Source organism: Gorilla gorilla, chromosome 20, assembly GCF_029281585.2.
Source record: "Gorilla gorilla gorilla isolate KB3781 chromosome 20, NHGRI_mGorGor1-v2.1_pri, whole genome shotgun sequence".
In the NCBI taxonomy this organism is placed as follows: Eukaryota; Metazoa; Chordata; class Mammalia; order Primates; family Hominidae; genus Gorilla; species Gorilla gorilla.
The window spans coordinates 68,677,708-68,733,081 of NC_073244.2; the positions used below are offsets into that span (position 1 = coordinate 68,677,708).

General features: G+C 43.9%; 2 protein-coding genes across 5 annotated transcripts in view; both read left to right on the top strand.

Moving 5' to 3' along the window:
* ZNF470 (zinc finger protein 470) overlaps positions 1-6,669 on the top strand; it is a 12,830-nt gene extending 6,161 nt beyond the window's left edge. For both annotated transcript variants that reach the window (XM_019015570.4, XM_055370707.2), the window contains 3 exons: positions 1,205-1,331; positions 1,449-1,544; positions 3,526-6,669. In XM_019015570.4, the coding sequence (XP_018871115.1) occupies positions 1,205-1,331; positions 1,449-1,544; positions 3,526-5,396 (2,094 nt within the window). In that variant the 3' untranslated portion in view covers positions 5,397-6,669. The remainder of the gene's footprint in view (positions 1-1,204; positions 1,332-1,448; positions 1,545-3,525) is intronic.
* A 14,944-nt stretch (positions 6,670-21,613) lies between these two features.
* ZNF71 (zinc finger protein 71) lies at positions 21,614-50,184 on the top strand. 3 transcript variants are annotated; one of them, XM_004061522.5, is made up of 4 exons: positions 21,614-22,217; positions 27,944-28,028; positions 40,515-40,641; positions 48,018-50,184. In XM_004061522.5, exons 2-4 carry the CDS (start codon positions 27,996-27,998, stop codon positions 49,505-49,507), a joined length of 1,650 nt encoding a protein of 549 aa, XP_004061570.3. In that variant the 5' UTR covers positions 21,614-22,217; positions 27,944-27,995; the 3' UTR covers positions 49,508-50,184. The 3 variants fall into 3 exon arrangements, with proteins under 3 accessions (XP_004061570.3, XP_018871118.3, XP_004061569.3); XM_019015573.4 differs by having other exon boundaries at positions 21,669-22,115; XM_004061521.5 differs by lacking the exon at positions 40,515-40,641 and having other exon boundaries at positions 21,671-22,217.
* The last annotated feature ends 5,190 nt before the right edge of the window (positions 50,185-55,374 follow it).

Below are 55,374 nucleotides of genomic sequence, written 5' to 3' on the forward strand. Positions count from 1 at the left end.
CTCTTCTTCTCTCTCTGTTTTTTTGCTTCTGTCCTTCTTCATCCTTATCATAGGCAACAATTCTTAAGCAATTACATCATGCCAGGCATTTTAGATCTGTTTCTTCATTTAATTTTCACAGTGCTGCCATGAAGCAAGTACTATATTTCCATTTTTCAGATGGGAAAACTGAGGCACAGGGAAGTTAAATTTGGCCAACCTCACCCAGCTAGTCAGTACTACAGACCAAATTCATTGGAGTAATCTGACCTTTTTTCTGATTTATTCAAAAGTGGTATTTATTTAAAAGTCTGATGTTGATATAAGTGAAGTCATAAAAAAAAATGAAAATCTCCCAGTAACAGTCCAGTGGATCACTTTGTGGGTTGGTTAGGAAATGGAGCTCATGTAACAAAACACAGGTTGCTTGATATGTGCTCACATCACATTATTTCTCCTGATAATTTCCCATTAGATTATCAAAAAACAACTTTTGGGCATGTTGGCTCAGGCCTATAATCCCAACTCTTTGGGAGGCTGAGGTGGGAGGATTGTGAGAGGCCAGGACTTTGAGATCAGCCTGGGCAATATAGTAAGACCCTGTCTCTACAAAATAAAGAAGTAAATAAAAAAGGAAAATGAAAAACAACTTTTCAAATGTGTTCTTCTCTCCTAATACAAATATATTTTTATTTCAGAAGAGAAGACTATAGCTAGGTGTTTTTTTCCTTTCATTTTTTAGGCATACCTCTTAACATCTCAAGAACACTAAGATTTCTTAGAAAATATTGTGGAGATTGAAGTCATGTTCATCGGGTCAGCATCCTTCCTTACAAGTTTTTCTCACAGTTCCAGAGCTCTTTAGCTTCTCCATGTAGAGAAGTGATTTAGCTCCTAACATGAATAGCATTGCATTAGCACTTGATTATATCCTGTTTTGAATGTAGTCAGCATTTTTTCATTGGTAATATATTCTTGCCACCTAGAATTGCAAATGTTTGAAGAGCAAGGAGTATCTCATTTTTTTCTTTTTCCTAATATGTACAGCATAACTAGGCAGAAAAGTTGTCCAATAACTTACCTGACCCGGATCATTTAGACCCTTAGTGCAGTTACTTATACATAGTGTTTTTAATCCCAAAGTGAGAACAGCATAACACTTTACCCTAGAGCTACATTGGAATGTGAACACTGAGTGAGCAAGATCATATTTGTGTCATTTTAGGGTTCAGTGACTTTCACAGATGTGGCCATAGACTTTTCCCAAGATGAATGGGAGTGGCTGAATCTTGCTCAGAGAAGTTTGTACAAGAAGGTGATGTTAGAAAACTACAGGAACCTAGTTTCAGTGGGTAAGAGTATCTTCCTCCTTTTGCCTCCCCATGACTCAGTAGTCTTTTATGCCATTATCAGAATTTCCCATAGTTTTCCACAGCATAGGCAATTTTTATATGTCTTTTTACATGCAGGTCTTTGCATTTCTAAACCAGATGTGATCTCCTTACTGGAGCAAGAGAAAGACCCTTGGGTGATAAAAGGAGGGATGAACAGAGGCCTGTGCCCAGGTAAGTGGAGGATACCTAGAGATAAAGGAACTGTTCTCAACATGTTCTTGTCTCTGAAATGTGTTGGAAAACACCTCTCAAACTCCCTCCCAAACTGAAACTTGTTCTTCTAACACCAGTTTTTGAATGGTTATTCTCTTCCCTACTAGTATAACTTGCCTCCTTTACCTTTATTGATTTCTTATGCATACCAGGGTCTATTTCTGAGCTCTTGTTTTACTGATGTTTACCTAATTCTACTCAAGCACCATATTGTTGTCATCATCCCTGACTTCAAACATTTCTGAATCCTTTAGACAAGCTGATGTTTAGTTTTTTGAACTGGTTTAAATATTTTCCTTTCTTTAAAAGGTGAGTTTATTGAGTTAACATGTATTACAGCTATTTTCTTCCCTCTGCCTTTTTCTTTTTTGTATTTCTTGTGTTATTTATTCTTGTTTTGTTGTTTATTAGGTCTGTTTTTTCTCACTCTCTTCTTTATACCACCCCACCCTTTGAATTAGAAAAGTTTTTAGTTCTACAAGTTGTTACCTTTATGTATTTATATATTTTAAGATCTTTTAGAATTTTTCTGCTTGGTATTCCAAACATTGTCTTCTGATACCCTTACAAAAGATGAAGAAATTAGCTCATGAATATTACTTTCTTTCCCTGTGTACATCATTTCCCCACTTATATTGTGCTCACTGGGGTTTTTGACCCAGGGTATTTTATTCAATTTTTTTTTTTTTTGTAATGTTCTTGCCTTGCTTTGTAGCTGTTTTACTGATTTAGAAAGCTAGATAAGAGACGACAGAAATATATTGCAAGAAAATGAACCTCAAATGAGATGGTCCTGGTTTAATCTGTGGCCTGAAGCGTAGACTTTTCCTACTTTCAGTTCTTCATTTTATTTTATTTTATTTTTTTTTACTTTTTAAAATTAGAGACAGGATCTTGCTATGTTACCCAGGCTGGAGTTGAACTTTTGGGCTCAAGCAATACTCCCACCACAGCTTCTTGAGTAGCTAGGACTACAGGAATGCACCACCACACCTGGCCCTACTTTCAGTTCTTACAGTTTCAACAGGAGGATTGTGGGTTACTTGTGGTCCTATGTACATTAATAAATAAGAAATAATGAAAATCAGTAAGCATCTGATTCACAATATTAGAAAAAGAACAAAATGAATTTAAGGAAAGCCCAGATAAGTTATATGTAGTGATTTATACTTCTACAAATAAAAGTAGGAATAAATGAATTAGAAACAGTAGCGCTACTGAAAATAAAGTATTGTACATACTTCATTAGAAAACCAACACAGTATATAAACTAAGGACAAATGAGAGAAAACACAAAAACAAAATAATTATAAATAACCACACATGCATAAGAACTTAAAAGAATCATGTGAATCTATTTTCCTCAACTCTCCATAAAATAATTTGAAAAAATAGATGATATTCTAGGAGAATATAATAATGTAGGTTACCATAACTGATACCAAGAGGAGATACAACATTTAAACAAGTAAGTTACCATCAAAGAAATGTAGAATGTTGTATAGGAACTGCCTCCCCCAAGAAAAGAAGCCACATCCCCGAATAGTTCTTTAAGGAAAAATATCATCAATGTTGTTTAAATTGTTCTGGGGTAGAGAATAAAAAGAGAACTTAAAACATTTTTGTTTATGAATACAGCATATCCTATGATACCAAAATTACCAAAATAGCACCAAAAAGAGAAATTAGAGACAAACCTCAATTGTCAATATTGGTTCAAAATCTTAAAAGGTCATATTGAAATAGTATACCATGGCCAATGAGGATTTATTACAGCAGTTCAAGGATGGTTGTATCACCTAATCTTATATAAGAACCATAAAAACATGTACCTCTGCTTGCGGGTTTCAATAACTACGTGAATCACATTTTCATTTTCGAAATTTCCATTATTCTAGCATTTAATAAAGGAGACATTTGCTTTCTTAATATCTTTCAGACTTGGAGTGTGTGTGGGTGACCAAATCATTATCTTTAAACCAGGATATTTATGAAGAAAAATTACCCCCGGCAATAATAATGGAAAGACTTAAAAGCTATGACCTTGAATGTTCAACATTAGGGAAAAACTGGAAATGTGAAGACTTGTTTGAGAGGGAGCTTGTAAACCAGAAGACACATTTTAGGCAAGAGACCATCACTCATATAGATACTCTTATTGAAAAAAGGGACCACTCTAACAAATCTGGGACAGTTTTTCATCTGAATACATTATCTTATATAAAACAGATTTTTCCCATGGAAGAGAGAATATTTAATTTTCATACAGATAAGAAAAGCTTAAAAACACATTCAGTTGTGAAAAAACACAAGCAAGACCGTGGAGAAAAGAAACTTTTAAAATGTAATGACTGTGAGAAAATATTCAGCAAAATCTCAACCCTTACTCTTCACCAAAGAATTCATACAGGAGAGAAACCCTATGAATGTATTGAATGTGGAAAGGCCTTTAGCCAGAGTGCCCACCTTGCTCAACATCAGAGAATACACACAGGAGAAAAACCTTTTGAATGTACTGAATGTGGGAAAGCCTTCAGCCAGAATGCTCATCTTGTTCAACACCAGAGAGTTCATACTGGAGAGAAACCTTATCAGTGTAAGCAGTGTAATAAAGCATTCAGCCAGCTTGCACACCTTGCTCAACATCAGAGGGTCCACACTGGAGAGAAACCCTATGAATGTATTGAATGTGGGAAGGCTTTTAGTGATTGTTCATCCCTAGCTCATCATCGAAGGATTCACACTGGGAAAAGACCTTATGAATGTATTGACTGTGGGAAAGCTTTCAGGCAGAATGCTTCTCTTATACGTCATCGGCGATATTATCATACTGGAGAGAAACCCTTTGACTGTATTGATTGTGGGAAGGCTTTCACTGATCACATAGGACTTATTCAGCATAAGAGAATTCATACTGGAGAGAGACCTTACAAATGTAATGTGTGTGGGAAGGCTTTTAGCCATGGCTCATCTCTGACAGTGCATCAGAGAATTCATACAGGAGAGAAACCTTATGAATGCAATATCTGTGAGAAAGCCTTCAGCCATCGTGGGTCTCTTACTCTTCATCAGAGAGTTCATACTGGAGAGAAACCCTATGAATGTAAAGAATGTGGGAAAGCTTTCCGGCAGAGCACGCATCTGGCTCATCATCAGAGAATTCATACTGGAGAGAAACCTTATGAATGTAAGGAATGCAGCAAAACCTTCAGCCAGAATGCACACCTCGCGCAACATCAGAAAATACACACTGGGGAGAAACCTTATGAATGTAAGGAATGTGGTAAGGCCTTCAGTCAGATTGCACACCTTGTTCAGCACCAGAGAGTTCATACTGGTGAGAAGCCTTATGAATGTATTGAATGTGGGAAGGCCTTTAGTGATGGCTCATATCTTGTTCAACATCAGAGACTCCACACTGGCAAAAGACCGTATGAATGTCTTGAATGTGGGAAGGCATTCAGGCAGAGGGCATCCCTGATTTGTCATCAGAGATGTCATACTGGTGAGAAACCTTATGAATGTAATGTTTGTGGGAAAGCCTTTAGCCATCGTAAATCCCTTACTCTGCATCAGAGAATTCATACAGGAGAGAAACCTTATGAGTGTAAGGAATGTAGCAAAGCCTTCAGCCAGGTTGCCCATCTTACTCTACATAAGAGAATTCATACTGGAGAAAGGCCCTATGAGTGTAAAGAATGTGGAAAAGCCTTCAGGCAGAGTGTACATCTTGCTCATCATCAGCGAATTCATACCGGAGAGTCATCAGTTATTCTCTCCTCTGCCCTCCCATACCACCAAGTCCTATAGATTCAATCTTGTAAATGCTTCTAGCATCCATCTGCTTTTTTCCAGCACATGTCCCATCATCATAGTCCAAGACGCAACCATCTCATCTGGATTTCTGCAGTAGCATCACTGTTGCCCCTTTTGCTCCTATCAACTACATGTTTAACACTGTAGGCAGCCTAACCTTTTAAAAATAAAAATACATATTTATGTTATTTTCCCATTTAAAACACTTGATTTGAAATATATATTAACTAATCCATTTCAAGGATTTAGCACGCACTGGCATATAGTTATTGCTAAATAAATGCTAGCCATTAAGGTAAAGGTTTCCTTACAAACTATCATATTAAGCAGCAAGTAAACCAAACAGTAAGTCAAGACTAAGATTTTAGAGCAGACAGAAGACTACTCTCCTGGTAGAGAGGAAAGATGAACAAACTCAGAATTGAAAGATTTATGGTACACAAGGTAACATGGTGGCTTATCACTCCCTCTGTGACATTGTTGATGAGCAACTCTCACTTGACCTGACACTGAGAAGAGAGAATCAGCCAATTATAACAAAAGCTTTTAGCTGGGTGCGGTGGCTCATGCTTGTAGTCCCAGCACTTTGGGAGGCTGAGTCAGGCAGATTGCTTGAGCTCAGGAGTTCAAGACCAACCTGAGCAACATGGTGAAACCCTGTCTCTACAAAAAATACAGAAATTAGCCAGGCGTGGTGGTGCACACCTGTAGTCCTAGCTACTCAGGAGGCTGAAGCAGGAGGATTGCTTGAGCCCAGGAGGTGGAGGTTGCAGTGAGTCATGATCACACCAGTGCAATTCCAGCTGGGCAGCAGAGCCAGATACTGTCTCAAGGAAAAACAAAGAACAAAAGCATTTGGTAGAATGTAGGACTAACCAGGGTAGGTAGTAGTAAACTAAAAGTAACAAGCCAAAAAAACTTGAATAGATTAATAGCCATGAAACACCGAAAAGGGTAGTTCAATACTTTGGCCTTTATACAAGTACCACAGACAATTCGTGTGGTATTTAAATTGTTCTAGCATAAAATAAAATGCAATAAGACCTTCCATCTTGTTCCATGAGATTGACAAGACATGCCAAAACATAAAAATATGTACACTGCAGTTAGTTTCTGAATGTAGATGTTACAACTTAAACTTATTTTTAAAATATTTAAAAATAGGAAGGCTAGACATGCCTCTGTGTAGAAAATCTGATAAAAATATTTCTCCCTAAATTGTAAATTCATTGATATTCCAATAAAAATTTCCATATATTTTTTAGTTGAGAAGCTGATTCTGATCATCTAGAATTTTGATTTTAATGAGGAATGTAGTTTACATTGGGAATGTAGTACTAATACTAATTGAACATTTGCTAATGTTTCACACACTTTTAGGTGCTGGGGGATACAATAAGGTACAAGATGGACAAAAATACATGCTCTTACAGATCTAGTAGAACAGAAAAAATTAAATGCATGCCATGTGATAAGTATATGATATGTCCCATAAAGAGAAATGATATAAAAAAGAAGCTAGGGAGTGCTGGATCAGGCACCTTACTATCCCCAGAACATGTTGGTATTAGAGGATGAGGGAAGAACTAGAGGTAACTGCGAGACACAAAAGGCATAATGAAAATAGTTATGATAGTCCCAAGGCAGATATTGTTTATGATGCTTTGAGTGTTGGAGGAAGGGAGGATTGATGGTTTAACAGAGATCATGGCAGTTATGTTCACTCATATAAATGTTGATTTAGAAGCTGGTGGAAGGGTATTTTTTGAGTGACAGCTTTATTGAGACAAAGCAATTCTGGAGAACACCCATATCCTCCTCTCTGTATCCATCAGCAGAAGTGAAGAGGGAGCCCCAAAGTTCCACTTAAAGTGTACAACTTACGGCTTTTAGTTCATTCACGGAGTTGTGCAACCATCACCACCGTCAATTTTAGAACATTTTCATCACCTCAAAGAGGAATCCCCTGTCCTTTTGTAGTTATGGCCATCCCTGGAAGAGTACTTTTTTTTTTTTTCCAACTGAAGCACCCAGAGCTCTTGGGTTCCCTCTTAACTGCTTTCTGTGGAAGTATAGAGGGCCATGTGGGGGAAGCCGTTATCCAGAGTACATGACTGCTAGAAAATGGAGTTTGGGGCTCCCTCTTCACTTCTGCTGATAGAAGCATAATGGCTAGGGGATGGGTAGTCTCACCAGAGAGTGTGGAGCTTTCAGACTCTCCTTATATATGATAAAAAGGATTTTTCATTGTAGTGGGGAAAAGGTGGTTTGATCAAATGGCATTGGGAAACTTAGCTCACTGGAAAAACAGATCTGTACCTTTCACACTAATGAAATGCCTGAGAGATTAAAGGTGTAAATGTAGAATTAAAGTACATGAAAAACAGAATAATATATATGTACCCTTGGTTTGAAATAGACTTTAAGCACTAATGCATAACCCCAAAGCTGACATTAGGCTTTTATATGGTGGAAAACATCGTAGTCAATAGATAAATGAGAGACTGACACAAAGTGTTTGCAACAGATATAATAAAGGATTGTAATTCGTGATATTCAAAGTACTATTACAAACCAATAATAATCTGCAACTTAGAAAAATGGACTAATGTCCCGTTCACAAAAGATGCAATAAAAGCAGTTAATGAAAATTATCCAATATCACTAGAAATCAAGAAATGCAAATCAAAGTGATTATCTACTTTTTCCCCAAAAGACTGACTAATCGAGTGATAACATTCAGTATTGGTGAATGTGTGGAAACAAGGGAATTCCATTGTTGATTACATATCTATTGCTTTATGTATATGCCCTTTGAATTAATATTCCTTGGAAACCAACATATACAAAGGTAGATAAATGTATTAGTGGCAAAAAAATTAATGGTAAACTATTAAAACAACAAATGTCCATCAGGGTAATAAATAAATTAATTATGGTATATATCCATTCAATAACAATTATGCAGCTGTTGAAAAAAAATCAATGTGTGTAGTCATAGAAAGATAGCTGTGCTATACTAAATGAAAAATTACAGACCTGTATTGTAGTATAGGCCCATAATTGTGATATCAAAAATAAAAATCAAAATATATATTATAGTAGGCATTTGTTTTTCTCTGCCCAGTTTCCCTTGCCTCCTCCTTTTGGCTGCACTATCTCATCTTTTCCTTTTGAGTAACTGGCCATACCCTACCATATGTTTCTGATGGACGTGGCCAATAAAATTGTCTCTGAATTTCAAAAGGCATTTGGATCTGTGTCATCCAATGGCAACTCCCTAAAAGCTGATGCAGTTATTCTTTTGATTGGTCCTTGGAACCACCCTGGTTTTTGTACTTTCCAAGTCTGTGATTCCTCAAACTACCCATTGTCTTTCCGGTACTTGATTTTTTGCCTCCTGTTGGTCAGTTGCTTGCAAGTAAAGAAACAATCATACAGAATTTGGTACGAAGATTGGGTAATGGGCATTAGAATCTTTGGAAAAATCAGGTATTGGGAGTTGCTTTTTGGATGAGATGGGGCAAATAAGACTTATATTCTAGACTGGAAAGCATCTCATCGTGTGCGATGAGCAAACACCTGATTATTCATTATAGTCACCTGGGATGAATAGAGGCCCAGGGTTCTGGATAATGACAATTTAAAGAGGATGGAGAATGCTGAATCCAAAAGGTATATGTAATACTGGTATCTAACTGCTTTGAATAACTTAAAGTTTAGCTCTTGAATTTCTAGCATTAAGGCAAAAAAAATTCAACTAAGGGATTTTGTATGATATTGTTGAAAGATGTCTTACATTGTTTAAAGTCATAGGGTTAAGATGGCTCATAACCAAATTTAGAGACTATTTTTATGCATTGTTAAAGTGGAATGCTGGTTAAATTTTATACTTTATTCACAAGAGTCACTGTGAATTGAATTGTGAATTCAGTTCTGAATTGTGTTCCCACGAGCACCACCAAATGCTGGCCTCTACCACCACCAAATTTACTTGGTGAAGTCCTAAACCCCAACGTGACTGTATTTGGACATAAGGCCTTTAAGAAACTAAGGTTAAGTTAGGCCATAAGAGCGAGACCCTAATCCCATAGGACTAGTGTCCTTATAAGAGGAAGAGACACCAGAGGTTTGTCTCTCCACATGTGCACAGAGGAAATGCTGTGTAAGGACACAACAAGAATGCTGCCATCTGCAAGCCAGGAGGAGAGACCTCACCAGGAACCAGCCCTGCCAGCACCTTGATCTTGGACTTTTAATCTCCAGGACTGTGAGAAAATAAATGTTGGTTGTTTAAGCCACCCGGTCTGTGGTATATTGTTACGGCAGCCTGAACTGATTAATGCAATTACCATATAATTTATTGTTCAAACTGGGACATTTTTGAGAGTGAAAGGAGTAGCTAACTGCACAGGGCACTTGACAACAGGTGTTCATATCCTCAGCAAAGCAGGATATATGGTCATACTTCTTGTGTAACAGAATATTGAATAGAAAAAAATATAGCTCTACTATTGGAAAGGTGATATTGGAGATGATCCAAAGGATTGGAATATACTGAACTTCCGGATTTGTGTGATATACCACCTATTAACATCTGTTTGCATAGGTACATATGGCTGCTCTGAAGAGACAGCTAACAGTTCATCTTATTCCCCCATTCCATTGTTGCTCACATGGAATAACAAAGTGAATTTAACATAACCATAACATTAAATGCAAAAATCAGGCTGAGCACAGTGGCTCATGCCTGTAATCCTAGCACTTTGGGAGGCCCAGGCAGGAGGATCATTTGAGACCAGAAGTTTGAGACCAGCCTGGGCAATGTAGCATGACCCTATCCCATATCTTAAAAAAAATTAAATTTTCCAGTCATGGTGGCACCTAGCTACTCAGGAGGCTGAGGTGGGAGGATTGCTTGAGCCCAGGAGTTCGAGGCTGCAGTGAGCCATGATCACACCACTGCAATCCAGCTTGGGTGACAAAGCCAGACCCTGTTTGAAAAATAGATAAATAAAATCATACATACGTACAAAATTAAAATAGGGCAAAGAGTAACTGTATCTTAGAAGAATTTTCGGCAGTTAGTTTACTAGTGTAGATTAAGAAAAATCTAGGGCATTTGTGGAAGTGAAATTTGAGGAGGCTGAATATATTGACAAAGTAGCTTGAGTAGCCTGCCATGGTTCTAAGAATTTGTTGAACTCATCCATGTACCAAATGCTGGCCACTAATAAATTACATTATAAGGCCAGAAATCTCTTAACATAATGTAAAGGATGTTGTTCAGACTTCAAAAGGCAGGAATGCTGGATTGGTTCTTGTGTTGCAACATCAGGTCTCCTGACAAGAGTCCAGAAACCTATACATTCATTCTTCCCATGAGAAAAACACCATTTGTCTAATGGATTTTAAAACCATTACACCGACTCTCTGGCAGATCAAGAATGCTATGTAGAGAGGTTGTAATTGAAGGAGCATCTCTGATCAAAAGACTAATTGAAATGGGAATGACACCAAACTGCCCCACCAGGTGAGCCTCCTCTGGGAATAATGTGACTTCAGAGAGAGCCTTTAACTCAGCATGGCCTGAGAGTCCTTGGGCAGATTGGGGCCTTGGGGAGGCTTTTTGGGGCTCCTGGCGGCAGAAGCAAAGAAAATTTAAAAATAAGGTTTAAAAAATTCTACCTACGATAGCATCAAAAGGAATTAAATACTTAGGAATCAACAAAAGTACAAAAGTTAGATTCTGAAAACTATAAAATATTGTTGAAAGAAAATCCCATATTTATGCATTGGAAGGCTTAATATTATTAAGATGGCAATGCTTCCCTACATTATCTACATGTTCAATGCAATCTAATTTCCTTTTTGTGGAAATTGACAAGCTGATCCTAAAATTCATATGGAAGCACAAGGGACTCAGAATAGCCAAAACAATATTTAAAAAGCAAAACAAAGCTGGAGACTCACACTTTCCAATTTTAAATCAAAACTGTAGTAACCAAGACTATGCAGTACTGGCATAAGGATAGTTATAGAGACCAATGGAATAGAAATTAAGATCCAGAAATAAACCCATACATTTATGCTCAATTGATTTTCAACAAGGATGTCAAAACAATTTAATGTGGGATAAGAAGAGTTGTTTCAGCCAGGCGCGGTGACTCACGCCTGTGATCCTAGAACTTTGGGAGGCTGAGGCAGGTGGATTGCCTGAGCTCAGGAGTTCGAGACCAGCCTGGAGAATATGGTGAAACCCAGTCTCTACTAAAAATACAAAAAATTAGCCGGCTGTGTTGGCGTGCACCTGTAATCCCAGCTACTCGGGAGGCTGAGACAGGAGAATTGCTTGAACTCAGGAGGCAGAGGTTGCAGTGAGCCGAGATCGCGCCATTGCACTCCAGCCTGGGTGACAGAGTGAGACTCTGTCTCAAAAAAAAAAAAAAGAAAAGTCATTTCGACAAATAATGGTGGGATCACTGGATATCTACCTGCAAAAGAATGAATTTGGGGCCGGGGGCAGTGGCTCACGCCTGTAATCCCAGCACTTTGAGAGGCCGTGGTGGGCGGATCATGAGGTCAGATTGAGACCATCCTGGCTAACATGGTGAAATCCCGTCTCTATTAAAAATACAAAAAATTAGCTGGGTGTAGTGGTGCGTGCCTGTAATACCAGCTACTGGGGAGGCTGAGGCAGGAGAATGGCATGAACCTGGGAGGCGGAGCTTGCAGTGAGCCAAGATCATGCCGCTGCATTCCAGCCTGGGTGACAGAGCAAGACTGTCTCAAAAAAAAAAAAAAAAAAAGATTGAATTTGGACCCCTACCTCACACTATATATGAAAATGAATGCAAATAGATCAAATATCTAAATGTAATAACCGAAATTGTAAAACTCTTAGAAGAAACATAGTGGTATATAATCATGACCTTGGATTTGGAAATAGTTTCATAGATATAACTGTCAAAGTACAAGCAACAAAAGCAAAACAAGTTGGACTATATCAAAATTAAAAACATCTATGCTTCAGGGCTGGGCATGGTACCTCATGCCTGTAATCCCAGGACTTTGGGAGGCTAAGGTGAGAGGATCACTTGAGGAAAAGTTTGAGACTAGCCTGGGCAACACAGTGAGATCTGGTCTCTATAAAAAAAAAAAAAATTAATAGATGAGTTGGTGCATGCCTGTAATCCCAGCTACTCGAGAGGCTGAGGTGAGAAAATTGCTTGAGCCTGGGAGGTCAAGGCTTCAGTGAGCTGTGATCGCACCACCACACATCAGCCCGGGTGACAGAGCAAGACACTGTCTTAAAAACAAAAAAACAAAAAAATCTATGCTTCAGAAGACACCATCGAGAAAGTGAAACAATTCACAAAATGAGAAGATATTTGCAAATCATTTATCTGTAAAGGACATGAATCCAGAATTACAACTTAACAATAACAAGACAAATAACCCAATTAAAAATAGGCAAAAGGTTTGAATAGACATTTATCCAAAGAAAATATATGAATGAAAAACAAGTATATGAAAAGATGCTCAACATCACTCGCCATTAGGGAAATGTGTATCAAAACCACAATGATCTGCCCCCTGAAAAGGCCAGACAGGGGAAGGAATGCTGCAGTGGGGTTTTGTCATCCTGAGGATGGATAGGTGACAGAGCCTTCCCAATGTTCTCACTCTCCATTGACAGCTGGAAATGTGGTGTTTTGTTTTGTGAAAATGAAGGCAGATGAGTCATGAGAAGAATGGGCTAAAAATCCTGTAACACGTGCACACATATTTATTCCATCTTTATTTTGTTCTAACAAAACACCTTGCATAAAGGAACCAGCCATGTATTCCTTTGTTCCCACTGAAAGAGTTTTTTCTTTATTAAAAAGAAGTACACACATATTGATCTACTTTAAGCACACACACATCGATCTTTACGTTCAATGTAATTCAAAAAAAATCAAAGTAAGATTTTTAATTGACCATTGTAGACTGATTCTGTTACCACAACTGGACTGGGAGTTCTTTGGCTCTCATGTAAGTAGAAATTAACATCAGGCCAAACAGAAATTTTCTCAGGCAAGGTTTAAGAGGCTTGAAGCTCAAGCTATGCAAAGTCACTTCCACATTTTTGGGTATCTTTTCAGCAGCACCCCACTCTACTGGTACCAATTTACTGTATTAGTCTGTTTTCATGCTGCTGATAAAGGCATACCCAAGACTGGGGAGAAAAAGAGGTTTAATTAGATTTACAGTACCACATGGCTGAGGAGACCTCAGAATCATGGTGGGAGGTGAAAGGCACTTCTTACATGGTGGCGGCAAGAGAAAATGTGAAAGAAGCAAAAGCGGAACCCCCGATAAACCCATCAGTTCTTGTGAGACTTATTTACTATCACGAGAATAGCATGGGAAAGACCATGCCCCATGATTCAGTTACCTCCCTCTGGGTCCTTCCCACAACACGTGGGAATCCTGGGAGGTACAATTCAAGTTGAGCTTTGGGTGGGGACACAGCCAAACCATATCACTATCCTTTGGGAAACATAAAGTTAGGTTGCCAACTTTATAGCACTTCCCAGTTTAAATTGTAGGAGGACAAGTTCCCTTTTTTTTTTTTTTTTTGAGATGGAGTCTCGCTCTGTCACCCAGGCTGGAGTGCAGTGGCGCGATCTTAGCTCACTGCAAGCTCCACCTCCCAGGTTCACGCCATTCTTCTGCCTCAGCCTTCTGAGTAGCTGGGACTACAGGCGCCCACCACCATGCCCGGCTAATTTTTTGTATTTTTAGTCGAGATGGGGTTTCACTGTGTAAGCCAGGATGGTCTCGATCTCCTTGCCTTGTGATCCACCCACCTCGCCCTCCCAAAGTGCTGGGATTACAGGCGTGAGCCACCAGGCCTGGCCGACAAGTTCCCATTTCTTACTAAAGAGAAGTCTTGGCAATAACTGAACAATGTCTCTGGCAGTTTACCCCAGAAGGACAAACTTTGACTTTTACAGGAAGCTGGCCAGGAGTGACATAGGAGCCATCTGATAAGTTGAAGGAATTGACATTTCTAGATCACAGTGGAAAAACTCCCACCACCCACCCAATGTGGCCTTCACACTGACATGTTTGTTGTGTTCCTTGTATCCAAGGAGCCTGGAACTCAGAATGCATGTACCTCATGGAACATTAAGGAACAGTCTTCATAAGGGCATAAGGGCTGCTGTTCTTGTGACTAAACACTATTAATACAGTGCCCAAACAGGGACAGTCTGAGTTACACACAATTTAGAGTCACTCAAATTGATTCCTCAGTTTTTGATTAATAGCATATTGGTGTTTTAAATAAAGTATTTTCAGAAGAGTACAAAGGGCCTTAATTAAATCTGAGTAATTTTAAAGGAAATATATGATCAAAAAAGAGGAAAAATGTGCCTCAAAATAAACATAAATGGCTTAAATGAATGCTAAAACTGAAAATCAAAATAATTTAGAATGCACATACTAATTTGGAAACAGGTAAAACAGACATAAGGGTTTTATTTGTAGGGTGAGGGTCTGTAAAGTTAATTATGTGAACTTTTGAGTTGTAACTATGTATTTTTACAATCTACTCTTTGACTATTTCCTTCTTTGGGGAACAATGATTTAGATATCCTGAAAATGCCACATCAGTAAGTTGAACAAGAAGAACAGGAGCTTTAAGAACAAGATTCAAGATGAAACAACACAAGTGTTGAATATTTTATAAATAGCTAAAGGCAGAAAAAGTTGCCAATTATCTCAGACTTCCAGAAAGTGAAAAAAAAAACAAACAAACTAAAGTATTAATTGAAAAGAAGAAGAAAGACATGAAGAAAGAAATAGAGAATGCATGTTGAGAGTGGGGACAGGTAAGTACCAGCTGGACTCTTACCCTGGGCTGTTGGTCCTGAGGATGCGGTATAGGTTCAGCCTAGGCACTGGCTCCACCCCTTGAAATAGTTTGGATATTTGTCCCTGCCCAAAATCTCATGTTAGATTGTAATCCCCAGTGCTGGAGATGGGGCCTGGTGGGAGGTGTTTGGATCATGGGGCAGGTCCCTCATGGCACGGTGCTGTCTTCTCGATAATGAGTGAGTTCTTGTGAGGTGAGGTCCTTTAAAAATGTGTGGCACATTTCGCCCCTTCTGTCTTGCTCATGTGTTTTTGTCATGTGATGTGCGGCTCCCCTTTCACCTTTTGCCATGATTGTAAGCCTCCTGTGGCCTCCCCAGAAGTCAAGCAAATGCCAATGCCATGTTTGCTGTACAGCCTGCAGAACTGTGAGCCAATTAAACCTCTTTTCCTTATAAATTACCAGGTATTTCTTTACAGTAATGCAAGAATGGCCTAATACACTCCTCAAGGACCTCATCTCTGAGAGATCACACAGTTCTTAAATCAGAGGGGCAGTTCGTTGCTGAATCCAGGAAGACAGGCCCCAGGTCCAGGTTTTGGAATGAGTCCTGGAGGCAGTAAAGGGTCTGCTTGCCTGGTGGGGAATATTCAGAGGGCATCACTGAGGAGGGGGCCCACTCTCTGAGCAGGTGAGGACCAGCGGCCAGAGCTCCCGCCAGCCCACAGGGGCAAGGAGGGAGGCCACCTTGGGCAAAGGAGATGAAGGAAAAGGAGGTGAGGGTGCTGAATGAAGGCTGCGGTCCTGTCCTCTGCCTCACCCCCAAAACCCAGGGGTCAGCCTCCAGCCCCTCACACTCCACAGAGAGGCCTTGGGAGGCTTGATGGAAACCCACTGAGTACTGAGCTCCAGGTCCCAGGAGAGCTTATAGCCACCCCCAAGTCACCACCACCTGCTGCTCTGGTAGGGGCCCTGGCTTCTGCCTCCAGGAACCCCTAACAAGCCTCCTCAAGGCCCCCAACAACCTGCGCAAGGACTCTCGGGAAATGCTGAGTTAAAGGCTCTCTGAGGTCACACTAGTCCCAGAGGAGGCTCACCTGGCAGGGGAGGTTGGTGCCATGGTCTGGAGGCTCTGGGTTGAGGATGAGCATTGGAGTTGTGGGGCCCAGGGAGGCCAGGCAAGCCCCCATTCAGGATGAGGTAGAGACTGAACCCCGCTCACAGACCCAGGAAACAAAGACCACCATCCTTGGGTGTCCAAGTTCCGAGATCTCTGGATCACGGACATTCAGCTGCTGGCTCAGAGGCGGGAGGAGAGAGGGGCAGAGACCAGGACTCAGAGAGGACTTCAGGGGATCCCCCAAGACTGCCCCCTTTTCAAATCTGAGCCTGCTCCTGCCCGCTCACTGGGAGAGGTGAGAGGGTCCCATTCCAGCTCAGCTCGTGGAGTGAGAGGCCCACACTCCATCCCTTGTGCCCTCCGTAGAACCAATTCCGTACCTGGCACATGCACTGACAGCCCGTTAATTCAGTCACATTATCTGACAGTAGGTCCTCTCTCTACCTGAACGTAGCACCTCCCTGTATCCCCCATCTAGGCATCTCTGATGCTCAGGGAGCAGTTATAGGTTTGGGGGTGCCCCAGGAAGGCAAATGGGCTCTGGGTCTCCTCCTACATTTTGTGGGGAGGGTCATTTGTGGCCACTGGATCATTCAAATTAAAAACGTGGACTCGGCACCCCTGAGCTGGAAAAACGTCAGACAGGACATTCTGGGGGAGGTTAGAGGCACAGGGCACCAGGACACACAGGCCCTCCTGCACCTACACTGAATTCCTTCACTCACAGCTGGAATCGTGGATCCTGAGCCAGGCACTCTGGGAGAAACATCTGGGGAGGAATAGCTGTGGTTGGTTCCAAAGGACCAACAACCTGGGGCCCCAACAACCCCTCCCTTCTGAACCTCCCTTGGGATCACTCACACTCCCCGCATCCCCACACACACATAAAGCAGAGGCCACAGCAGCAGCTCAGTGGCATCTCTATGCTGGAGAACCAGGCCCACCCCCATACCATCCAGTTCCTCTTTTGGGGAAGAAAGAGGAAAAGCCCCACTGGAAGCCACTGGGAAAGGTCAGGATGGCGATTGAACCCAGAAGGGAAACTTCAGATACACAGTCCTTGGAAATCAAAGAAGACCTAAATAAATTGAGAGAGATTCCATGTTCATGGGTAGGATGACTTGGTATTGTTCAGATGTCAGTGCTTCCTAACTAATCTATAGACTCAACCAATCCCAATCAAAATCCCAGCAAGTTATTTTGTGGATATTGAGAAAGTGATTATAAAGTTTATATGAAAAGACAAACATGCTCAGAATAGCCAACACAATACTAGAGAAGAACAGAGTTGGAGAGCGGATACTACTCGACTTCAAGACAGAGCTATTGTAATCAAGACAGTATAGTGTTGCCTAAAGAATAGAGAAGGAGCAATGGACCAGAATAGAGATCCCAGAAATAGAACCACATGAATATAGTCAGCTGATCTTTGTCAAAGAAGCAAAGGCAACTTAATGGGGAAAGAACAGTCTTTTCAACAAACGGTGCTGGAACAATGGGATGTCTGCATGGAAAAAACAGACACATTTTTCACAAAATTAACTTAAAATGGATCATAGACTTAAATATAAAAATGCAAAATTATAAAACTCCTAGAAAGTAACAGGAGAAAATCTAGGTGACCTTTGGTTTAGCAATGAGTTTTTAAATACAAGATTGAAAAGCACAATCCAAAATAATTTAAAAAAAGAAAAAAAAGCACAATACATGAAAGAAAAAAATTTATAAGGTGTTCATTAAAATTAAAAACTACTCTGTGGGCCGGGTGCAGTGGCTCACACCTGTAGTCCCAGAACTTTGGGAGGCTGGAGGCGGGCGGATTACTTGAGGCCAGGAGTTCGAGACCAGCCTGGCCAACATGGTGAAACCCTGTCTCTACTAAAAATACAAAAAATTAGCCAGGTGTGGTAGCAGGTGCCTATAATCCCAGCTACTCGGGAGGCTGAGGTGAAAGAATCGCTTGAACCCGGGAGGTGGAGGTTGCAGTGAGTTGAGATCGTGCCACTGCACTTCAGCCTGAGCGACAGAGGGAGACTCTGTCTCAAAACACAACAAAACAAAAAACAAACAAAAAAACTTCTCTGTGAAAAAATACTGTTAGACTTAAAAGACAAACCACCATTGGGAGGACATGTTTTCAAAACACATAGCTGCTAAAGGACTTACATACAAAATATACAAAGATCTCATAAAACTCAACAATAAGAAAACAATGCACTTGAAAAATGGGCAAAAGATCTAACAAAAACTGCAAAGAGGATATACAGATGGTAAATAAGCATGGAAAAAGATGCTTACCATCATATTACCATCATATGTCATTAGGGAATTGCAAATTCAAGCAACAAGAAGATATGACTACACACTTATTAGAATGACTAAAATCCAAAAAGAACTTTCAATATCGAATGGTGGCAAGATTGTGGACAGCAGTTCTCATTCATTGCTGTGGGTATGCACTTTGGAAAACAGTTTGGTGATTTCTTACAAAGCTAAACATACCCTTGCCATATGATCTAGCAATCACACTCCTGGGTATCTGGCTAGGATTTGGAAAAACTGCTCTCATAAATTGATGCCAGGAATGTAAAATGGTACAGCCACTCTGGAAAACAGTTTGACAGTTTGTTAAGAAAAAAACTAAACATACTATGTGACCTAGTAATTACATTACTGAGCATTTATCCCAGAGAAATGAAGAGTTATGTTCACAAAAAATCCTGTAATAAGAAAACAATTAACAGTGGGAAGAGGCAGCTTACTAATTGGGAGGAAATATTTGCAAACCATATATCTGATAAGGGGTTAATATTCAAAATATATAAGGAACTCCTTCAGCTCAATTACACTAAAAAACAAATTACCCGATTTAAAAATGGGCAAATGACTTAAGTAGACATTTTCCCAAAGAAGACATATAGATAGCCAACAAGCATATGAAATGATGCTCAACATCACTGATTATCAGGGAAATGCAAATCAAAACCACAGCAAGATATTACTTCACCCCAGTTACAATGGCTATTCTCAAAAAAAAAACATGTTAGGCTGTGGAGAAATTGGAACCCTTGTTTACTGTTGGTGGGAATGCAAAGTAGTGGTGCTTCTTGGAAAACAGTTTGGAGATTCCTCAAGAAATTAAAAGTAGAACTACCATATATTCCTGCAATCCCCATCTGGGTATATGGCCAAGGAATTGAAACTAGGATCTCAAGGAGATCTCCAGGAGGTTGCAATGAATAATGCACTTCCATGTTCATTACAGCATTATTTACAGTAGCCAAGAGATGAAGACAATGTACATGTCCATTGACAGATGGACAGATAAAAAAAGTGACACACACACAGACACATATACACACAATGGCATATTTTTAAGCCCTAGAAAAAGAAATCCTGTCATATGCAACAACATGGATAAACTTTGAGTACATTATGCTAAGTAAAAGAAGCCAGTCACAGGACAAATACTTTATGATTCCACTTACATGTGGAATCTAAAATAGTCAACCTCATAGAAACAGAAATTAGAATGGTGGTTTCCAGGGGCTGGGGGAGGTGAGAAGATGTTACTCAACGAGTATAAAGTTTCTGTTATGCAAGATAATTAAGTTCTCTCTGTACAGCAACTTGAATATATCTCCAGAGAATTGTGCTGAATGAAAAAAGCCAATCCCACCATTCACATACTGTATGATTCCATTTGTATAACATTCTTGAAATGACACAATTGTATATATGGAGGATAGACTAATGATCGAGTCTGGAGGAAAGTGAGTGTGGCTATAAAAGGGCAAGATGAAGGATCCTTGTGGAAATACGGAAGAGATCCTTGTGATGGAAATGTTCTGTCTCTTGAATGGACCGACGTCAGTATCCTACTTGTGATATTGCAAGATGTTGCCCTTGAGTGAAATTACCTAAGAGACATAGGTCTCTCTGTATGATTTCTATGTTTTACAACCTGACGTGAATAAATCCACATTTATCTCAGAATAAAATATTTCATTTAAATACATCATTAATCACCACCTAAGGCTAGCTGCTGTTGATGGTTTTGTGGCCACTTGAACGTTCCGCAAATGTTTTTAAACTTGGCTTTGTGGTTTACTATAGAAAAGGGTCTCAGCCAGGCACCTGGTTCCTACCTTTCCTCTTGTGTAAGCTCCCCTGTCTGTATTACCCAACTAATCTGGAAAGTAGCTTGGCTGTGAAGATTGTTTATAAATCATAAAGTGTGGAGACCAGGGGTCAGAACAAAGGAAACTCACAACAAGGATTAATGCTTTTTTTCTTATATCTAAAGATATAGGGAATTGACATTTAAAGATCTAGTTGGTTTTTATTTGCAATTCTAGAATCCAGCCACACCTCCTTCTATAAAATAGAACTAGTGTTCTGGTGATCCAAGCAGAGGAATATGGCTTCATACACAGAAACGGGCTGAGGAAAGCAGAAACAGAGAACAAGAGTGGATAGGTCATTTCAAAGTTACTTTCCCTATCAAGGTTAAAGCAAAGGGGATTTCTTTTATCATGCCTGCTAAACTGGCCTGTTTGGGACTTGGCTATTATCTCTCTCTTTCTCTCCTGAGAGGAGGTCAGATAACAACTTAGTTGGAGTTGGTGGCCTGGAACTTCAGCATGAGTAGCTCCATTTCGATTTGATCTGTTGGGCCTAGTGCAGGAACTCAGTCTAAACCGATAGTCTCCTATACATTTTATTCTACACCTATGCTCATTTTCTTCTTTGCACATCTGTATGCTTTAAAAATGTTCTTTAAAGATAAGCATGATTATCAGGTTTAAAGTTGCCTGGGATGGTCCCTCAGGCCAGTCCATTGGCTGGACTGCAGAAATGTCTGCAGCAGATGTGACACGCCTCTTTTATTCCCCTCATTTCTCTGCCTCCACCCATCCCTTGTCCTTTTCTGTTTTCCCTCCTCCCTCTCCTTACCCATTCTTTCCTCTCTTCAGCCTGTCCTGCCCTCCCCAACTCGACTTTTTCTTTCCTCTTTTCCCACCCTTTTCTTCTTCCTTATAGTTCTTTCCACCTTCTCATCCCCCTTTCCACCCTTTCTTCTTTCCTCCTCCTTGCCGTCTCCATTCTCTTCCTTTCCTGCCTCCCTGCCCCTCCCTCCTCCCACCCCGCTCCCTCCTCTTTCTGTTGGTTCCTCTCCTCTCTGACCTGTTTTTTTCCCTTAGTCTCTCCCCAGCCCTTCCTCCTTCCCCTCCATCCTTCTTCCAACCCCTCCTCCTTCTCCCTCTCTTCTTCTTCCTCCCCAGCTCTCCTCCCCAAGTCCCTCTCCATCTTATCTCTTCTCCCCGCTCCTCCCCATCCCTCCTCCCCTTCCATCCTTCTTCCCCCCTCTCCTACTTTTCTCCCTCCTCCCCCCTTCCCTCCTGTCCCTCCTCCTCGCCCCTCCTTTCCCTCCATCTTTCTTTCCACCCTTCCTCCCTCCGTCTCTTCTCTCTCCTTTCCTTTCCGTGCCTCCTCCCCCTCAATCCTCCCTCTCGCCCCCGCCTCCTTGGCCGCGGAGGCCTCTGTGAGATGGAGGAGCTCAGTTGGCTCCGCTCGGCTCCGCTCGGCTGGGCTCGGCTGAAAAAACCCGGGGGGAGGTGGCGCGCGCGGGCTTCTGGGAAGCGTAGTCCGGCGCAATCCGCGCAGGCGCACTGCGGTCGGGCGGGCCTAGCGGGCGCGGTCATTGTCCTGGCAGAGCGGCGAGCCGGTGAGTGTGGCTGCGGGTTCCCGCCCACCCTCTACCTGTGCCGGGGGCCGGAACCTGGCCCCAGGGAGGGCGCGGCCTCGGGGAGACGACGTGCAGGCCCAGGTACGGGGAGTGCAGGGCTGGGTGCAGGTCCAGGGCGTGCGGGCGCAGGAGAGGGCGTGCAGGCCGGGACCGAGGTGCGCCTGGAGAGGCTGAGGGGAAGCTGAGGGGCTAAGGAGAGGCTGACGGGAGGCTGAGGGGCAGAGGAGAGGCCGGGGCCAGGGAGGGAGAGGCGTGAGTGGGTTGGAGGTAGGAAAGTTGCATGAACACCAGGGCCATCCTGGGAGGAAGGTGGCCTGTGTGAGAGACAGGCAGTGCATATCATCCTGAGGATGAGGCTGTGTCTTTGTGGATATTGTGAATGTGTCTGTGTGTGTGTCTGTGTGGGTCTGTATGTGTGTGTGAGACAGATTATGTCGTCCTGAGGGTATGGCTATGTCTCTGGATATTGTGATTGTGTGTGTGTGTTTGTGTGTGTGTGTGTGTGTATGAGACAGAGAGAGAAACTGCGTGTCGTCCAGAGGCTGGGTCTGTGAATGAATGTGAATGTGTCCATGTGTGTCCGTGTGGGTCATGTGTGGTAGCGTGTGTGTGTGTGTGTGTCCCACTTCTTCAGAGTCTTGGTCTCTCTGTGGAGCTGTGTCTCTCCAGGTCTCTGCCTATGCATGTGTGGTGGTATCTCTGAGTGACTGCCTGTGTCCTTGTCTTTGGTGTTGTGGGTGTGTCAGCCTTGATCTCTGTCCATGAGTGTCTCTGTGGGAGGGTGCCCTCTGGGTGTCCACTATGTCTGCTCTTTCCATGCATGTCTCTTGGCATGAGTGTAGGGCTGTGTCTCTCCACGGGCCAGTTCTGTCTGGATCTTTCCTATCTCTGTGTGTCCACCTGTGTCTAGAGTATTTCTTGATGTTTGCGTGTGACTCTGCAGGGGTGGGTGCGTCTGGGTGTGCCTCTTCCAAAGACTATATGCCTGGACAAGGGAGCCTAGCAGAGCCACTACCTTCTCACCCTACACTTCTCCTAGTCTACCCGCCCACAGTTCCCTGGCTTTTTCCTGCCCATAGAAGGCTCTGGAGGCATAGGGCCCTGGGAGTGACAGGGGCCAGGTGGAGGAGGGGAAAAGGAAGGCTGTTTCTTCTGCCTCCCACAGGATCTTCTTAAAGTGGGATCAGACTCCCAAAGGGTCTCTGTGCCCTACTCTGTTCTGACCAAGGAGAGGTTGATTTGTTCAGGGAATGTGTATGCAGCCAGTGCTGGCCATTTATAGGTGTCCCAGTAACTCTGAGGTAGAGACCATCATCATCCTTATCTTACAGATGGGGAAACTGAGTCTCAGACTAAGTGACTCACCCAAGGCTACCTCAGGCATCCAGGTTCCAGAGCCCTCACAATTAACCACCAGACAAATGGGAGATCCCTTTTTTCCCTTTCCGCTCAGCTGACACAAAGTTGCAGGATTTTCCCCAAGGGAATCCCCGCTTGGAAACAATGGAAATGGAAGAAAGGAAGGAAATGCCAGAAAGCTCAGAGGAAGAAGAATCCAAATCTAAGGCCAAACTGGGTTCAACAGCCACTGGCCATACTCTTGGGCAAGTCACTTCCAGGGCCGCTGCATGATTTTTAAGGGTACTTTGCCTTCATGGGCCCCTTGCTCCATTGTTTTTTTAAAGCACTAAAAATTACATTTTGTTATTTCATTAATAGGAAGACAAATGTAATCTAGGCTGGATTAGATATTTTCTTATGATTTTAAAAGAAATTAAGACCTTCCTATGGGCCCCTAAAGGTTTCATGGGCCCCATGCTCTGTGCCTACTGGGTAAGTGGGCTCTGGTCACTGCTGTGATCTGGCAAAATGGGCCAGTGTTCTTGACCTCATAGGACAGGGGTGAAAGTCAGAGACCACTATCTGCAAGGAATATGTTTTTTTAAATTAAATTGTGTTTCAAAAATGTTGATGGTAATATGAAGTTTCTACACCCAGGGAAACAATTCAAAGGAAGAGAAAGAAAAAATAATTAATAACCCCTACCCCCTTCTCATTCCCACTCCATGCCCTCCAGACACCAACCCAGCCTCATTCTACAGCCTTCCCCAGGCTGGAAAATGCTGTACAGATGTGTCCACATCTATATGTTTTGGGTTTTTTTTTCACAAAGGGGCTAAAGGTATGCATAAAACTGGGTAACTTGCTTTTCTCACTTAGTGAAACCACAGACATGTCAACAGATGCAGAACTAACTCTGCTTCGCAGAGGCGACCTGATACTTCATAATATGGAGACCCTACCCTTGATTTGATTCCTTTAGTAATGTTTATTAATTTTGTTTTCAGGGTTTTTTTTGCCTCTAGAAACAATGCTGCCATAAATATCTTTTTTTCCTATATGCAACTTTTACACGGAGCTTTTATTGGTGTGGGCAGATTCCCAGGAACAGGGTTGCTGGGTTATGGGATTTGTGTATTGCCAGCTCACTTTCCAGAAAAATGTTGAGCGACTCATATTCCCTCACCAGTGTGTGAGAGGGCCTGTTCCTTTGAATCCTGGCCAGCACTAGAAGTTAGCTCATCTGTTCATTCAGCTTGATGTCTAAGTGCCTCCTGTGTGTTAGACATTGTCCTAGATGTCGGAAATACAATCTAAAAGTGATCATCCCTGCTCCCTGGGGGCTTCTGTTCTCATGGAGGGAAGACAGATGACAAACTTGAAAACAACTATTTTAAAAAAGACAGTTGTCAATAGTGGTTTGTACTGCAAGAAAATAGAGGGGGAGAGAGTTGCTGCTTGAGGTCAGGTGATTGGGGGTAGAGGACTTCTCCAAGGAGGTGACGTTGGAGCTGACCAGGAAGCAGGGGTAGTCATGGGAAGAGCATTCCCTCCAGAGGGAACAGCAGATGCAAAGGCCAGGGGGCCTGGGGCCAAGCATGGGAGAGGGGAGTAGAGGAGATGGAAGGGGAGAGGCCATCAGGGGCACATCATAAGGGCTGTGTGGGCAGCAGTGAAGACTTTGAGTGATTTCTAATGGTGGGGGAAGCCAACGAAGAGTTTTGAAGAGTTTTAGCCCAGAGGACATTTTCACTGAGTGATTACAGTTGGCCAGGTGTGGTGCCTGTGTACAGGCATTAAGTGGTAGGAACCCCCAGCCCACACCTTTGTGATCCTTTTGTTCTACAACAGGGCTTCTCAACCTCCACACTACTGACCTTTGGGCCTAATCATTCTTTGTTGTGGGGCCTGTCCCGTGCATTGTACAGTGTTTAGCAGCATCCCCAGACTCTACCAACTAAACGCCCATAGTACTCCCCTGCCAAATTATGACAATTTGGCAAATGTCTCTAGACGTTGACAAATGTCTCCGGGGGCAAAATTGTTCCCGATTGAGTTCCAAAGGCTTCTGCTGACTTGGCCTTATATATATGCCCCCCTACAATTAAAATTACTTTTCACTTGTGGAAGTTGGGGCCATTTGGCCTAAGAAAGGCTCTTCTTTGTCTTAGTGGTTCTTACGCTTTAAGACGTGTCAGAATCACCTGGGAAACTTGTTTAGAAATACCGATTCAGGGGCCCTACCCAGGTAGTTTGATTCAGAGGATCTGAGGTGGGGGGCAGGAATATATATTCTGAGTGAGATTTTAATAAGCATCCCCAGTGATTCTGGTACTTTGAGAATTGGTGCACCAGCTAAAAGAGCATTGTGTTGGAGAGGATTGAGGCTTTTCTGGGTGATCCTGAAGGGTTGGAGATGTAGAGAGGCATGTTTCTGTTTATAGCAGAAGAAAAACTCATTTCCAGTCAGAGGTGTTGGTGGCACGGGTAGTGAGCCCCCCATCACGGGAGAAGCCAGGACTGAGCCAGCATGTCTCAGACTCCAAGAATTTGTCCTCATCTGTGTCATGGATCCTATTTTTTTACTTTGCCATTTACTTGATTTGGCTCACTGATTTTTTTTGTTTTTATTTTAAATCAACTTAGTTTAAAAGGGTATTCTGTGTGACTGCTGTAAAAGAAGTTGAGTTTTGCTGTAAGAAGGGAAACAAACTTTAAAACAAATTGAAGTAAAGCCAGGTAGTTCTAATGAGATATTATGGTCACCCTAAGTTTGGGGCCTGAACCCTGCTTTTCTTTTTAATTTTAATTTTTAATTTTTGTGGGTGTGTAGTGGATTTATATATTTATGGAGTACATGAGATATTTTGATACAGGCATACAATGTGTAATAATCACATCAGGATAAATGGGGTAATCTGTCACCTCAAGGATTTATCCTTTGTGTTACAAACAATCTGATTACATTTTTAGTGTTTTGTGTTTTTTTTTTTGAGACGGAGTCTCGCTCTGTCGCCCAGGCTGGAGTGCGGTGTTGCCATCTCAGCTCACTGCAAGCTCCGCCTCCCAGGTTCACGCCATTCTCCTTCCTCAGCCTCCCGAGTAGCTGGGATTATAGGCACCTGCCACCACACCCGGCTAATTTTTTGTATTTTTGGTAGAGACGGGGTTTCATCGTGGTCTTGATCTCCTGACCTCGTGATCTGCCCACCTCGGCCTCCCAAAGTGCTGGGATTACAGGCATGAGCCACTGTGCCCGGCCAGTTATTTTTAAATGTATCATTAAATTATTATTGATCATAGTCACCCTGTTGTGCTGTCAAATAGTAGGTCTTATTCATTCTTTGTGTGTATGTTTTTTTTTGTTTTTTGGGGTTTTTTTTTTTTTTTTGAGATGGAGTCTCGCTCTGTTGCCAGGCTGGAGTGCAGTGGTGCAATCTTGGCTCACTGCAACCCTCTGTATTTTTTTAATACCCATTAGCCATCCCCACATTCCCCCCACCCGTCCACTACCCTTCCCAGCCTCAGGTTTCTTCATCATTCTAGTCTCTATCTCCATGAGTTTGTTTTAATTTTTAGCTCACACAAGTGAGAACTTGCAAAGTTTGTCTTTCTATGCCTGGCTTATTTCACTTAACATAATGACCTCCAGTTTTATCCATGTTGTTGCAAATCACAGGATCTTATTCTCCTGCTTTTCTTTTGTTTCAAGGGGCGAGTGATGGGTTGCAGGGATGTTAAGATATCTCTCCACTTGAGACTTTGTCCTGAGCTTGTCAGGAGAACTGGAGGAGAATTGAATCAAGATGCATTTCTCTAGGCGAATCTGGCTCTGAGAGCCCCTGGGTGGAAGTTCCTTACACTCATATCTGCTAGTTGAACCTCATGGTAACCCCATGAAGTCTGGGGGAAGTGCCCAAAGAGGCCACAGGTGGTTCTGGGGCATCTCAGGGGGCCTCGGTCCAGCACTCACACTCAAGGAGGGATCCCGGCAGGGCCATTGGGAGAAGGCAGGGTGTCCGGTGGCCCTCAGCAGCCTGCGGGAATGTGTGTGAGTGTATGTGTGTTAACCGTATCTATAGGAGTGTACATGGAAGTGCGTCTGTGAGGCATTGTAGCCTGGAGGCTAAGCATGTGGACCCAGACATACTCTGCCTGACTCCAGTCCCAGCTCTGTAATCTTGAGCAAGTGGTTTAATCTCCTCGGGCCTCAGTCTCCTCATCTGTGAAATGGGTAGGTAGAAGTAGTACCTACCTTCCAGGATGGTTGGAAGATCAAGTGATATACATTCAAGTTCCCTACATGCAGTAAGCCCTCTAAATACTCACTGTTGATATATGTGTATGTGTGTCTATCTGTCTGTCTCTGCTTGTCTCTCAGTGGGTGTGTGTCTGTCCTGTCTACATTTGTGAGGCCAGCCTAGGCCTGGTCTCTCAGCATGCCTCCCTCTTTCTTCTCCCTACAGCACTGTTGGCCACCGCAGGCCTGTCTTCCTATTCACCGTGGGCAGCAGAGGGATGGCTGCTCAGCTGCTGACTGATGATGCACTGGTGAGTCATGTTGCCCTGTCACTCTCCTTTCCAAAGGCTGGATCCTGCCTTGGGTGAGCCTCTGCTGCTCGAACCCTCTCCAAGGCCCCCAGTCCCATCTTCTGGGGCTGTGTCTGCCCTGATGAAGAGGGCTGTGCTTACAGATGATGCTGACCCTGGCTGTGGGGTCAGTTGTAGGGGACAGGGAAGCTTTGGAATGGCCAAACTAGCTCTCTGGACTCTTAGGAGACACCGGTGGGCACCTGTGGGAAGTGGTGGTTTAGACATGTGACATTGAGTGAAGACTTGCGCAGGACCATGCTGGATGTGTGGCCTTTAAAATGGGCAAACACACTAAATGCTCCTTGTGAATGCCCACGTGTGGGATGAAAGTACAAAAGCTTATGGGAATGAGGCCCACAAATTCACCCATGATTTCACCCCAAAAGATAATCACTCTGGAATGTTTGAGTCTGGCTAAGCAATTTTAATGTTAAAGATTGCTTTTTCATCAGAGATTTCATCCTGAGCATTTCTCCGCATCATTAAAAACTCCTTTGTAACGTCTATCTTAATGACCCCATAAAAGTGTTGTTCAGTGGCCATACCCTGGTTTACTTAATGGTTCCTCTGTTGTTGGACCTTTATTGGTTTCCAAGTATTCTTTTTTTTGGTTATAAACAGTGTCTTGAGGGACACTGGGCACAAATCTTTCCTTGTGTCTTATATGATTTCTTTAGGAGTGATTCCTTGAAGAGGAAGATTGGGTTGGGTATTTTTGAGGTATTTTGATATTACTTTCCAAATCAGTTATGGCGGTATGTATTCCCACCAGCATGTCTGAGCGGGTCTCCGATGATTTATATGGCTGTTGTCAGGCATTTATTCTGCATGTTGGATATATTTAGATTGGTGCAATATTGCACCATGATAATAAATGATAAATGGATATAAATGACAAATGATATAAACCATGATGAGCCTGATAGGGGACAAGTGGTGCCACGTGATTTATTTCTGAGTAGCATTGTTTGTATTATTAGTGAAGTTCAAGTCTTAGAAAATGTTTACTAGCCATTTCTGTGGGCAGGGAAATGATCTATCTTGTGCTTTAGCAGTCTACAGGAATCTGAGTATGCTTTAAAGACTTTACAGAAGCACATGTGTGTGTGTAAATATTTGTGGCAAATATTCTTCCCAGATTTGCTTTTTGTTTATTTTACTTTACTTTTTCTGTATAAAAGCATTTCATATTTTTAAAATCAAATCTGTTGGTTTCTCCCACTGTGGTGTCTTTCTTCATCTTTAAGCTGTGAAAGGGTTTCTCCATCCACAGGTCACATAGCAGCTATATTTTCTTCCTTTTCACCATTCATTTGAATGTTAACAATGAACTTTTGAATCTACCTGTAATTGATTTTGCTATATAAATGTGTCAGTAGACTTATTTGGGAGCTTTGGTTTACTCTGTCTTCATTTGTTTGGTACCTTTGTTGAGGTACACATCACGTATCACAAAGTGTACAATTCACTGATTTTGGGTACATCCATAGAGTCGCGTTAACCATCACCACAGTCCATTTCAGAATATTTTCATCATCCTGAAAAGGAGCCGAGTACCCATTGGCACTCATTTCCATTTTCCCCCATCAGTCTGCGGCCCCTGGCAACCAGTAATCAGCTGTCTGTCTCCATGAATTTGACTATTCTGGACATTTCAAATAAATGGAATCATACATGGTGTGGTCTTTTGTGACTGGCTTCTTTCACTCAGCATAATATTTGCAAGGTTCAACCATGTGGCAGCACATATAGAGCTTCATTCCTTTTTTTGACTGAATAATATTCCAGTGTGTGTTTCTACATATTTTATTTATCCTTTCATCAGTTGATGGACATTTGGGTTGTTTCCACTTTTTGGCTATTATGAATAATGCTGCTATGAATATTCATGTATAAGTTTTTGAACATATGTTCTCAGTTCTCTTAGGTGTGTACCTGGAAGTGGAATGCTGGGTCATATGGTTAACTCTGTTGAACCAGTAAAGGAACCACCAGACTGTTTTCCTGAGCGATTGCACCATGATGCCTTCATTTTTGTCTCATCTGTGATTCTTGCCTTGAATTCTTCTTTTACCTACATTACTTAGAAAGATTTGTTGATTGTTTTTATTTCAACAGGGTTGGGAGTTTTGGTTTAAGTTTTTTTTTTTTAATTACTACTAGTGTAATTACATTCGATTTTTTAAAAAAATTGAGCCTGTCTGGTTTCAGCTCTTTAGAGTTTTCCCTGTGGTGAAATGGTTTGTGTCATTAGACAGGAAACCGAAAAAGATGGAGTACTAGAAAAAGGGGCCTTGGACACGTACGTGCAGAGAACTCAGAGGCCCTTTGTTAGCACTTCTGTCCCAACACGATGGGCTCCCAGACCTGGAAGGCTGTGTTCTGTGTCTCAGCACAACCCTGGTGCCAGTCTGGGCTTGGTGCCTGGAGACTGCTCAGTGAATAGTTATTGAGTGAATTAGGTGGGTGTACTTAGGGAAGACTTCCAGAAGGAATTGTTGTATTACAATTTTGTAAAATAAATAAATATAGGGGTGAGAGGGAACTTTTGGAGGTAATGGATCCGTTTATGGCCTTGATGGTGGTGATGGTTCCACGGGTGTATATGCATCTGCAAACTCATCAAGTTATGTATATTATTAAATATGTACAGCTTTTTATATATCAGTCACACCTCAATCAAGTAGTTTAAATTTTTAGAAAAGGAGGAATTATTAGCTGGGCTGGCTGAAAGATACATTGGGCCAAAAGGTCAAATAATATCATATAAGGATCTATAGTTGTACATAAGATATATATTAAATATCAACATTAAATAATAGCAAGAGTCGACATTTACTGAGAGCTTCCTCCATCACACGAGGCACCGTGCTTGGACCATATTTGTACACATTTAACCTCACGACCCTGTGGAGGGGGACATTGTTATCAGGAAGCCTGCCTCTCATATGGGGCTTAGAAAGAGAAAGACAGTTGTCCAAGGAAACACAGCTCATGAGGGGCAGAGCCAGGATTCCGTTGCAGAGTGTGGTTCCTGAGCCCACACTCTGAACCACCAGCCCAACTGCTTTCTATCAAAGGTGACCCCTCAGGCAGAGGAGGCTATCTTGAGCCCAAGCCCCAGAAGGGCACCCTAGGACCATAGAGGGACTAGCCAGCGGGGGTGAGGCCTCCCCTTGGGATTCAGTTGGTGGTGGGGAGACTCAGTATGCTGGAGAGAGCCAGTGAGCTCTGAGTGTCAGTAACAATAGCTGGCACTTATTGAGTGCCTGCTGTATGCTATGCATTACCATTCTGAGTGTCTTACATAAATAAGTGGGCAGGTGGGGCCTGTAGCAAATTGGAGCTTTCTTGCCCCATCAAAGGGTCAGCTACCACTCAGCTGCAGCCTAGAGTGGCCAGATATTCTGGTGTTTAAAGAGAAACTAGAAATTCATTTTCTTGGTAAATTGTGGATGTGTTTTTCATGTGAGTAACAATTAAAAACAATTTTGAAACCCCCATAGGAGCAAAACAGAAATGTGTACAGCTGGCTTCAGGCCCAGGTACATCTCATATGCGCTGTGTGCTCAGAGCTCCCGTTCTTTCCTTGTGCCTTGGGGGTTGTACCACTGAATCAGTTCAGAACAGCAGGTCCCTCTGTAGGACACAATAGGTCTCTCATTACTCACATGCCATGCTGTGAGGAAGCCCAAGCAGCCACAAGGAAAAGCAATGTGGAGAAAAAGAGATGCCCACCAAGGCCTCAGCTGTGCCATCCATACCAGCTCAAGAGACAGACTTGTAAACAAAGAAGCTAGCAGACTACTCTAGCCCAGCTGCCATCCAACTGCCACCACACAAGAGATGCCAGGCACGAACTGCCCAGCTGAGCCCATCAACCCCAAAATAGTAATAAATTGTTGTTTTTGAGCCATTAAGTTCTGAGATGGCTGCTACCCAGCAAAATATAACTGGATCAGAAATTTAATCTGTGGCCGTGGCTCAAGATCTTCATGTGGCAGAGTCATGCATGGATGATGTGATCAGCCAGCAATAATGTGAGACGTGCAGGCCTTCATCACAGTAGGGAGAAGGTCGACTGTCAAGCACCATCTCTGGAAGTGGCTTCAGGATCGCTTGTGATCTGTCTGGAAGAGAAGCGCCAGCTGGGACACTCTGTGATATTTATCCAACTGTCTTCTTTATAGGCAAAAGACGTGCCATCCATCTCAGGGTCTGATCCAAACTAAACTGCTCCTTGGCTGTGATGCCAGCTAGATTGGTATTATACGTGGATGAGGCCATCTAATGTTGGGGCTGAGAGTTGAACTGACTAGGTTTAAAATGCTGCCACTCCCATCTGTGTGACCTCTTGTGCCTCAGTCTCCCCCTTTGTAAAAGAGATGAGCTCATAAAAGTGCCTACATAGTAGGGTTCTTTTGAAGATTAAGTGAGATGATGTGTGCAGTGGGCTTAGAACAATACCTGGCATGTAGTATGTGCTTAATGAACATTAGTTATTTTTATCATTATTTACTAATGAATTAGTATGGAAGAAACCTGGTGCCAATACCATGTCTGTCTTATTCACAGTTGTATGCCCAGTGCCTGGTGCATGGCAGGCACTTAATAAATACTGGTCAAATGAATACATGAAAGGGTGAAGTATCACTCTGTGTGTTTCCAGGAACCATCAATGAACATATTTAGAATATGTCAGAATATGTATTAGATACCATTGATCTAGAATTCCTGTTTAGGGGGTAAAAATTCAACCATACTTTTCTGGTAGCCCGGAAAATTATAAATTAATCAGTTAAATTTCCAATCCAGTTATATTTTGCTGGGTAGTAACCATCTCAGAACTTAATGGCTCAAAAACTACAATTTATTACTATTTTGGGGTTGATGGGCTCAGCTGGGCAGTTTGTGCCTGGCATCTCTTGTGTGGTGGCAGTTGGATGGCAGCTGGGCTAGAGTAGTCTGCTGGCTTCTTTGCTCACATGTCTGTCTCTTGCTGTGGTATGGATGGCACAGCTGAGGCATTAGTGGGCATCTTTATTTTTCCACATGGATTTTCCTTGTGGCTGCTTGGGCTTCCTCACAGCATGGCATGTGAGTAATGAGACATAATGAGACATCTGTTGTGATGACTGGCTTCTCCCAGAGCAAGTGTTCCAGGAGGCTGAGGCAGGAGCTGGAAGTCTTCTGTGATCTAGCCTGAGAGTCCCAGAACATTACCTCTGCCAGATTCTATTGGTCAAGCAGGTCCCTAAGGCCAGCCCACATTCAAGGATAGGGGAACTAGACTCCACTAGTGAAGGATTTGAGGCCATTTTCAACAAGTCTACCCACCTATATTGTCTACCAAAGCTGACTTATATTGAAAGAGACAGTGAAAATGGGTAATTTGATCCAGCAAAATATAACTGGATCAGAAATTTAACTGATGTTTTAATTTACAATTTTCTGGGCTACCAGAAAAGCATGGTTGAATTTTTACCCCCTAAAAAGGAATTCTAGATCAATGGTATCTAATACGTATTCTGATATATTCTAAATATGTTCATTGATGGTTCTTGGAAAGGTACCTGCATTTTCCTTGCTTGTGCAGCAGGACTGGGCATTTCTGATTCACAGCCCTGAGAGTATGATAATTGAGAGTATGAGAGTTGTATGCTCATTTTGGGCAAATACTCAAAGCAGGTAGCTTTTTATGTGTCTTCCTATCACATACGATTGCTTTCTTGGGCCTGTTCAAGGCACCATGTAAGAAATTTAAGGATTCAGTCATTTGCTGTACAAACATTTATTGAGTACCTACTAAGTGCCAGGCGCTGTTCTAGGGCCTGAGGATTCTGTGGTGGCCCAGGCAGACACAACTTCACAACCCCCCATGAAGTAGATGCTGTTATCCCCTTTTAACAGAGGAGGAAACTGAAGCCTGCAGAGGTTAGGTAATTGAAGATGTTCACTTTCATACATTCACATAGCTAGAAAATGGCCAAGCCAGGGTTTGATAACAGGTCTTTGTACTTCCCAGACATGCCCTTAAGACACTGCACTGTCTTTCAAAAAACAAACAAACAAACAAAAACACTCACCCCCCTGTATTACTTGTGGCTGTGTAACAAGTTACCCCCAAACTCAGTTGCTTAAAGCAACAATTATTTACTATTTTACACAGTTTCTGAGGGCCAGGAATGGGGCAGTGGCATGGCTGTGGCTCAAGATCTTCAGTCTTCTCAGGGCTTCCCAGGCTGGAGAATCCCTTCTGAGAGGCTCACACAGTGGTTGGTGGTGGGATGCCTTAACTCCTTACTGACATTGGTGGGAGGCTTCAGCTGCTGGTCAGATGGGGCCTCTCCAAAGGACTCTACAGGGCAGCTGGCTTCCTCCAAAGTGAGTAATCCAAGGGAAAAAGAGGGAGTGTGCCCAGGACCAAAGCTGTGATCTTTATAACCTTGTTGTCTTTTTTTCCCCCCCTAAATTTCTTATTGTGCTAAAATACACATAACATAAAAGTTGCCATCTTAACCATTTTTAAGTGTGCAGTTGAGTGGCATTAAATGCATTCCTAATGTGCAGCGCCACCACCATCCATCTCCAGAACTCTTTGATCTTGTAAAACTGAAACTCTGCAGCCATTAAACAAACACTTTCCATCCCCCTCCCCTCCGCCCCTGGCAGCCACCATTCCACAAGTCTCTATAAATTTGACTTGATACTTCATTTAAATCATGGAATCGTGCAGTAGTTTTACTTCTGTGTCTGGCTTATTTCGCTGAGCATAATGTCCCCAAGGTTCGCCCTTGTAGCATGTGTCAGAATTTTTTTGTTTAAAGGCGGAATAATATTCCATTGTATGCATAGACTGCATTTTGCTTATCCACTCGTGCTTACGTACACTTGGGTTGCTTCCACCTTTTGGCGATTGTGAATAGTGAGTGTGCATATAACCTTTCCTTGGAAGTGACACCACACTAACCTCTGCTGTATGTTGTTGATCACACAGAATCACCCTGGCACAGTGAAGGGGCTACATAAGGGTGTGGATACCAGGAATTGGGGATCATTCGGGGCTGTCTTGGAGGCTGCCAACACACACACACACACACATACACATAAAACATGAAAATATTCACAGTGTCACTCCTCTGATACAGCTGCTGTTCACATTTTGACACATTTCCTTCTGTCTTTTTCCTGTGTATTGTTTTCATGTGGTTGAGATAAAATGGTTATTTAGAATTCTGGAAACCCAGAAGCAACTCTACATGGAAAAGCTCTGCATAATCTTGTAATGAAAATAGCTATATAATTGGCCATGGGGGTAGGCTATTATTTAATGAATCCCATGACATGGATGTTATGGTTGTCCAAAGGCTTGCCCATATAAATAAAATGGAGTGGACATCTTTGTGCATGAAGCTTTGCCCAATTTTGGATTACCTTGTTGGGATAGATTTCCAGAAGTAAAATATCTGAACATTTTAAAGACATAAAATGTGTAATATTAACCTTTTAATTGAAGAAACAATAGGTAAAACGCACCTATTTGAAAATTAGTAAACTGGGAAAATGAATTCTCCCACTTCCCCTCCCCATCCTGAAACTACTGGCATCACCTGCTCTTACCAGATTCTATTTTGGTTAAGAGCTTTATTGAGGTATAATTCACGTATCGTAAAATCCACCCATATAAAGTAGACACGTTAATATCCAGTGCTTTTTAGTTTATTTACAGTTATGCAACCATCACCACAATATTTTAGAGAATTTTTACCATTCCAAAAAGAAACCCCATACCCATTGGCAGTCACTCCCCATTTCTCTCCAACCCACCCTCACCCCTAGGCAACCACATATCTACCTTCATTCTATTTTGCCTATTCCGGACATTGTATATAAATGAGGCATATGATATGGATTTTGCCTGTTCTGGACATTGTATATAAATGAGGCATACGATATGGATTTTGCCTATCCCGGACATTGTGTATAAATGAGGCATACGATACAGATTTTGCCTGTTCCGGACATTGTCCATAAATGAGGCATACGATATGGATTTTGCCTGTCCCGGACATTGTACATAAATGAGGCATAAGATATGGATTTTGCCTGTTCCGGACATTGTACATAAATGAGGCATACGATATGGATTTTGCCTGTTCCAGACATTGTATATAAATGAGGCATACGATATGGATTTTGCCTGTCCCGGACATTGTACATAAATGAGGCATACGATATGGATTTTGCCTGTTCCGGACATTGTACATAAATGAGGCATACGATATGGATTTTGCCTGTTCCGGACATTGTACATAAATGAGGCATACGATATGGATTTTGCCTGTTCTGGACATTGTACATAAATGAGGCATACGATATGGATTTTGCCTGTCCCGGACATTGTATATAAATGAGGCATACGATATGGATTTTGCCTGTTCCGGACATTGTATATAAATGAGGCATACGATATGGATTTTGCCTATTCCGGACATTGTGTATAAATGAGGCATACGATATGGTCTTCTGTGTCCGGCATCTTTCACTTGGTGTCATGTTTTCCAGGTTCCTTCATGTTGCAGCGTGTGTCAGAGCTGTCGTGTGGACGAACCACATTATTTATCCATTCGTCAAGAGATGGACATTTGAGTCGTTTCCACTTTGGGACTATTGTGAATAACATTGCTGTGAGCATCAGTGTATAGTTTTTGTGTGGCATTCTGTTTTCATTTTTCTTAGATATCTACCAAGAATGGAAGTGCTAGGTCATAAGGTAACTCTGTGTTTATTCACTTGAGGAAATGGCAGACTGTCTTCCAAAGCAGCTGAACCATTTTACATCCCCACCAGCTGTGCATTCTTACCAGTTTCTTGCATTCACTTCCATAAAGAGGTCTGCGCCTGTATAAGCACATATGTGTAAATTTCCCTTTATTATTTCCTCTTATGGAAATGTTAACAAACTAGACACACTGTTCTGGGCATTGATCTGTTTTTTCATGTAACAGTATATTCAGGAGATCATTCTGCACCTGCAGCTAAGGGGCTGCCCCCTTTTTTTTGTTGTGGTTGTGTGTATTCCACTGTGGTGGATTCACTGACCTGATTTATCCAAACCCCTACTGATGGCCATTTGGGATGTGTTCAGTCTTTTTACTTCTTCATCTGATACTGTAATAAATATCCTTACACATCTATGTTTTTGCATGTGTGTTAATATATCTGAATTAGTCTAAAGTGTTCAAAAGAATTTGAATATTAGTTTTGATAGATTTTGCTAAATGCCACTCCATAGACATTGTCCCAGCCTGTTCTCCTATCAGGAGTGTCAGAGAGGAATGTTTCAGTATTTGAGTTGGAGAGAGTATTTCCTTTAGAGAGGAATGTTGTTGCAGTATTTGTCCTTTTGTGACTGGCATATTTCATGGAGCAGAATGTCCTCAAGGTTCACCCATGTTGTAGCATGTGTCAGAATTTCTTTCCTTATTAAGTCTGAATGAGATTTCATTGTATATAGAGACCACATTTTCTTCTTCTTTTTGTCTGTTAGTGTACACTTGTTGCTTCCACCTTTTGTCTATTGTGAATAGTGCTGTTAGGAACATGGGTGTGCAAATACAGAGTGCACCTGTAAAATTCTAAATTAGATTCTGTCCCTCTCCTGCTCAGAGCTTCCAAAGAATGAATAAGAAGGAGCCAGCTTAGGCCAGACCTGAAGGAAGAGCATTTTGGGCAGAAGAAACAGCTAGTGCAAGTGCCCTGGGGGATATTCGAGGAGAGAAGGCAGGCTGGCAGGGCTGGAGCAGAGCACAAGGGGCGGAGCAGGTGTGGGGACAGAGTGGGGGTCAGAGGTCAGAGTCAGGACTACATGTTTGGGCACCACAAGTTTTCATTACCTGCCGCTCTGGGGGTTCGTGAGAGGCAGCAGCCTGCAAGGATGAGGACTCTGGAGACAGCCCATGAGGTTCAAAGCCTGGCTGTCCCACGCAGTAGCTGTGTGCTTTGGCCCAGGAACCTACCCTGTCTGTGCCTTGGTTTCTTTTATCTCTACCTTCCAGCCTCCCTCCAGTGCCCCCTATTGACAGAGCTTCACAGGGAGTAGCTGCTAAGGCAGAAACATCACGGGATCGCAGAGTCAAAGCCGGCAGATCTCTGTGCAGAGTGTGGAAGGGGGCCTTTTGGGGATGAAAGACAATCACTTAATCACTTTTAAACAGGCATACTATATTATAATGTTAGCACCTGACTTGTAGGTCTGTTTTAAGTTAATAATGACTGAATCAATATGTGCCAGCGCGGTATCTATTTCTCAAGGCTGCTGTAAATAAGTACCACAGACTGTGCAGCTTAAACAAAGGACATTTATTCTGTCACAGTTCTAGAGGCTGGAAGTCCCTGATCAAAGTATCCACAGGACCACGCTCCCTCTGAAGGCTCAAGGGAAGGCTCTGTTCCAGGCCTGTCTCCCACCTGCTGGCAAGTTCCCTGGCTTGTGGCAGCATAACTCCATTCTTCACACAGCCTTGTCCCTGTGTACATGTCTGTCTCTGTCCATGTTTTCCTTTCTGAAATGCAAATTAAAACCACAACACCACCTTACCGCAGCCAGGATGGCCATTATTAAAAAGTCAAAAAACAATAGATTGGCGTGGATGTGGTGAAAAGGGAATGCTTATACACCGCTGCTGGGAATATAAATTAGTACAACTTCTTTGGAAAACAGTATTGAGGTTTCTCAAAGAACTAAAAGTAGATCTCCCATTTGATCCAGCAGTCTCACTACTTGGTGTCAACCCAAAGGAAAATAAGTAATTATATAAAAAAGACACCTGCACATGTATGTTTATTGCAGCACAATTCACAATTGCAAAGATATGCAGTCAACCTAAGTGCCCATCAACCAATGAATAAGAAAAGTGCCCATCAACCCATAGATAAAGAAAATGTGATACACACACATATAATATATATGTATATCACATTTATACACATACACACATACATACACACACATACCATGGAATACTACTCAGCCATAAAAAATAATGAAATAATGTCTTTTACAGCAACTTAGATGGAACTAGAGGCCATTATCATAAGTTAAGTAACTCAGGAATGGAAAACCAAATGCTGTGTGTTCTCACTTATGAGTGGGAGCTAAGCGATGGATATACAGAGGCATACTGAGTGGTGTAATAGACTTTGGAAACTCAGAAGCGGGCAAGGTGGCAGGGGGGTGAGGGATGAAAAACTACATATTGGGTATAATGTACACTATTCAGGTGATGGGTGCGCTAAAATCCCAGACTTTACCACTGTACATTTCATCCCTGTAACCAAAAATTACCTGTACCCCTAAAGCTATTGAGATTTTAAAAATTGAAAAACAAATTTCCCTTTTCTATAAGGACACCAGTCCTGTTGGATTCGGGCCCCCTACCCCCACTCCAGGATGACCTCATTTTAACTAATTACATCTGCAGCAGCCCTGTGTCCAAATAAGGTCATGTTCTTGAGACCTTGAAGGTTGGGACATCAGCATATGAATTGGAGGGGCTCATAATTCAACCCATACCAACCACTTAGAGTAGCACCTGGCACATAGCAGCTGCTGCATAATGACTGGTGTTGCCTACCTCATCATCACCATCCACCTGCTCCGCCAGGTTCTTTCAGTCCACAGGCTTGTGACATCTACCACAAAGCTTGTGACATCTACCACAAAGCTTGTGACATCTACCACAAAGTGCTGCTCCTTCCACGTGGACTTCTCTCCACTCCCCAGCAGTCTCATCTGCCTTTTCACCTTCGGGTCTTGATCCAAGCTCTCTTCCCTACCCAGAATCTCCCACTAAAGACCCAACCACCAGTTCTCTTCACAGACTACTCAAAGTCTTCCTGGGCACCCCCCACAGCTGGCATTACTCAGGCACCTGGAGACCTTTGTTCATACCTTCATGATTGATTGTGTTTACCAAATTACGTGTCTTTGTCTGCCTCTGCCATGAGGAACTAGTTCTTGAACCTTTTGTGTCTGTATCCCAGCACTGGGCTTGCTGCCTGGTGCTTAGTAGGGGCTCAGAAAAGTTAGCTGTGCCCCTGGATTCCATCTGGGGCTCTGCCTCTGCTGTGCTCCTAATGCATTTGTTGATTCACTGGGTTAGACTCACTTTGCCTTCAGTTCCTTTCCATCTGGTTCTCAGATCTGTGACCTTCTGTTCCAGAATGTTTCATATGGGATTTATTTCTCTGTCAGAGTGCCAACCCAATATAACTAGACACAGAGAAAACTGTGAGTGATCCCTTTAGAACTCTGCATCTTATTGAAATCACTTTCGCTACATCCAATCTGCCTCCCCTAAATCCTCTTGGCTTTTCTGGCCATTCCTCCACACCTCTGTAAGGAGGGCCCTGCGATGAGCGGATGTGGGTTTCCTCTTACAGGAATCAGTGACGTTCAGGGATGTGACTGTGGACTTCACCCAGGAGGAGTGGCAGCAGCTGGAGCCTGCCCAGAAGGACCTGTACAGGGATGTCATGCTGGAGAACTACAGGAACCTGGTCTCACTGGGTAAGGGGCAGCTTCGTTGAGTTACTCATCATTGGCCCGTAACTTCAGGACCACAAATAAATTAAAAAAAAAAAAAAAAGATCAGCAGATCTGACAACATGGAAAGTTTTAAAATTTGCTCTACTTGAAGCTAAAAATAAAGTTGATCATGATGGTATGGGAAATAATATTTCTCACATGTTTTACATTCAAAGGGTCATAATTATGTAAGCAGCTCCTGGGAATAAGAAAAAGACTAAGCGAATAATAGAATGGACCAAACTTATGAGCTGGTGATTCATAGATTTAGAAATACACAAAGTTACACTTTATAAAAGTTTTTTAAACCTTACTACTGGAGACACACAAATTGAGGTACTAGCAGTTTTTGCCCATGAAGTGCACAAAGATGAAAAAAGAATAATAGCCCATATTATGAGGCTGTAGAGGAAAGGACTCTCATTTTAGGAGTGTAAAGTTGGGACAGCTCTTTTGGAGGATAGCTTGGCCTTATCAGTCAAATATTGAAGGATTCCATTTTTAGAGATCTGTCCTTTAGAAATTCTCACGTAAGTATGCAAAGTTTTCCATGGGAAGAAAGATCAAGGAAAACGACCTAAATGCCCAGCTGTCTAAGACTGACTGAACATATCAAGGCCTATCGATATGATGGAAACCAGGCAGCTCTTCAAAGCTGAGGACTGTTTGTAGGCACTGCCATGAAAAGATGTCCCACAACATACTGTTAGGTGAAAACACTCACTTTTGTAATCTGAGTGTGGTCCTATTTCTTTAACAGTTTTTCTGGAGGTATTATTGACCTGTAATTAACCACGCATATATAAAGTGAAGAGTTTGATGCATTTTGACATAGTGCATACCCAGGAAACCATCACCATGGTCAAGATAAAGGACATATCTATCATCCCCAAGAGTTTCCTCATCCTCCTTTATTACCCCTCTCTCCCCTTCCTCAACCCCCATCCCCAGGGATCCCCTGGTCTGCTTTATGTCACTGTGGTTGAGTTTACATGCTCTCCAGTTTTATGTACATGGAATCATACAGTATGTACCCTTTTTTTTTTTGGTCTGGCTTTTCTTGGTTTGACTTGGCATTATTTTGAGATTCACCCATGTCATTGCATGTCTCATAGTTCATTTATTTTTATCTCTGTGTATTATTCCACTGTATGGGTATGCCACAATTTGTTTAGCCATTCGCCTGGTGATCAACATTTGGGTCATTTCCAGTTCTGGGATATTACAAATAAAGCTGCTGTGAACATTTGTGAACAGTTCTTTGTGTAGACATTTGCTTTTCCTTCTGTTGAGTAGAAAGTCTGGATCATGTGCTACATGTATATTTAACTTGTTTAAGAAACTGCCAACCTGTTTTCCAAAGTGATTGTACTATTTCACATTTCCACCAGCAGTGCACAAGCTTCATTCTAATTGCTTTATCTTTTAAATTTAGCCTCCCTTGTAGGTGTGTGGTCTCATCACTGTGCTTTTCATTTGATACTGACACTTGTAGGTGTGTGGTCTCATCACTGCGCTTTTCATTTGATACTGATAATCTTTTCCTGCACTTATTTGATGTTTGTATATTCTTTTTGGTAAAGTATCTGTTCAAGTCTTTTTCCTGTTTTTTTTTTCTGTTGGGTTATTATTGAATTTTGAAAGTTCACTATGTATTCTTTAACTATCTAGAAGTCCAATGCGCTATCCATTGCGTCACAGAGCCAGACCACTATGTATTCTTGATACAAGATTTTTTTTAGATGTATGCCGTGCAAATATTTCCTCCCATTCTGTGGATTGTGTTTTCACTTTCTTGATGGCATTATTTCTGACTCTAAAGTTTTTAATTTTGATGTAGTGCGATGTATCTAATTTTTGTTCTTCTCCTTGCCTGTATTTTTGGTGGTATATCTAAACAATCTAACTCAAAGCCATGAAGATTTATTCCTGTGTTTTATTCTAAGGTTTTAGTGGTTTAGCTCTTCACTGAGGTCTTTGATCCATTTTGAATTAATTTTTGTGAATGATGTAAGAAAGGGGCTCAACATCATTCCTTTGCATGTGAATATCCAGGTGCCCCAGTTCAATTTGTTGAAGAGCAGAAGTTTTTAATTCAATGAAGTCCAGTTTATCAATTTTTTGGTTTTGGTGTCATTTGTAAGAAATCTTGGCCTATCTCAAGGCCTCAGAGGTTTTCTTCTGTAAGTTATATAGTTTTAGGTTTTACATTTTGTTCTTTGATCCATTTAGAGTTGAATTCTTAATATGATGTAAAGTATTAATCCAAGTTTATTGGGGTATGTTGGGGGGACAAATATATGTCCAATTGTCCAACACCATTTGTTGAAAAGACCACTTTCTCCAATCAATTGCCTTTGCACTTTTATCAAAAATCACTTGTCCATACAAGTGTGGGTCCAATTCTGAATCCTGTTCTGTCCATCTGTTTGTCTGCCTTTGCACCAATACCAAGCAATGTCATCCTTTCAGATCTTGCTTTTATGACTTGTGCCCAGTCTAGAATGACATTCTCCTCAAGATCATTCTGGTTTTTCTGCCCAAAGCCCCATGAATGACAAGGTTTTACAGCCTGATTGGTAGGAAAAGGCACTGTTCCCAGCCCTGTGTCAGCTCCGGTCACTGTTTTCAAATCCTTTCAGATGTTTTTTTCCTGTGTTGGGTAGTTTCCTGACATGCACGTTTTGACCAATAGTCTGCTAAATACTGGAGGGAGTTCCTTGCAGGTCTTCAGAACACGGTGCAGCTTATTCCTCTCTAGTCTGTCCTGGGAACTCTATCTGCCTTGGTCTCTCAGCTCTGTCTCCTCAACTTGGGGAGTTGGCCAGACTGTACCTCAATTTACCTTTCCTTTGTCAGAGCCTGGAAACTTCCCAGGCAGTAAGCTGGGGCAGTTGTAGGATCCACCTTGTTTGATTTTCTTCTCTCAGGGATTGTTGCCCTTCATTGCCTGATATTCAATGTCTTCACAACCATTGTTTTATATATTTTGTTTTAGGCTCAAGGGAATCTTATCCTTTATACTCTGTCTTGGACAAAAGCCCCATTTGGGAGAAAAATGTCTGTGTGCATGTACAGGCGTTGGAGGGGAGTCTAAAATATAAACCAAACTGTTAACTCTGGTGAGTAAGATTACAGGAGACTTCCATTTTCTTTTCTTTTCTTTTTTCTTTTTTTTTTTTTTTGAGACAGAGTCTTGCTCTGTTGCCCAAGCTGGAGTGCAGTGGCGTGATCAGAGCTCACTGCAACCTCCACCTCCCAGGTTCAAGCGATTCTCCTGCCTCAGCCTCCTAAGTAGCTGGGATTATGGCGCCTCAGCCTCTCAAGTAGCTGGGATTACAGGTGCCCGCCACCACACCCAGCTAATTCTTGTATTTTTAGTAGAGATAGGGTTTCACCATGTTGGCCAGGCTGGTCTCAAACTCCTGACCAAGTGATCTGCCTGATTCAGCCTCCCAATATGCTGAGATTACAGAGACTTCCATTTTCTCCATTACTGTTTTGGTGTTTGATGTTTTAAAAACAAGTGTGAATTACTTTCTAATCAGAAACAAGCATAGAAAGACAGAAAACTGAAAAACTGTGAAGGACAAGAGATTTAGCAATGTGAAAAAAGAATGCACCTACATTTCTATCAAAAGGAATGAATAGATAGCGTTTTGCACATTAACGGCTTTTGGCGAAAGTGCCCTCTGCAGAAGCTTTGGATGTCTCCCATGACAGTGGCCATGCCGTCAGACTTCCTGCTCTTTTGCTGACCTGACTAGAGAAAAGGTGTGATCGGGTAGTTTTAATCTGGGTGGTGTGGAACTGTGTTTTCACAGCTGTCGTGGTTAAGCGCTGAGTGTTTGCTGTTTGCAGATGATCTCTACTGCAGGGTTTTAGCCTGAGAAAGGGAGGTGGCTTCCTCCCCCCTGTCCCTCTGCTGGTATTCTGCCCCCAGCTCTCCTGATTTCTCCAGGTCATGTTCACTCCAGGAGACTTCCAGCTGTATTCACAACCAAGACTCCTGGTCCTCTCCGATCGCTGCCAGCTCATATTCCAGAGCATCTCAGACTCCATCGGCCCCAAACAAAATTCACCATCACCCCTGGAGACAGTCATCTCTCCACCGAGTCTACACCCCACACTACCATCTGTGCCAGCATCTGGGCATTGTGCCACACCCTGACTAGGGTCTCTAAACCACAATCATTCTCCTGCATGAAGTATTTCTCAGTTCTTTTCCTCTGAGATGGGAAAAGTGATGCATGGTAATATAGCCACTCCTCAGGAGCCACAGCTCGGGGGCCACACTGCCAGGGCTTGAATCCTGCTGTGACTCAGGTGTATTGTGCCCTCGAGTACATCTCTGACTCTATTCTTGTATCTCCGTTTCCTCATCAGCAAAATGAGGATGGTCATAACTATCTACTACTGTATGTAACTCAAGTATGATTGTGACGGTCTCCAGAGTTCGGTGCAAATTGTTCAGCACTGTGCCAGGCGTGTTGCCAGTGCTCCATACTCGCTTATCTGGTACCTTCTGTGTGCAGGCTGTGTGAGGAGCTGGGGGGTGAGCAAGGCCCTTGCCTCTAGTGGAGCTGACTCCTGCTGGGGGCCGATAATAACCAGATCAAGGGACAGGCAGAGAAAAATTGCCACAGGTCACTGAGTGTTCATAAAGAAGTGGGCAGGAGGACCTTCCTTCCTTACGTAGGGTGGATTGGGAAGGCTCCCGTGGGGTTGTGGGGAAACAGGCCTGAAGGATAAGGACGTTCACGGCAGGTCCACGGGACAGTGGGTGCAGAGGCCCTGAGGGAGGAAGAACACGCGGACAAGAGGGAGAGCATGGTGATGAGAAATTGGGAGGGAGGGTGGGCAGGGGACGATTCAGGCAGGCCTGCTGGGTGCTGAGGGCCCTGAGGCTGCTGGAGGTCCTGGCATCATTCTCAGTACAGTAGGGAGGCCACGGGAGGGTTGATCTGACTCCTCAGAAGACCGCACTCCCGGAGGAGTGGAGGACGCAGTGCAGGGGTGAGAATGGGGTGGGGAGGACAGAGAGGAGCTGCTGTCGCATTTCAGGCAAGGACCCGTGGTGGCCAGCCGGCTTTTTGTCAGTGGGGACCGGGAGATTTCGTCTGATTCAGGCTGTTTGCGCACAGCGACGCTTGCCAGCAGTCAGGACGGTGGGAGGGAAAGGGCAAGTCAGGGTGTCTGCTAAGTCTCTCTAAAACAATTTTTAAAATTTTATATTTAAAACTGTGAAAAATATATAGAGAACATAAAATGTACCATTTTAACCACTTGTAGGAGTACAGTTCAGTGGCCTTAAGGACATTGATGTTGTTGTGCAGCCATCACCACCATCCATCCCCACAGCTCATCTCCCGCAAACGAAACCCTATCCCCATTAAACACCAACTCCCACCCACTCCTCAGCCCCCGGCATCCTCTGTTCTACCGTCTGTCTCTGGAAGTCCGACCTCCAGGTACCGCAGATGAGTGGAATCACATGGCATCCATCCTTTCATGTCCGATTTATTTTACTAAAGTCTCTTTGATGGGCTTTGCTTTTTCAAAAAATGTTTTTCGTGGGGAAAGTGAAATCCCAAGTTTCGTATCAGATGTGTTAGGCTTGGGCTATCCAGTTGAGATGCTGGGCTTTTTTGAACAGTTTGGACGTAGCCCAGAAAGCAGGTCTGGGCTGAAGGTGTATGTTTGAGCAGCATCGGCCTGTGGATAACGTTTAGATCCAGACTCACTTCGTGTGGCTTTGAAGGTCCAGTGTGATTCAGGAGAGTGGTCTCAGACTCAGGTGGCCTCAGGAACTACCAGGTGGATCATTTATGTGGTGGAGGGGGACAGCTGCTGCCCCGTGCAATGTCTTGTTGCCCATAAGAATGAGGCTCCATGTGGCTGTATCTTCACGTTTTTTATGAGCTAGCAGCCACATGGACAGCAACTTTTAAATGCTGGGAATGAGTCCCCTGATGCAGAGTCTAGACTCCACCTAGGCTAGAAATCGAGGTTTAGAAATGAACAGGATACACGTGGAAGGTGATTGAAGCTATGGGCATGGAGGTATTTAGCCAGGGAGGGGTGGATGAGCAGAGAAGAGGGTCTGAACCCAAGCTCCACGGAATGCCTGCCACCCAAGAACCAGGCAGGGTGTGACGGAGCAACAGAAGCAATTGTGAGACCACAAGTCATGTGATTATTGTGGGCTCAAGTGAGCGGTCCTGTGTGTATGAACACTTAATGCTGAGGCTGATGAGAGGGCCGGGGTGCGGGAGGGCTGGGGCCAGCCAGGGCAGGTGCGTGATGAGCTAGCGGGAGCCGGAGCCCCAGCCAGGGGAGGGGATCTTGCAGCCAGCAACCCCGGGGCAGCCACACCAGAGAAGTGGCAAAGGGGCAGGAGAAATGCCCGATTTTTCTCTCATTTCACTTCTAGTTTCCTGCCTTTGGCCAAACACACAGGAAGCCAGTGGGCAAAGTCAGCATTCTGAGTACAGGGCAGGTCAGAGAAGGGTGGAGAATAGAAAGTGGGTCAAAGGAGTAGAGAATAACCAACACATGCCATATAAATGCTAGCTATTTATTATTTCTTTATTCTTTTTCTTCTTTTTTCAATATTTATTTATTTATTTATTTCTTAAGAGACAGGGTCTCACCCTGTCACCCATGCTGGAGTGCAGTGACGTGATCATAGCTCACTGCAACCTCGAATTCCTGGGTTCAAGTGATCCTCCCACCTCAGCCTCTCAAGTAGCTGGGACAATAGGCATGTGCCACCATGCCTGGCTAATTTTTAAAAAAAATTTTAGTAGAGGTGGCGGGGGGGGGGCTCTCACTATGTTGCCCAGGCTGGTCTCAAGCAATCCTTGCCTCAGCCTCCCAAAGTGTTGGGATTACAGGCATGAGCCACTGTGCCTGGCCATCTTATTATTTCTGATAAAAACTGTTGCTTGAGGAGCACGACTGGTTGTGGATCTGCAGGATGAAGTGAGGAGGCCCTGCAAGTCAGTAGCCGGCTACAATCATTCCTACTCAGGTTTGCAGAGCCTGCCCTTTGCTCCCTGCAATCCCAGCTCACTACTGCAGTTTCTCTCCAGGAGTGCCTGTCATCCCTCTTCTGAAGGGACATTTGCTTTCCCTGTTCACCTCCTGTGTTGACTCTGCTTCATTAACCACATTGGCCTCAGTTCCATGCCTCCCTCCTCCCTCCCTCTCTGATCCGAGGTTCTTCTTTGCTAACTCGCTCTGTGCCTTGGGCCTCATTGGGGTCGGTTTCATTTGCTCCTTCCTGCTGTGGAGCTTCCTCACTCCCAGCATCTTTAACTACATGTATTTGCATCTTCTGTTTTTGTTTTTTTCAGACTGGGAGACTAGACCTGAAATGAAAGAGTTGGATCCAAAGAATGACATTTTGGAAGACAAGCTCTCCGTTGTTGGGGTGGCCACGGGGGGACCCACGAGGAATGGTGCCAGGGGTCCTGGCTCAGAAGGAGTGTGGGAACCAGGCAGCTGGCCAGAGAGGCCGCGGGGAGATGCAGGTGCAGAGTGGGAGCCATTGGGAATTCCCCAGGGGAACAAACTCTTAGGGGGCTCAGTACCCGCATGTCATGAACTGAAGGCATTTGCCAACCAAAGCTGTGTCCTGGTCCCACCACGGCTGGATGACCCCACAGAAAAGGGGGCCTGTCCACCCATAAGGCGTGGCAAGAACTTCTCCAGCACTTCAGACCTCAGTAAGCTCCCCATGCCCTGCGAGGAGAAGAAAACCTACGACTGCAGCGAGTGTGGCAAGGCCTTTAGCCGAAGCTCGTCCCTGATAAAGCACCAAAGGATCCACACGGGAGAAAAGCCGTTTGAGTGTGACACCTGTGGGAAGCACTTCATCGAGCGCTCGTCCCTCACCATCCACCAGCGGGTGCACACGGGCGAGAAGCCCTATGCCTGCGGGGACTGCGGCAAGGCCTTCAGCCAGCGCATGAACCTCACTGTGCACCAGCGCACGCACACGGGCGAGAAGCCGTATGTGTGCGACGTGTGTGGCAAGGCCTTCCGGAAGACCTCCTCTCTCACCCAGCACGAGCGGATCCACACGGGGGAGAAGCCCTACGCGTGCGGGGACTGCGGCAAGGCCTTCAGCCAGAACATGCACCTCATCGTGCACCAGCGCACGCACACCGGGGAGAAGCCGTACGTGTGCCCCGAGTGCGGGCGAGCCTTCAGCCAGAACATGCACCTGACCGAGCACCAGCGCACGCACACCGGGGAGAAGCCGTACGCCTGCAAGGAGTGCGGCAAGGCCTTCAACAAGAGCTCCTCGCTCACCCTGCACCAGAGGAACCACACCGGCGAGAAGCCCTACGTGTGCGGCGAGTGCGGCAAGGCCTTCAGCCAGAGCTCCTACCTCATCCAGCACCAGCGCTTCCACATCGGCGTGAAGCCCTTCGAGTGCAGCGAGTGCGGCAAGGCCTTCAGCAAGAACTCCTCGCTCACGCAGCACCAGCGCATCCACACCGGCGAGAAGCCCTACGAGTGCTACATCTGCAAGAAGCACTTCACGGGGCGCTCGTCCCTCATCGTGCACCAGATCGTGCACACCGGGGAGAAGCCCTACGTGTGCGGCGAGTGCGGCAAGGCCTTCAGCCAGAGCGCCTACCTCATCGAGCACCAGCGGATCCACACCGGCGAGAAGCCGTACAGGTGCGGCCAGTGCGGGAAGTCCTTCATCAAGAACTCCTCCCTCACTGTGCACCAGCGGATCCACACGGGCGAGAAGCCCTACCGATGCGGCGAGTGCGGGAAGACCTTCAGCCGGAACACGAACCTGACGCGCCACCTGCGGATTCACACCTGAGCGCCTCTGTTCAGGGCTCTCACTGGCGGTGCCCAGGACGGACGCCAGATGGCTGCGCGCTTTGTCAGCAGTGCTGTGAGAAGTTCTCCCCTGGGGTGGGGACTCGGGGTCAGGGGAGCTCAGGAATGTGGGGTTGTGGAGGGGCTGGCTGATCACACATGCCCCCTCCTTACTGAGCCTCAGAAAGCAAGCCCCTCGGTTTCTGACGTATCTGGGGACACTTCAAGGTTCACTGCAGCTGAGCCATGGCCGCTGGTAACAGACATCAGGGTTCCAGACTAGCCCTCTTGAGTAACTGTCCTACGAGCTGGGACAGGTCACGCCTGCCCCTACATCTCTGTTTCTTCAGTGGGAAAGTGGAGCTGGTGGAGGGGAGGGAGGAGACATCTCCCTCTTTGTCAGATACATCCTGGAGTCCAGATGCAGCTTGTCACCATCTGCATTTTCCCGGTGGGTTGGGAGCGTGAGGGCCTTCCTATCCCTCCACCCACCGTTTCCCTGCAGTGCGCGCTGGCAGCCACCAAGCTAGGAAGTGGCAGGAGTTTGCCGGTTGTTTGTGAGGGGAAAAAATTTTTTTTTCAGAGTTAGCAAATAACAGTAACTACTGCTTTGAATGCCAAAGTTTCTTAGAGTGGTCTGTTACATTTTTTAAAAATAAAACTTTTAATTAAGGGAGACTATGTTATTTTAAACAGTCTTCTGTTTTGGCCAGTTGTCTGGTCAAAATCGGCTTCAGTGATTGTGGGAGGGGCAAGAGGGAAAAGAAACAGCAGCAGGTTTGATATTCAGAAAGAAATATGCATGGATTCAATAAGTATATACATCTGAGCACAGACTATTTTTATAGTGATTTTTGCAGCTAAATGTGAAGGCAACTGTCTTAAGTCCCTTCCTGCTGCTGTAACAAAAGACCTTAGACTGGGTAATTTATAAACAATAGAAATTTGTCACTCATGGTTCTGGATGCTGGGAAGTCCAAGATCAAGGCTCTGGCAGATTTGGTGTCTGATGGGGTATGTTCTTCATAGGTAGTGCTTGTGTGTTGATGTGTGTCTTCACGTGGTTGTAAATGGCAGACTTCCTCAGGCCCCTTATAAGGGTGCTAATCCCAGTCACAAGGGCCCTGACCTCATGACCTCCCAAAGGTCCTCCCTCTTCATACTGTTACATTGGGGATCAAGTTTCCAATATGTGAATACAGGGAAGCACCAACAGACCATATCAGTAACTTCGAGTGAGTTTCCTAAGGCTGATTGAAGCTCTGTTTACACATAAGAGTGTTCCCCAAAGTGCACTTTCTCTGGGGCCTTTTAGGCCATACTTTTTATTTTGTTATTTGATACTACTGGTTGCTAATGTTCTGGCATTTCCAGTTGTTCCACACTCCCTGACACTGGTGTACACAAATAAATAATACAGAAAAAAAATTATATCAGCAAGCACATTCTGCAAATAAGAAAAACAGCCACTCGGGCACGTATAAACAAGGTGGACCGTTTTTCAAATTCTGGCAGTCAAGTGGGCCTCAGGATGGGTTTGATTCAGGCTCTCATCGTTGGAGCCATAGCTGTGGTTCTCTGTGATGCTCTGGCTCTCCCTTCATACTTCTTAACATCATCCTCGGGCTGGCTTCCCACGTGGGATTGTGGTGCTTTCCAGCAGCGAGTCTTGATCAGACATTGCTTTAGTTGCATCTGTTGTGGGAATAAATGAGAATATGTATGCACTGCAGAGAATGGAGTGTTAAAACAGTCAACAAATGTTAGCTAATATGTACACAAGATTTTACTACTCTTTAGCGGCAAAATGGAGGGGAAGACCTTCTAAGGCCCTTTGGAGAGATGAAATGGCTCATTTAACCCTCACAAGATCCTTGAGGTAGGGATTCATGTGCATGTCATATAGATAAGGAATCTGAGGTTCAGTGAGGCAAGGTAAGCTTCCTGAGGGCACACAGCATGGAAGTGGAGGGGACAGCGTGTGAGCTGGGGTCCACCTGGGCTCCGAGGTCCGTGCTCCTTGCGTACACTGGACTACTTCTAGAGATGGACATATTGAATTTCTTAGGACTTGACTCCTGGCCTTGGTTTCCTGGACTCCCCAGTGTGTGAAGCAGAGATGGGATCGAGGCTGCACCACCACCATCCCCCTCTCCCATCTAGAGAACCAGCCAGGCCACCTCTCAGGTCCCTCCTGTTTCTTTTCTCTGCAACCCAAGCTGATGTGGAGGGCATTGAGGCTCCTCTGGGGGGATGCTGTGGTACCAGGTGGGTCTCACATCTCTGGTCTCCCGCCTTCTGGGCAAGCTCCCCACTCAGGGCTCCACGTTTCCCCAAGAACCCTGAGGTGGCTGGAATAATGGCCACATTGACGGAGTCACTTGTCCAACTCTGAGGGGGCGCTCTCATCACCCCCGCTCTACAGATGGGGAAACAGGCTCGCAGAGGTTCAGGCACCTGCCCAAGGTCACACAGCTGCTGGATTCAAACCCATTCTGACTCCAGAAGCTGGACTGCAGTCCACGGCACCACTCCACCCCCCAGTTCCTCAGTCAGGTACTTACTGAAGCCAAATTAAATTTACCCCTCTGAAAATGTGGGTTTGGCAGGGATCAAGCAGGTCAGGAACCTGCTTTTTAACGAGTCTTCTATCCCATACATCTGTCCAAGGCACTATTTGGGGTTATGTGCTGGCCTTCGAGTTCACCCTCACTGGGCCCTGTGTCCCTGTGTCCCCAGGCCCGACCCAAGCCTGGCCTTGAGGTAGAGGTCATGGGTGCTGGGTGGGGTCTGAATGACCCCTTTACTCACTTGGAGTAAATGCCAAACTCCTCACAAACCCCTGTGTGACGCAGCCTCTCCCAGCTCCCGTCCCGCTCCCCCTGCTCACTCTGCTTCAGCCACACTGTGCTTTCGTTCTGTCCCAGCGCTGGCCCAGCCCACTCCCACCACAGGGGCCTCTCCCTTCCTGGCCCAGCACCCACGCTGAGCTTCCTCAGGTCCCTGATGCTCAGTTTCACGTGTCGGCCTGGCTGGGCTCCAGTGCCCAGCAGGCCCATCGCAGTGAGTCCCGGTGGTGCTGAGAAGACACTTTTTAGATGCAGATGCCACCCATGTCAGCTGACTTTAAGTAAATGATTATTATCTGCAATGTGGGTGGGCCTCATCTAATCAGTTGAAGGCCTTAAGAGCAAAACCAGTTTCTTGGAGAGTAAGAAACTCTGCCTCAGGATTACAGTGCCAACTCCGGCCTGAGTTTCCAGCCTACCAGCCTACCTTATGGATTTGGGACTTGCCAGCTCCCACAGTAGCATGAGCCGGTTATTTAAATTAAATCTATTTATATATAAAAGTATACATATGCCATATGTATAACAAGAAATATGAGGTATATGAAAGGATATGTATAAGATATATATAGGGTAGGGCATGGTGACCCACACCTGTAATCCCAGCACTTTGGGAGGCCAAGGTGGGAGGATTACTTGAGACCAGGAGTTTGAGACCAGCCTAGGCAACATAGCAAGACCTCATCTCTACAAAAACGTTAGAAAAATTAGCCAGGTGTGGTGGCGTGTGCCTGTGGTCCCAGCTACTCAAGAGACGGAGGTGGGAGGATTGCCCGAGTCCAGGAATTAGAGGTTGCAGTGAGGTATGATCATGCCATTGCACTCCAGCCTGGGTGACAAGGGAAGACTCTCTCTCTCTCTCTTAAAAAAAGAAAAAGGTCAGTCAGTCAAGGTGGCTCATGCCTGTAATTCCAGAACTTTGGTAGGCCAAGGCAGGCAGATCACCTGAGGTCAGGAGTTTGAGACCAGCGTGGCCAACATGGTGAAACCCCATCTCTACTAAAAATACAAAATTAGCCGGGCATGGTGGCATGTGTCTGTAATCTCAGCTGCTTGGGAGACTGAGACAGGAGAATCACTTGAACCCAGGAGACGGAGGTTGCAGTGAGCTGAGATCATGCCACTGCACTCCAGCCTGGCCAATGGAGTGAGACTCTGTCTCAAAAAAAAAATCTATATGGGATATATAATGTATATATAATAAATACATAATATATATAATAGCATATATATGATATATCTATATGGGATATATATGATCTAAATAAGGCAATCTATATGATAGGACATATATAAATATATTAAGTTGTATCACTACTGCCTCTCTGGAGAACCCTAACTGATAACGAGGCCCTCCCTGATCACCCTTCTTCCCCTGCTTCGTATTCCCCATCACACGCACTGCAGTCTGTATTGATACTTGTTTTCTTTCTTTACCATCCATCTCCATCACGCATTCAGGTAGAGATCTGGATGTTGCTGGTTCTGCTCACTGTTGTTTTCCCCAGCACTTGGCACGGCACAGGCACAGGCACATAGTAGGTGCTCAGTAAATGTCCGTTGAATGAAAGAGTTAATGGTAGGTGCTCAATAAATGCTTCCCGGCTGAATCATGAATAAGCAAGTGAGTTTTCTGAGGCAGCAGCCCATTCCACCCTGGACCTAACATAGTCCCTGGAGACCTGGATCTGACTTGGATTCCTCAGCCTTTTGTCCACAGCCCGTCTGATTTAAAATGTAGGTTTTATTCTTATTCTGAGAAGGTGAGGCCCATAGGTCAGGAGACACCAGGGATTGAAAAGAGAGTTGCTACAGTTCCTGAGAGGCGAGGGCAGTGCCAGGCCACACAGGGAAGCCCAGGGCAGGTCAGGAGGCGGAGGGGCTGGGGGAAGATGGGGGCAGGAGCTTCTCTGTCGCTTCCACAGCAAGGAGCAGGATTGGCTTCTCTGAGTAATTTAGTGGTTCTGGGGCACAGGGGCTGCCCTGGTTGTCTGGTTCTCAGCCCTGGATGAGGGCAGGTGCACAGAGCCCCTGAGTGTGGGAGCCCAGTTGGGGAGGTGCTGGGTGTGGGCTCTGGATTGGGTGGTTTGCTTGTGAAAGGCACGCTCTCAGGGGGATTGTTTGCTGTCTCTAGGAATCACCCGGATCTGGGAGTGACAGTCCCTCCAAGGTCGGCAAGGCTTCAAAATGTCAAAGCATCAGAAAATAAAAGGCATGGTTCATACAATCTTTGCTCTAGCCAGAGATAATCCCCTGCATTTGGCCTTAGCATGGGCAGCCAGAGAAGGCTGTGGGCCCAGGTCTTGGCTGAGGGGCAGCCTCAGGAGACCCAGGCTGCAGAGGGAAGGCCCTTCTGCTCCTCCCTGCCTGGACACCATCTTATTGTAGGAATCCCAGTCAGTACCCGGGAACCCAGTGCGCCTGCCCCAGAGCATGATGAAAGGGCCTCCTGGGTGGACTGATGCCCCTGGCAGCTGCAGATTCCTGGCCTGAGAATGGTCCAACTGAGAGGCTGGGCCTCAGCTCACAGCCTCAGATATGGGGGAGAGGAGGAAGGTCTTCCTGCAGAATCCCAGCGTGGTGGCAGTTTCCAAATTACATGAGATGAGCTAGGGATCCTCTCCAAGATCACAGACTTTTCTATGACCCCTGACAGGCCAGGCGTAGGGCCATGAACATGAGTGATTTGAGTCAAGCAGGTGCACTATCCAACACACACCTTACAGCCCTAATAATATTTTATTATGCATACTATTATTTATTAATAGAAAGTTTATATTTGTAATAGAGTCTTAAATATTTATATAAAAGAGCTACATACATTAACAGGGCTTACATCATTAATATAGGGTAATACTATTCTTGCTTTCAATTGAGGAAACAGCCTCAGAACACTAATAATTAGTTCGAGATCATGGAGCTGAAAAGCCAGACTTTATATGCAATGTTTCTGATTTCTAAATGGCAAAAATTTACATATTTATTGAGAAACGCGATTTTGGGTCAGGCGTGGTGATGT

Bases quoted from the DNA above. Each gene is read 5' to 3' on its own strand.
- ZNF71 (XM_004061522.5), top strand. From the start codon at position 27,996: ATGGCTGCTCAGCTGCTGACTGATGATGCACTG. The intron at 28,029-40,514 runs GTGAGTCATGTT...TTCCTCTTACAG, and splicing joins TGCTGACTGATGATGCACTG to GAATCAGTGACGTTCAGGGA. The intron at 40,642-48,017 runs GTAAGGGGCAGC...TGTTTTTTTCAG, and splicing joins CAGGAACCTGGTCTCACTGG to ACTGGGAGACTAGACCTGAA.